The 72,089-nt window shown below is 28.9% G+C and overlaps 2 protein-coding genes across 2 annotated transcripts; one reads left to right on the forward strand and one right to left on the reverse strand.

Moving 5' to 3' along the window:
• Positions 1–25,764: 25,764 nt before the first annotated feature.
• LOC113385731 lies at positions 25,765–44,400 on the forward strand. Its single transcript, XM_026623570.1, has 5 exons — positions 25,765–25,891; positions 39,262–39,473; positions 41,454–41,664; positions 43,373–43,591; positions 44,170–44,400. The coding sequence occupies exons 1-5, from the start codon at positions 25,877–25,879 to the stop codon at positions 44,398–44,400; spliced, it is 888 nt and encodes a 295-aa protein (XP_026479355.1). The 5' UTR covers positions 25,765–25,876.
• A 3,685-nt stretch (positions 44,401–48,085) lies between these two features.
• LOC113385732 lies at positions 48,086–52,590 on the reverse strand. The gene is made up of 5 exons (XM_026623571.1): positions 52,430–52,590; positions 50,715–51,003; positions 49,242–49,346; positions 48,483–48,635; positions 48,086–48,115 (listed from the first exon to the last, which is right to left on the reverse strand). The coding sequence occupies exons 1-5, from the start codon at positions 52,588–52,590 to the stop codon at positions 48,086–48,088; spliced, it is 738 nt and encodes a 245-aa protein (XP_026479356.1).
• Positions 52,591–72,089: the final 19,499 nt, after the last annotated feature.

Consider the following 72,089-nt stretch of genomic DNA (forward strand, 5'->3'; position numbering starts at 1 on the left):
AAATAAGATTGCTCAGAATGGAAAATATTCGGGGTTTTACATAATTGTTTTTAAAACTCAATTTGACATTAAACTAGCATGTGATAATATGTTCCCATCTGATATTTTTTATTTTTTTAATTTGTGGCGATATCAAGCAGGCTGTTGTTTTTGATTTGTAAAAAACAATGGGACATGTCATGTATATTTTTGATATCGAAATATTTTTATAGTCAATAAATTTGATATATTTTTTTATGTTGGGAGTTTCTAATTTAATATATTATAATTATCATTACTACTCCCACATTGGTGACTCACGACGATGGAGATGAAGATAAAGGAGTTTTATTTTTCGAAGATTTAAGAAAAATTGATTTTGACGCAGCACCATAATCACTGGTCTTCAGTGACGACCTATAAGGTATGTCCAGTCCAATCCATCATAGTTAACGCACTTACTATCTGGATCAGACTTCCGAGGTTACTCATTTGGTATACCCAGACCTCAGTGTTTATTGCTGACAGAAAAAATAATTTGGAGCCTGAACTTTTCATTGGAATGCAATTCAACCTCTCTTTCTCTGTTAACTCAACAAATCGTCTTATAATGCTACCTCCCATTATCGGTGACAACGACGAATCAAAACAAAATTTGACATAATTTATTGGATTCCACAATTCTGGACTCTTATGTCAAAGAAACCAATGATCCTGATTTGGATAAAGAGCCAACTTCTTTCTCTGATCGGAACTCATCAGATACGATTGCAACGCTTGCAGAAATGGAAACTGTACCCATAAATTATGCATTCTAAACATTAAGTTATTCTGATATAACTAATACCCATTAGATCGAGAACATTATGCAGAATATGGAGTTGATGGCAGGTCAAATCACCACATACGGTGGATCTGCTGACGAAACATGGAAATTTGTAATTGACCAGTATTACAACACTGGTCTGCTATAATCTGCTTTCCCACCACATTTTTATAACGTGTTTCCCTGTATTTTTTTTTAAACTGTGAGATCAACACTGGGCAGGGAGTGTGTGGCGATATCAAGCAGGCTGTTGTTTTTGATTTGTAAAAAACAATGGGACATGTCATGTATATTTTTGATATCGAAATATTTTTACAGTTAATAAATTTGTATTTTTTTATTATGTTGGGAGTTTCTAATTATATTATCATAATCATTACAACTCCCACAAATTTAATAAAAGGTTTTATTTAAAAAGTATTATTTTTATTCATTTGAACATTTTCCTTTCACTATCATAAAAATATTTACATTCTCATATGTGAAAATGATGCATGAATAACGAATAATTATTTTTATAATTTTTGAAACCAAATCAACTAATATTTCTTTGTTTTATAGAGAAGTTTGTTTTTATAAAAAAATCCGATTCACTAATTTTATATTTTTTTGACGTTTTAAGCCATTCTGAATCGAATGAGACCAAATTTGAAAAGAATATGTGTGTATTTGTGTGTGTGAACAAATTTTTGTATTACAGTGTATTCGAGTAAAAATTGATTTTTTATAAAAAGTAAAGTTTTCAGTAAAATACTATTCAAAAACGGGTTATATGAAATGTCGGTTTTTGTATAAACCCTGCTATATAATTGCTAAATAAGGACGTTTATTTATCCTATCTACTTATGTACTACTTATTAGCATCTATATAAATAAAATGCTGAATTTTACTATTTAAAAAAAATGTATTGTCAATACAGAGGGTGATTAGTAATTTTTGTTTTAGTAAACAAATATTAGATTAATATATGCATTTTTAAAACAAATACAAATTTTTAAATTTGAATAATTTTTTTTGAAATATTTTGAATATTAATTATTTTATTGTACCATTTTAAATTCTTGGATTTTTTTAAAAATATAAATGTTGATTAAACTTAGGGTGGTGCGGGGCTTGAAGGTCCGCGGGTCTCACCTCAAAAACAAGTAAAGTTAGGATTTTTTTACTACAATATTTGAAAGTAGAGAGCAACAGATGTGTAACCAGCCATCAGAAAATAAACGGCAATGTGTGAAAATCCATAACAAAAGTATTTTCTATTGTTGTTAGTTTTATTAGTGTGAGCACTGTTGTTTAGTTTATTAGACCTTAATATAATTTTTAAGTATACGTTATTTAATTGCTTTATGAAATGTATTGTTAATTTTAAAATAGATTCAATAGTTTTTTTATATAAATTGTATAAAAATTTAAACGTGCTTATGGTAAAAAGGACTAACTGAATATTTACTCTGGCAAAAATGTAAACAATGTAATATAGTCGATAAAAAAGTAAATTAATTTGGAGATACAATTTTAGAAGAGATAAACAAAAAAAAATATTTCAACACTACTGGTGATTATATCTGGTGAAATACCAGATCAAGGTTATATACAATGTTATCTCTGCAAAAAATATTATTCCGCGAAATCCTTTCAAAATTAAAAAAAATACATTGGACCTGTATACCCTTTGACTGTCCCATTTTACCACGCCTATTGGGTAAAAAAATCCAGGTTACAATTTTCGAAAAACAGTAAAAAATACTTTTTTACAATGATTAATCAGCTGGGAGTTTTACTGAACATGGTCTGATAGTTGTTTGTTTGATATGAATTATTTGTTGTGATATAATTGGTTTGGTTTTCACAATCAAATTTCAAAATCAAGTCAAATTGGGCGTTTGTACCTTGCCCTACCTTGTGTTTAATAAGACCTATTTAACATTTCCATGTAAATCATTAAATTACAATTGTCAATGTCAATTTCCTACATAATATTTATAATTTGTCTTATTTCAAATAATATACTCTTCATCGGTCATTTTGAGTTCCTGTTTATTTAGGCATTCTAAATAATTGTGAACTACCTAGTAAATTCAATATTGAAATTAGATGTAAAATGCATGGAGAGCTTTTTCATAAATAATAACCTTGTCCAATTTTACGGTTGTGCTTACAGCGTCTTGATTATTGTTTAGATCTAATTTGGTTTTGCTAAGTAGACAAATTTAATTAAAAATCAAGTTCTTGCTCTTTGCAGTTCAATGATGGTTTTATTAGACATCGATTTTGTAGATTCACTTCTTTTGTTTATGTACATCGCTCTCAAAATATTGTCAATTTAGCTTATAGGAATCCTTATGTATTTCTGATTGCTGAATAAAACAGAGCTTTTTTTATTTATGCATATATAATCATAGCACCCCTAACCTATATTAGAGTTAATTTGCTCCAATGCATTTTTATTAAATAATTATGTAAAAACGGTATCAATTTAATATATAATATATGCAATTACATATGCATAAGCCAACATTTATATACCAAAATATATACGATTTGACTCCACCTCGTGCCCATCCAGCCATTAATTTATCTGTCGTTTTATTTGCTCCTGGCTCTCATAATTCCTGACATCGTTAGCGAGCTTAGGAAACAGAATAAATAATAAACTACACTTTAGAGATGGATTCGACTCGTGCAAATATTTGATCAACGTGGCCTCCTTCCTAAAACGTGTTATTCGCGTATATCTAGAAACCATATAATGTGAAATTGAGGTATCTGGAAAAAGACTGAGGTCCGGTGACTGTTTTACTGAAAATATTGGATTTTTAGGAGTTACTGAATACTGAACTAGCGAACCGTATATGCTCTAAAGTCAGCCAAGGATTTACAAAGGTATACTCGTTTCGAAATTAGTTTTTAACCTCCCGTAGAGTATTAACTTCCCGCATGGTAAGTTATTGTAATTGTCCAAAAATCAAAATTATTTTTTTTTGCATTTCTTCACGTTCAGTTTTATCAAACAAACGTGATATAATACACGTGATGCTTGATGAGGGGGGGGGTAATTTTGAATATCACTATGTATCACCAAAGAGGAGGGGGGGTCCAAAAATTCCTAAAAACCCGCTCACGTGATTAATTAAGGCCCTTAAACTTGCAAATAAAACTTTTTGAATAAAATGTAAACTGCTTACATAAAATTAGCTAAATTATTTGACAAGAAACGATTTGAATAAAATTACTACTAGGATCCATTCTATAGGAAATGTTTGAAGTTAGTACGATTTCAGGTTTATTTGATGTATACATAGGTGTACTATATATCAGTTATTTGATATGGACAAGGGTAGACTAATAAGGACCTAGTACATCAGCCATCTGGACCACGGTCAGCTTTGTATTGTATTCGGAAATAATTCAATGTGGCATTATTTGCATACTTGCTCATTCGTTTGGATAGATGTGCCGATGGTTTAAAATCTGATTGCTAAATCTAATTTAAACGCGTATAATATTTGAAAGTGAATTGTTTATTTAGGAACTTAGTTTATTTTAGCGCTTTGTGATCTATCGGAATATTTAATATGATCTAAACTAAACGTACCCTGAGTAAAAGACGCATACGATGAGGATTGCATGTAGTGTAAATTCTGTATAGTTGTGCACAAAAGAATTTTTTATAGATCCTTCTGCGTTGCACATTTTATCATAAGGATAAATTTCACTAGAAAGTAATGTTAAACATTTTATAAACTGGTCAATCATTCTTATGTTACTTTTCAAATTATATATAGGGTTGAGCGGGCCATAAAGGTCCAACTTTACTTTTAGTAACTAGTGGTGTATTGCATCGTGTCTTAAGGAAAATTGCTGGAAATTCCTGTGCTGTAACGAAATATTCGAGAAATATCAAATGTTTTTCATTCAAATTCAAATTCAAATTAAATTAAATCATTCAAATCGGATGCTAAGATCTCTCAAAAACTGCCGTTTTTTAACATTTAGCTCCGTATCTTCAAAAAGGCTTGACCTGCATTTGCCAAAAGCTAATCACCACTTCTCGCAATCTTTACAAATTGAATGTTCTTTAATCATTCCAATCGGATGCCTGGTTCTTGCATAAACCTAGTTTCCATTTTCTACACACATTGCTTCATATCTTTTCCAAAAACTAACCAGTACTGACCCACCTTTTCCAAAAACTAACCAGTACTGATCCCCATCAGTCGGAATCGATTGCTTTTTCAATCATTCGAATCGGTTGAGCGGTACTACCGAAAACGCCGACGGAAAATTGTATCCACACATATATACACGCATATACACACACAAATCCATTATTCTGAGGTATGCCAAAATGTTCAGAAACCTCTGTAACGTGAATTACTATAACTTACCAAACGGGAAGTTAATTATACTGACTAAAATAAATGAACTACACAATAAAACATAGAACAAACAACTATCAAACTATATTCAATAAAATTCCCAGTTAACTCCTAATTATAAAAATATGTTTGTTTACAAATTTTCTAAAATGTGTCATCTGTTTCTTTTTGCCCCATAAACGGGGTAAGATTGCCAACAAAGGAAGGTGGGCGAGATGCAAATTGATCCAAAGTCTTTTTGTTAATTTTATAGGGATTTCGCAAAATAATAGCTACATTGTATGCCCAATGTGAAATACAAATTTTGTGCACGGAAATGTTTTATATAAGAATTTGGTTTGTATAGGGTAGAGCGGGGCAAAAAGGTTCAATTTGACTTTGAGCAATTATATTGTAAAAACCAAACCAATTACATCACAACAAATTACACATATCAAACAAACAATTATCTGACTATGTATAGTAAAACTCCTAACTAATTTCATCAACAATGATTTCATCATTATAAAAATATGTTGTTATTTCTGTTTTTCAAAACTTGGTCACCTGGTTCTTTTTACCCCATAGGCTGGATAAAAAGGGATAGCTATCAAAAAAAAGAGATATAATGTCTTACTTTGAATTTCAAAGAAATTTCACAAAATAATAGTTACATTATTCAACCAATGTAAAATATAAATTTTATTGGTACATTCTTTATAGATATAACACTTTCTACAACCTTAATCTAGTATTTCGTTAGAAATATTCATCAGCACAGTTAGAATAAGTATTTATTTAATTTATATCTAATAAAAATGCTTTTGTTAATTAACTTCCCATAGGGTAAGTTATAGTTATCGCAAAAAAATCGAAAATGAAATTCTTTGCATATCTTCACGTTTTGAAGGTTTCAGAACATTTTAGCATACCTTAGAAAAAATGGATGTATGTGTGTGCTAAAACGGTAATTCAATTTTTGAGAGAACGAAGTACCCGATTTTAATGATTCAAAAAACATGTTACTTGTATTGACAAATTGAAGAATTCTTGGTGAGGCTGGTCTAGCGGTTTCAGTGATACAGAAGAAAATGTAAAAAAAAATGATATTTGGCGGTCAAAAATGATTATTAGACATATGCACATCAAATTATCAGATATTTGATAAAATTTTCAAAAATGAGACTAATTTTGTTACAATTTTATTGGATTCCGTACCAAGATTGCTAATTTTCCAAGTTTATTTATACGGCTAGCAAGTTTTACCAATATTTACCAAGTTTACTTATACAGCTAATTTCAAAATTTTCAGAAATTTTTTTTTCTAAATTTTAAAAAATAGACAAAATTTTATAATTCAAATATGATTTTGAAATTTACAATTCAGTTTGAAAATGTTTAAAATATTTCAAATGCGTTATTCTAATCGTGAGAAATATATCCTAAGATGAATTTACTGGGCTCCTCTTGTCACTAATAAACTTTATGAACGATGAAATATAAAGTGATTATCATTATCTATTTGCAAATGTTAACAATTGTTGATCAATTAATCATTGATCAATATTTATTGATTACTAATTTATTCCCCTCGAATATTTGATTCTGGTACGAGAAGTTCGAGCAATTTGTCTTAAGGTACTATGCCTTAACCACTATTTTAATTAACTGTTTTATTTACTATTTTCTATTGTTCACACTTTGCCGTCAGTTGGTCCTTTTTATCTCATCCACTAATATTAATAGTAATATTTTATAGTGATTATTTAAATAATCTGTTGAACCTAACTTAAAAATAACAATACATCTTATAAAACAAATGAATAACGTTTACTCAAAAATTATAATAAGGTCTCATAAGCTAAACAATAGATTTTCAAACATTGCCTTTGCCAAGATCATAGCTGGTTATTCATCTTTTGACATCTACTTTCAAATATTGTTGTTAAAAAGTTCCAAACTTTACTTGTTTTTGAGATAGGTGGTTAGCCTCTTTACCCGCGGATCTTTAAGCCCCGCTATACCATATTATCAAATTTGTATAAGACATAATCAATATGATTTGATATAGATGCAAAACCCAACTTATAATAGTATAAAGCTATATAAAGTCTATCATATATTTTTGGTTCAGAATATTAATAATCCAAAATATTTATTTACATCATGGTCCATAGGACTTAAGATAACGTAAATGTTTTCCCTAAGGATATTCCCAGTATCTCGATGAATTGCCGAAATGTTATTTTACAATATAAATGTATATTAGTCGGGCCAGACTACAATACACCCACTCCCGGCTAGTGTATTTAAAAGTTAATTTAAAAAAGGTTCTGCTGATGGTATTTTTGTATAACGGTCTATTTCATTTCAATCTACTTCATCCCTAATGTATTCAGTACAACAACAAAAAAGATATGCGGTTGGAAAAATTATACGAAAACTCGCTCCTCCGATAATAATGGTAATGCCGATGTACATATGCAAATTTTTATTTTGATAGCTGCAAAAAAAGTTATCTCTCCGTTCAGAAAATTATATATTGTGTGACATTGGATTGAAACCGATATCAATATCGATTGTAAAAGTGAGATAAATTGTAATTTAACTAGTTATTAGTGGCATTTTGCCTTAAGGCAAGTTGCATAAACCTCATACAATTTTATTTCGAAAATTAGATTATCTCTTTCCCTGAAAAATAATAATCAATACGATTTCCAAATCATTTTTTCTCAAATGTGCTCATAATATCTAGATAAATTGAATTAATTTGTATAACGCTTGTAATTACATTCATTTCAGGTTCTAAAATGTGTTTTACTTAAGTGTGAACGTCAACTGTAATCAGTAGCTATTCACGAGACGCGAAACTTTCATATGCACGTGAGGCATAGATTTTGATTAGAATTGCTCAAGTTCTTCGCGAATTTCTAAACTTTGATGAAATTTCCTAATTCAACCGCTTACCGTAGGCCTATAATATTTCAGTATGTTAATTCCAACTTCAAAATCTATCGTTGCACAAAGTTTCATCAAAATCGTCAAAAACATGTTTTTTAACATTTAATTATGAAGAGCATGGCCAATCTTTACCCAAAGTATTCTTTACCCAAGCCATATTTTAAGAACAGTTCTTAAGTTTTTGAAATCGATTCAACGTTGTGAGCTGAATCGTTAACAATTTTTTTTTAACTTTTAACGAAGAAACTGCTTGGCTGGTCATCGTGCAAAACTGATAAATGCTAGTCCTTATCGAGTTACTTTGGCTTTTACATTTTTGAAATCGGTCCCGCCGTTTTTGAATAAACATCGATCGATGGACACATACGCATACATTTTCCAAATATAGTCTCATTAAATTTAGAATGACTTGAAACGTTGAGAAAACATAAAAGTAGCAAAATCGAGTTTTTCGCGGAAACAAACTTCTTATATTATAAATCACAGTGTGTCTTCACCATCTCCTATATGTTATGGTTTTTTGCATAAATTAACGGTGTTGATATATTTTATTTACTACTTTGAAATAGATTTGAAAAGATACCCTTCTCTGCCAGTGTAAATTGGTGACGCCTTCTTACGTGTAATAATTTATTACTAGCTATATTATTAATGTCGCCATCTCGGATTAGCATTATGTCAACAGAACTATTTCTTCCAAAAAATCACTTGACCCATGTTTTGATTAGAGGTCAATATATTCAGTCTATTTTCGGCTTCCGACTTGTTTACTTTGCTATCTAGTGTTTGATGTTCAGTGTCAGTGACAGTTTTTGGTGCTTCAATTCGGTTCGATATCTTTAATACTTCTTACAGTTGGAGTTGCTTTAAGTTCGTCTTTCTAGTTTGATAATTAATAAGTGAATATTTTAGTTTTTATTTAATGATTGCAAATAAAAAAGACACGTTTTATTGTCGAAATTATGTAATCCATTTTGTTCAACAATCAACAACGGGTGTGGGATTATTTCAAATCATGGCTACATCAGAATGTGTATGAAATATTTGGGATGACTTGCAGGCTTAGTGAAGCAAAAATAATTTAAAGGTAAGTTTTTTGTAAATTTTTTTGAATTAAAATTTTTGGCCTAAATGTAAGCTACGTATGGCAAGAAGATGATAGTGATTTTTTATATTTCGATGTCGCTTCTTACAGTTGAAGTTGCTTTAAGTTCGTCTTTCTAGATTGATAATTATTGAGTTAATATTTTAGTTTTTATTTAATTATTGCAAATAAGAAAGACACGTTTTATTTACGAAATTGTACAATCCATAGTGTTCAACGATTCCGGTTTTGTGATTATTTCTAATCAAGACGACATCAGTGTTTGTAAGGCAGAAATAATCAAAAAGTAAGTTTTTTGTGAAGTTTCTTGAATTAATATTTTTAGCCTAAATGGAAGCAAGAATATGATTCTGTTTTTTTTTTTCTTATAATTGTTAATTTATATTACATTATTGGCAATTGTTTACACATATTTAACCCTTATGGGATGGCACCGATTTTAAAACAATCTACTGTATCGGCTGTAAACTTGATTTCATAGTGTATGTTACGCAATTTGTTCGATAAAAAGTCGTGGTCATTGAAGAACACTCTTTATTTTTGATCATTTTATAAAGAATAGTAACATTTAAAACAATTTTCAACTTGCATAGCGGAGGAGGTGTTTTTCTGTCAGAACAGACTATACAATCCCATTTTCTTTCTCTCGTATTTAGAACATGCCACTGATTTAGTCAGTATATTGTCTGAGAACGATGTAGATAAAAATGTTTGAGATATTCGAAAATCACCTCAACTGATTTACAAGACATTTTACAAAATTGTCATGTGACTGTGGTTTTTGTTGTTCTTCTTCTACTGATTACTTCACAAAATTCACCAGTCGTTTTACCATATTTTAAAAAAACTATATAGCAAAGAAAAAAACTACTCAAAATACAACACTGTTTATCACTGCTATATGTAATCTATTCAAAATTTTGATGCAAACTGAGTCATTGTTTATAAAATAACCTGCGCCTCAAAGATAGCCTAACAGAGTACTTTGTCCATTCAGGTGGAGTTAAATTACTGAATTTGTTTGTTGTCACTAGTTGGCCCAACGGTGACGTAATCAGTTCGGACGTGGGCTAGAAAAAACTAGTTCGCTGGTTTGATTTGCGCTGCGGCCAACGCCTGACATATCAGGCAGATTTGATGTCAAATATCTATTTATGGTTATATGATCTCTAAAGTGCCTTTTGTGAGTATAGCTGCATATAAAATCATGAAAAATGTGGGCTAGCAATTCCTAGTCCCGGGTTCGAATCCAACCTCGGTCGGTTCGATATCAAAGCAGCTTGATACCAAATTTTCACTTGAAATCAAAGATTTCAATTATGATCTCAAGTGAAAATGACCTTTCGTGGGCATAGCTGCATAGTTGATTTAGCGTATAAATGAACACAAAATTTGTACTTATTATTATAATCTTTATAAAATATCTGATAATACGATGTATACTCGTATACATATATCTAATGTTGTCATTTTTGACCGCCAAATGGCATTATTTCTCTCTTTTTTTAATGGATCTACGGAGACACACATACATTTTTTTCTAAGGTATTCCAAAATATCCAGAAACACTGAAACGCAAATATATATAAAATTTTTGATTTTCGATTTTTCTGCGATTTCTTACTTACTTACCCTAAGGAAAGTTAAAAAACGTACTAATATTAACCAGTGATTTTTATTTGCAAAATTTTGTAATCTGTATATTATAAATATGTCTATTATCAACATGCCATAAGCTGTGTGAACTGTACAAGAAAGAATAGAAGTTGACTAACTTTTTTGTTTACATCCTTCGGGAAGTTTTTAATAAGTGTAATCTTTTTGTATGAGACGAGAGGATTAGCTCTCGTAATAATCAAGAAATCACGCTGCGCGGCTTCTGAACAATGGGACGGTGTGGTTACAGTGTTGTGTGTGCCCTTCGAAAGGATTGTCACTTACAATGACATCGTGTTAAAAGAATGGGGTTTTTGAAAACACGAAAAAGGGTTGGAAATATAGATTTTGGGGAGTGAAACCATTGTGTCTGATTTAATTAGAACCGTGTTTATAATGATGTTTTCAGGTTGAATGCACTGTGACGCTTCTTTTGTAATTTGCTACGCGTAGTTGTTGATATAGAAGTTATCATGCGAGCTAAGTAGACCAGAATTCGCAGATCTGAACACAGGCCTGGTTGTTTTTTTTATTCAACAATATATTTACAACTGTCTACATAGACATTAAGTAAATCTTTTGGCAATTATATATACAAAGGCCTGGTTGGTAGCAAAAGAAAACTCACTAAGAAAAGTAGGATAAGATAGTTTAAGGGACCGATTCTGCCTCATAACAGGAAAATGTTATGGCAAGGTCATGTTACGCTTCGACTTCCATACATTATGCTAATGAATCATACTGAATACAGTCGAAATGTCATGTATTTGCTGAGCTTTCAGGCGTTTTACACATAAACTGCAACGTTACTCGTTTGCTATGGAGCTGTATCAGAAACACACTGTTATCTAAGATCGTTTTTTTGACATTTGTGCGATTTCTAGGTTAGGTTTTCTATAAGACAACTTGAGAAGTACGCCCGACTGCACACTAACCGCATAGCTTTTGTTAATATTAGTATGAAAAGTTCTTCATAACATGGCCTTGCCATAACAATTTTTCTGTTATGCGGCAGAATCGGTTCCAAAGTCGGACGACTCAAAGCTGTGGGCACTATTTTATGTGAGCAACACAGATAACTGGTTAAATATTGACTTTTAGGGTCCGAAGGGTTGAAGATTCAGTATGTCTGTTCGAACAAGATTCTATTACAGCATTGAGTCAGCGATCTACATTAATATAATCTATAATTTTTTTTGTTAGATTTCTTTCAATAATAACTGTTACTTGTATACTATATTTTGTTACTTGTATACTATATTTGTTTTGTAACTATGCTGTAAGTTGAACATTAGTAGTTAATTACCAGCAATTAGTTTTTGCATAGATAATTTATCTCACAGTCATAACAATATTTGGTTTTCAAAAGTGTGTGTTGGGTACGGTTGTGATGTACTTTTTGTCCTTTTTTGGTGAAGATTGAACAGATAAATAAAAATCTAACTTAACTAAGCCGAATTTCGAAAAAGAAATCAAAGAAAATGTATATACAAGAAGAGTTCACAAAGATTTCTTGTTAACTTCGTTTAAAAGATTGAGTATTTGTTAACATAATATATCGAGTAAAAATCGTTATGAATCATTTAGGTGTTTTTTGCTATTATTTTTCAAGTATTTAGGCCACGCCCCCGGGACGGTTGTGGCATTCGTCTTTTTCTTGTGTGATTTGATTTTATGACTAGTCCTTGATAATATGCAATTATTTAAAATATCATTGAAATTAATTTATGAACTAAGTGGTAAATTAACCAAATTATTGCTGATCAAGAAAAATTTTTGGCACGGCTGTACCCAGTCTCCTCTACTATTGATATGGGGAAGATTGAATTTTGCAGTAAATTATGTAGCAATATAAAGTTTTTTCAACTTTCAAAATAAAATTAATATAATAATATAAACTATTTCCTAACAATAACAACAAACAATTTCGATCTTAAACAGATCAAGAAATATCAAACCCTCTTCAATGTAAAGTAGGTAAAACAAGTAGGTAATTAACAATATTTTAAATTTGAAATTATTCAGTAACTTTTTTTGAAATTCATTAAAATAATAAAAATACTATAGTTTCTTGAAGTTACTACAGAATTTAATTCTACAAAAGCATGAAAAACATTTTTTGGAGATACGAAAGAAAAAGTAAAAAAAAAAATAAACTAGCTGTAAGTGAAATTCTGTCTTAAGGCAATTAAGGCATCGTGCCTTAAGGCAAATTGCTGGAACTTCCCGTGCCAAAAATTATTATTTTTTTAAAAACGATTAACATTTTTGAAAAAATTTTACTTCGAAAAAATAAGATTTTTTGGAAATTTTAAATTGGACGAAAAATTACTTTTTTTTGAAAAAAAAATTTTTTTTTAAAAAAATTTTTAAACAATTTTTTTTATAAAAATTTTTTCTGGAAAAAATGTTATCTTCATTTTGACATATTTTGGAAGATCTGAACTTTTTTTCAAAGCAATCGTACTTCTTTAACTGCATAGAGACAAAAAATAAAGCGCGTAAGCGCCGCGTCGCTGTCTAACGGAAAAACATTAGTACGGAACCCATAGGAATGTAAACAAAACTTATACTTATTGTTAAAATCTCAATAAAATATCTGATAATTTGATATGCATATGTCTAATGTCTAATGATTATTGTTGACCGCCATATGTTATTTTTTTTTTAGTTTTTTTTACTAGATCTCCGAAACCGCTAGACCTATCTTCATGAAAATTTGATCAAATCTTCATCTTGTTAATACAAGTAACATGTTTTTTGAACTATACAAATCGGACGCTCCGTTCTCTTAAAAACTGAGTTACCGTTTTTGGCCCTTTTTGCCCCATATCTTCGGAACGGCTAGACCTGCCTTTGACAAAAACTAATCAGCACGTCTCCTTATCAATACGAATCGAATGTTTTTTGAATTATTCAAATTGCTTCATCCGTGTTCCCGAAATCGTCGACGAAAATTTGTATCCGAACACACACACATGCACGCACACACACACACACACACATACATCAATTTTCTCCAAGGTATGCCAACATATTTAGAAACCTCTGAAACGTGAAGATATATAAAAATTTTCATTTTCGATTTTTTTGCGATTACTTACCCTATGGAAAGTTAATTATAAATAAATCAATTTATCATCTCCAGAACATTAACAATCGTCATTTCATTTCGAATCAAATTCAAAAAAAAAAAAAGTTGCCAAATTTACACAAAATTGAAAAAGTGCTCCTGCATAGTCACAGTCTAAACGCATTTGCAAATAATTCTGTGCGACATTTTCACTTATACTGTGCTCAGATTGGCGGCATTTTCACATTTTTCAATAATTTTCACAAAATTGGAAAAGTGCTCCAGTACACAAACAGTCTAAACGCACTTGCGTAAGCATTTGTACCAGAGTGGCGCTTAGACTGTGCTTAGCCTGGGTGATTTTTTGAATTTTTAGTCCAAAATTACAAAAAAAAATTTTTGAAAAAAAAATTAAAACAAAATTTTTTTTTTCCAAAATCAATTATTTTGTTGAAACAAGCAGAAAGTTCTTTGAATCATTTTAATCGGACGCTTAGTTCTCTCAAAAACTGCCATTTTTTTTAAATTTAGCTCTGTATCTCCGAAACCTCTGGGCCTACCTTTGCCAAAAACTAATCAGCACATCTCCCTATTAATAGGAATCGAATGTTTTTTAAACCATTCAAATCGGTTGTTCCGTTCTCTCAAAAACTCGCTTTCAATTTTTTGCACTCTTTGCTCCATATCTCCGTAACGGCTGGACCTGCCTTTGCCAAAAACTAATCAGCACATCTCCCTATCAATAGGAATCGAATGTTTTTTAAACCATTCAAATCGGTTGATCCGTGCGCCCGAAAACGTGGACGAAAAAAAGCGGACATACAAAACACACACACACACACACACACACACACACACACACACACACACATCCATTTTTTCTGAAGTATGCCAAAATGTTCAAAAACCTTCAAAACGTCGAGAAATGTAAAAATTTTTGATTTCGATTTTTGGACGATTACTATAACTTACCCTACGGGAAGTTAAAAAAGATATTTGGTGGTCAAAAATGACTATTAGACATATGCTTCTAATTATCAGATATTTTATAAATATTTTAAAAATGAGTACTCATTTTGTTACTATTTTTTGGGTTTCGTACCAAGATTTCAAGTTTTTAAAGTTCACTTGTACGGTTTAAACAAACATCAAATATCTAGAGAAAAAAATTCAAAAATTTACGAAAGTTTACGAAGTTTTAAACTTTAAATATACATTTTAAATTTGCACTTTAGTTTAAAAATATATAGTATTTATAATTATCTATTTGAAAACATTTAAAACTATTGTTATTAATGATTGATTACTATCTATTGTTACTGATTTTTTTTTCCTGGAATATTTATTTCTGGTATGGAAAGTTCCAGCAATTTGCTTTAAGGCACGATGCCATGCACCACTAGTTGTTATAATATTTAAATTTTAAAGCAATTGTACTTGAAAGCACTCACAGGTATCAGTATAGCTAAAAGAATTAAATTAAGAATTTTAAGAAAATCTATTAACTCATTGATAAAACCAATAATTCAAGAAAAAATCGCCTACTGACAATAGTCAGATATTGACGCACGGGTTTGGAATTTATTACCCAAGGTCGGCCGAAAGACGACCTTTTTATTACAATGAAAGAAGCAATATTAAATACTATGATGAATTCTGCCACTGTATGCAAAGACAAATATATCTTTACTCTACTTTTTCTCATTTCGTTTTTATCATCAGAATCTCAGACGTCTTGAGTGTAGCTGCTACATTATTTAAAGAAATTTAAATTTTTTTTCTTATTCAGTCCTGCTTCACTTATTATTCAATGTCAAGGTTTTTATATAATACCCTTCTAGTAGGAGTTACATTTTGAAACAGACACTTCGTATAATATACATATACACACACATATATATATATATATATATATATATATATATATATATACATATAAAGTCAAACTTTCCACAAAAGTTTATTAAAAAATTAAATTTTGTATGGAAAATTTCATTTCGGATGAAATCCTAACCGAGGTTTACTGACAGCAAACTAAACAATAAATAATATCATTTCGTAGGGCGGGGCACAAAGGTGCAATTTCACTTGGTGCAATTATATTGTGAAAACCAAACCAATTATATCACAACAAATAACACATATCAAACAAACTACTATCAGATTATACTCAGTAAAACTCCCACCTAATCAACTCCTATCATTGTGAAAATGTGCTTCTTTGCTGTTTTTCAAGAATTTGTCACCAAGTATGAAAATTTATTTTGTGAATGATTAATCGATAAACTAATTGTTAATTAACATTCTGCCATAAAAAAACTTCTGCAAAAATTATAAATGCTAACGAATGCACTGGAGAGATAGCATTATTGATTTTATTCCAAAATGAAATACTAATGCGTATCAAATATATCAAGAATATTAGATTAATATTAATTAATATTTCATACTCATTGCAATGTGAATTTGAAATTGCAATTGTTAATATATAACAAGAATTTGAACAACAAGAATTTGCAATCACGATAAAATCTATTATTTTATAGAAGTATAGAATCAGTCACTTAAAATAAAAACAAATGATCAATATTGAAAAATTAATAATGAATAATAACATTCAAAGGTTGCATATATTATCATTTTTATTCATTTTTTATGTTCTTTTTAAATAATCTATTTACCTATTTAAAATATTTTTTTATCATTTACGAATTGTGAATGAAGTTAGATTAAACACTAATAATATAATGATCTTAAAAACCATTTCTGAGCAGAACGATATCTCTATCACAAACTATTTTGTTAAAATATAAAAAAAATAAACAAAAATATAAGAAAACTAAATATTATCTATAATTTTGATACGATATTATAAGAACAGTGTTTGAAATTACTCTGTTTCCAATGATTTTTTACAAGCTAATGTAAGGTAAAATTATTGAGATTGCAATTTCATTTTCAAGATTTTTTCTTCTCTTTCTTAGAATAATATTTTGAAACCAATGGTGTAGACGATTTGTTTTCCTGACCAACCACTAAAACTAGCAGTGATATAATGATTGTAAAGGCGATTATTAAACGTTAAATCAAATATTACATTATGACCGTAAGAATTAAATTTCCCATAAAAAATTAAAACTTCATATTATTGTAAATAATTTAGTCATACCGTTCACATAAAATAAAAACATTTTCTTAACTTTTATACAAATATGATGATGACGTTCTCTATATTCCATTGCTTGTTTTGCTATCTGTTTCAAAGCCCGCTCGTTCTACTTCCACAGTATTTTATTTTGATTATAAAAAAGTTTTGCCAGTAAAATTCGATGGAGTAAGAGATGTATAAAAAGTTTGCCGGCGATATAAAAAGGGATATAAAAGATTGGTTCACGTCAATGGTTGTCTCAATCGAAAAGACTACGAAAAACAACATTTGCAGAATATACTTCTAAGCCCGACGTAACACTCAAAGGGTTTATTCGATTTATATTCCACTTTATTTTATTCTAATGTTATCAAAACTCCGAGGAAAATGTGGATTTATTTTTGTTTTAAATTTTATGAATTAGTATAATTTCAATTGTTAATTTTTTAAGAACAATATTCATGGTTAAATATTTTTGTGATTCATCATTTATTCAAGTATGTTATTTATATATACGTTACGTTATTATATAGTTTTTACTACATTTTGGATATCAAAGCAACATGCGAGGAAATTTTAAGTTTATTTCTTGGGACAAGAAAGTTTATTTATTTATTTAGGACAAAATATTATTACTGATCTTTTATTCTAATTCAGAAATATTTTAAATTTTCATATTATACTAAAACCAAAAGATTTAAATTACTAAACACTAAACTATAATTATTTTTGGTGGTATATATTTAAGAGTGTGTATATTTAAGAAATCCAAGCGTTACGAATCATTTAGGGATAAGACAAAATTTTCAAGTTTTGTTTCATTTTTGCAACTTTTCTAAATTTTTTTGCATTATTTGAAATAGTTCAAACATACCTACTGTATCTCAGTTACTCTGATATGAAATATCGTAGCAATCTTTTAACCAAAATATATTTTTAATTATGAAAGAATTTGTTTGTTCGCTTTGATATTATTTGAAATAGAACTTAATATTGTATAAAAAATTAAAATTATCAAACTATGCAAGATTTTCATACACATGTTCATATATAATTTGTTCATAATAATAGAAGTGCCAGAAATTTGTTTTTAGGCATAATGTCAAATAATACTAATTGTATAAAATTATTTAAATTTTTTAAAGAACTACTATTTTATAGTTTCAACTATTTTATTAAATTTATTTAACATACAAAAGCGCTTTATGTTTTTGCCAGAAAATACTATTTCCCAGTTTTGTGATTTTTTTTTTGAAGGTTTCAAATCATTCTAAATCGCTTGTGATCAGAATTGAAATAAGTATGTGTGTGTATATGAGCAATAATTAAATTCTCGTTAAAGTTAAAAGCCATCAAATGTAACTCGATTAGGATTTGTGTTGATTAGATTTGGGCGATAATCGCAGCCGTTTCTTTATAATTATTATGAAAAAATTTAAAATATTTCATCTTCGTTTTAATCAATTCTGAACCGATTATAAAAGTTCAAAAACTAGTTAAAAGATATCAGTTAGTACATAATTTTTTATTTTTCTTTTTTTTAATTTTATTATGATATTGTTTATGGTTTCAATGAACATCCTAAAATATTACGTACCTGTAAAAACTTATGAAAAAATTATAAGTAATTTTAATCACTTAATCACATAATTTTATAACTACCAATACCAATATTAACATTTTTATATACTTTTATGCATTTACTTTTCAAAACTTTTGATTTCATGCTTGCTGGTTCTATGCTTTGGCTTTCAGTTTCCTTTATTTTTTCTTCAAGATCTCCATCATTCAATCGTCTCCATGCCTTTTCTTTTTAGTTCTTTTAGTCCCTCTATTTTACCTTCGTCGACGTTGCATAGTAGGTACTCTTTTTGCAATATGGATCCAATCCAGTTTCCTTCTCATAATCGTGCTCTTTCTTCACCCGCTTTCCTCAGCACTTCTTCATTTGATACCTTGAGCATGTAAAATATAAATGTAAATTTTCATAATTACTTCGAGTAGTCTCTCTAATCTAAAATTTACAAATGAACATACCAATATACACTTCTAGTTTAATTTAGTTAAATATTTCGTCTCCACGGACACTAGACACGTAAGTCATTTACTGGGCCCGCTTGCCATGTTTACTAATTTCGTCTTCTGACTGAGAAGTTAATTTGGAGTCACATGGAATAAACTTAGCCGCGATTGTTGTCGACAGTTTACATGGACATGTGAACTTCTTACATTAGTTTGCCAGACAGATTACGGTGGAGAGCACATGAATGTTGGACGAAACACACGGTTAACTTTAATAAAGCAAAACTTGGGTGATATGTGAATATACTGACATTTGACATGGACCTATTGCTAGATGTTTAACGAATTCGAGTTAGTACATGGGATTCACATCAAGTGGATGTTAGTGCTAATTAATGTTTGGGAATGCATAATTGCTATATTTACTTCTATCGTGTCAATAATAAATTCTCTCTGGGCTGATATTCAAAATAATAGTTAAAGATTCAAAATAATAGTGAAACCAATATAATAGATCAATGATAAGTCTATATGTACAAATGCATAACAAACTAGTTAAAAGTAGCATTTAGCCTTAAGGCAAGTTGCGTGGACTTCCCAAAATGTGTAAGAATTGACTTAATCAATCGAAATTGGAATTTAGATGTTTAGATAAAAATCTTAACCGTTTATTTCAAAAATGAACGTCGATGAAAGTTCTAATTTTGACAAATGCCAAAAAACGATACAAAATGTAAACTTTGACATATTTTTAAAATTCAACCACTTATTGTCGTGGCCATAATATTTAAGTATGATCTATAAGACTATAGTATCCACCGCCAAAAAAACTTATATAAATCGTTAAAAAAAATAAATAAAATAAAATCTCCTAGGGGAAGTTAATATTATTTAAATCAAAGTTTTTGGTATTAATGAATTATGTGATTTTCAAGTCACAGCTACCTATAATGTTTGCACACGTGTGTGTGAAATTGTTATTTCAAGTTGAAAAGCCTAGAAAAGGTCATAAATATTAATATTTGTTATCTTGACAACGTTATAGAATTAAAATTTGTACTATACTTCTCGAATAGATTTAATTATTTGGTAAAATATTAGAAATTTCGGAATTTGACCGGAAAGTTACGCAGGCCCATAGAGGGCTAAGTTGTTAAATTTCGAGTTACTTTAAAGTAATTTTATTATCAAAAAAAAACAACAAGATTTAATTGAAATGAAACATTCAGTATTTAACAACCAAATTTGAAGAAGTTTCTATTGTATTCAGTATTTCTAAATGTATTGAAACTCAAGTAAAATTTTCTATTTTGCCTAAAATTTCTTCTAGGGCCTATCTTCTAGTGTCATTATTTTATTATATTTTCTAGTAGTAACTGTTACCTTATTGATAGTCTCAAATAAAATTTTCTACAACAATTAGTTACATTCAATCATAATTTTGTGTTGCAAGTTTTACTATTGTTTGGTCCAGTTAGTAGATTAAAGTTTTAACAGTGAGAAGAAAACATTAGCAATCAAACAGATAACCAATTCCATATTAATTTCTAATACTTGATAAATATTGTAATTAACACAATAAATAATTTGATCGAATTACCTTAAATGAAAATTACAATCTGATTTTTGATCAAAGCTTTTAGGTACGTAGGTACTAATCGTTTACTTTTCACAAATTGTTGTTAGAACTTAATTATTTATTAGTATTACAGATATATTTTTATCACAATTCAATATTTTTTACTTACCAATTTGTTGACACCAAAACATGTATTACGGGCATTTAACTTAAAAAAAAAACTTTATTTTTATCGTTACTGCTTTTTATGCTATCACTACTGCTTGATTCAATATTGCACCGAGCACTGGGCTTTGAACCCAGAACCTCGTGGTTGTAAAACTAAAGGTTCTAAAGCTGTGTCGAATTATTTATTTATGAAAGAAATTTTAACTTTATAATATTTCACTCACTCTATTTCACTAATTGTAATAGTATTAATATTTAATTTAAAATCATATAATCAAAATATAGCTTTTAGAATCTAAATAAATTGATATCATAAAAATAATATTTTTTAAACAGAATATTTTGTTTTTGGTTTCTTTTATTTGTCATTAATATGAAAGAGCCATGTTTAAAATAATTTAAAAAAATAAAAATATGTCTATACAAAATAGAAACCAATTATCGTGATTAGTAAGCAAATTGTTAATTAAAAATTTTACCATTATTTTTTGTTTTTATGTATATAAAATAATTAAAATTAGTTTTGGGTCTTGTCGAAAAACTCCTATCATAATTCCATTAATACCTAGATGCAATTATTTTATTAAAAATAGCATTATCTAACTTCACTAATACTAATGGAATTCGACTTGCACATTTTTCTGTTGTGACAGTTTTGTAATCTAAAATTGAATTTCTATATGCAGTTCATCCTATATTCATATCATCCTAGGCAATATCAATATATAGAATAAAGTAATATTGAATGATATTACAATACGGTCCGTTGCCTTCCTCCCCTATAGTCTTTTTAGGGTGAAATTTTGGTTACTATAACACGTGTCTACCGAGTGCGAAATTTTTTGATTATATAAAGTAGATTGCATTAGATAAATATGTTTGAAGATACATATTTATTTTGTATCAGGATAAACTAACATGAGGTATAGTTAATAGTTTGAAGCCGACGGTCTGGACAACCTGATACAAGGCAATAGCGATATCAATTTTCACTTAAAAATATAAATAATAAATATGCTTCCAATTGAAACTCACACTACAAAATAGCAAAGGAAAATATATTACACAATTTTTTTCTAATTTGAGTTGAAGTTTAATTCAACGGACGGAACTTTCCTACAGGCAAATCACCCGTCTATTTATTATTTACAGATAACAAATAATAATATAATTATATTTTATGCTTATACAAATTGCTAAATGATAGATTAACTCAAATCGTTACCTTCGATCTAAGTTTGATTTTTTAACTTCCCGTAGGGCAAGTTATAGTAATCGCAAAAAAATCGAAAATGAAAATGTTTATATATCTTTACGTTTCAGAGGTTTCTGAACATTTTGGCATACCTTAGAAAAAATGGATGTATGTGTGTGTGTGTGTGTGTGTGTGTGTATGTATGTATGTATGTATGTATGTATGTATGTATGTATGTATGTGCGTGTGTGTATGTATGTGCGGATACAAATTTTCGTCGACGATTTCGGGAACACGGATCAACCGATTTGAATAATTCAAAAAACATTCGATTCGTATTAATAAGGAGACGTGCTGATTAGTTTTTGGCGAAAGCAGGTCTAGCCGTTCCAAAGATACGGGGCAAAAAGTGCCGAAAACGGTAACTCAGTTTTTAAGAGAACGGAGCGTCCGATTTGAATATTTTAAAAAACATTTTACTTGTATTGACAAGATAAAGAATTGATCAAATTTTCATGAAGGCAGGTCTAACGGTTTCGGAGATCTGATGAAAAAAGTAAAAAAAAATGCCATTTGGCGGTCAAAAATGATCATTAGACATATGCACATCAAATTATCAAATATTTTATAGAGATTTTAACAATAAGTATAAATTTTTTTTACATTTCTATGGGTTCCGTACCAATGTTTACGCGTTAGACGGCGACGCGGCGCTTACGGGCTTTGATATTTCGTCTTTATGCAGTTAAAGCAGTACGATTGCTCTGAAAAAAAGTTTAGATCTTCCAAAATATGTCAAAATAAAATAAAACATTTTTTTTTTTAAAAAAAAAATAAAAAAAATTTTTTTTTTTCAAAAAAAAGTAATTTTTTGTCCAATATATAGTTTCTCAAAAATCTTATTTTTTCAAAGTAAATTTTTTTCAAAAATCTTAATCGTTTTTAAAAAAAAAATTTTGGTACGGGAAGTTCCAGCAATTTGCCTTAAGGCACGATGCCTTAATTGCCTTAAGACAGAATTCCACTTACAGCTAGTTTTTCTTTCCTTTGCCGCCACTTTATTTCCTTAAAAAATAGTTTCACCATCAACTTAGGGTTCGAATCACATTCCTAGAACAAAGTCGAGATGAAAAGTGTTCAAGATTGAGACATTCACGAAGGGAAAATTGGAAAAGAAGGCATGCGTCGACAGAAAATATGATATATGGATTAGAATTGCCTGTTATGTGGTAATAAATCGCGCACTAAAGATACTTGATATTGAAAATATCATGCGTGAAAATAACTATGTCAGCGGTGGCATATTGCGTTCATGTTCGACACGCAGATTTTTTATGGCAACTGTGGAGGGACGTGATACAGTTAAGTTCGAAAAAATACTGCCTTAGGATTTTATCTATGTCTTATTTATGTACCATATGGTCTTCACCTAAAATTTGTACACGCCACTAATGCTGATGTAATTTTTTAACGCGCAAAGATAAACTAACAAAATCACAAATCTACTTAGCAAAATTTCAGAAAATTAGTATCTATTTTTGAGGGAGATTGCAGTCAGAGTATTTTTTGCATTGCAAAATTTTTTTCTATATTTTTGATTCTTATGTGTATATTTTGTAATTTAGTATAATTATCTTTGTATCATCAAATATCTTTAAGTTACAAGTTGTAAAAAAAATTATATTTGATATTATTGACTAAAATTATCAAGACAGTTTTTATTTGAAAAGTAAACGTTTATAAAACTGTCTATAAACTTGAAACAATTTTGAATGGGGTTTACGAAATAAAAATGAGGGTCTATGGAAGTGAATCAAAATACACCACCTTAATATATATTTACTATATCTATAATAAAATGTCATATACAAAATTTATAAATAGAACTATAAAGTAAATATTGTTATCTATAATATAAAAATGAATCGCAAAATGTGTTAGTAACCGCATAACTCAACAACGCCTGGACCAATTTGGCCAGTTCTTTTTTTTAAATATTCGTGAAGTTCAAGAATGGTTCTCACGGCCAGAAAAGATCGAATAATTGCCGGAAAAACCCTAAAAACAGCCTTTTTTACATAGAAACGTTTTCTAACTTAGACGTAGAATCAATTTGATCTCAAATTTTTCATAATGCGTAAATAAATAAGGTGAATTAAAGAATTTATAAAGGTAAACTGGTGGACAGGTAAATTGAAGGATATGTAAAATGGTAGAAAAGAGAACTGGTAGACAGACGAATATGTAGACAAATAAAAAGGTTGACAGGTTAATTGGTAGACATGTCGAACGAGATGACAGGTAAATTTGTAGGCCGGTAAAATGGTGGATTGATGAACAGGTTGATAGGTAAATAGGTTGACAGGTAAATTGGTAAGCCGGTAAAATGGTAGATTGATCAACAAGTTAATAGGTAAATTCATAGACAAATTGTTGAAGAGGTAAATTGTTGAACACATGGTTGTAACGTTAAACTAAATGTAACAATTACGAATCTTTGTTCAATTTTTTTTTTATTTAAACTAAATCACGGCAAAAAGTGACCAGGTACACCTAGTTTCTCATAAAAATGTGTAAGTTGTAGTTTAAGTAGACATTCAATTTGTTGTCGCTATATGATTGAGCTTATTTTCTCACTATTGAAAGACTTGGCTATATTATTTAGCTTTTTGAGACTGTTGGTTGTACAATAAGCACTAGAAAGTGGGTTTAGTAATGTTACTGAGTAATGTTAATAATTAAATTTTTCACTTACCCGAAAATGTATTTCGGGTAAGGGGGAGTCTATGCATAAACCTTATACACAAGTATTATAAGGTCTATAGGTCTGTGGCAAAACCCATGGGGTCAAGACACTAAAAACTTTGGGAATCTGTGCTTACCTACAAGAGAGCCCATACTATACATTTAATACTGGTCGTTGAATAAGAAAGCAGCAATACCTAAAGAATACAAATGATACAAGCGCGATTTGTTATTATTAAAAAACACAAATAGAGCCTAAAAAAATACCAAATTTTCTTTTTTTTCTTTCTTTCGCCTTTTACTATTTTATCAAAAAGCCAATCACTATCAGACTATGAGCTGGTTTGGAAAAAGTAACTTCAATTGAATACATTCGTTATTTTTTCAGCACTTTTATATAAAATTAGATAGTCATTTTTCCTCAGTCTTCTAATGGACACTGCTTTACTAAATTAGGGCATGTAATGATTTGGATGACCTGGCACCTTTTTATAGTGTCTATTGCTTTTTTATGCGTTTATAAATATCGTGATATACTTCTAAAACTAAAAAAAAAACATGAAATTAATATATGAGTAAATTCATAGTATATGGTTATGTATAATTACTGCTACTTGTGTCAGTTTGAAGTAGTTTTGTTCTTCTAAGAGCAAAATGCTACTTCTCTCTAATATTTATCTACCACAATCAATTGGTGGGTAGCTATAATAAAATTTTATTCAAATTACATCTGATTCCAGACTATCATCCCTAATTTTGATGTACTCGTATTTCGAAAGCCAAAAGCGATCAGTTCGCCTCCCAAGAAAATACTCACGCAGCATCATTGGGTCTTTGAAGATTATTTCGAAGTACGTGCTCAGCCTAAACTAGAAAAGCGGTCGGTGAATATGCTAAAATTGCTACGACGATTCTGCAACTACGGCAATAGAAGTTTAAGGTGTCGTAACAATTACACGTCTGGACTATTTAAATAAATCTCAAGTTCTCGAGGGCTAGACGCGTGCCTTAGATCTATGTTAAAGGTTTCTAGGAACGAGTATTTGCTACAATATCAGGGATGAAGTTAATGGAAGTAAGTTTATTAACTTTCCAATGGTGAAGTTTATTAGATTATTTGATTGGTTAATTTTAAGTTTCCTTACGTTCTAAGTTATTCCGAATTCAGGTAAACACATATCTCACCCATAATTTGGTCAATTAATTCGTAACCGGGAGCTTCAGCTATGAAATGTAATGTTGTTTTTATTAAATAAGATATAAATATAATATTCTAAATTTAGTTTAATTCAATCGTTATACTCGGTTTTATTCGAAATGATCAAAATTGTATTTGCTATAATTAAGTAGCAATTAAGTTATTGATCAATCGTCAAAGTGGAAAGTTCTATTGATTGAATTATTTAATTTTTATCAGAAGATTAACAGACAGGTGATGTAGAGATCTAATCGCATATAGGTATCTATATCAATGCACAAGCATTGAGATCTACATTTTTGAAAAAAACAATTACCATTGTCTTCTGTACTTACATTCCATACTACTGAAACTGAAATGGATGTGATCTAGGATCTATTGTACCACCAGTATATAAATATATTTTCAATGAGAAATGCTGCTGGTATAAACTAATTTATTGAAAGAAAATTTATATAAACAAATTTATCAGTGGGCTGTGAGCTTCTCCGTGTTCTAGTGGTTCGGCTTTGAATTAGAAGCTCCAGGTTTGATAGTTTCGTCGGGCAGCATGATATCAATTAGTAGTGATATCGGTTTACACTAAAAAATATAACCCTTACTTGGCATTGCTGCATCAATACAAATTTGATCAGATTTATAGAAATTGTAATTAAAACATATTCAAACAGAGATAGTTAGATTATTAGTTTGTCTTTTGAAAAAGTGAAATAATTAAGGTAATTCCTTACAATAGCTTATTGGACACTTTTGGCATTTTGCTAAGTTTTTTAATTACAAGTTCATGTCTAATATCAAATAATTTGACTCAACTTATTTTCTTTCAATTGCAGAAAGTTAGACTAAAAATCTGCTGATCTTATTAACTACTTCTTGCACTAAACGTTGTGTACAATCTTACATCAATTATGGATATTATTAATATTAAAATAAATATCAATTACTTATTGATTTTTGAATATACTGCGTAACTTTCAACACTTCGGAATTTGAGGAAATAAAAATATTCTATATTAGATAGTTCTATTTCGATATCTAAATATACATTTGTAAGCAAGTTTTTCAATTCATGACTCTAGATTTTTATTATTTCCTCTAGAAAAAGCATTATTTTCCGGGATATGACATTTATTATTTTTGTATCTGCCAGTTGTTTTATTTTTGTTCAAAGCTAGCAAATGTATGTATATAATAAATTAATATTTATAATCCATTAAATTCTGTTTGTAGCACGAATACATCCAAAAATTAAAAAAATATTGCATAATAATGGCTGATATTTAAAATTGGATAGAGCGCGGCACAAATGTCCAATACGACATTCAGTTATTATACTGTCTAAATTCTAATGCTAATTAACTACATGAACGAATATTACGCATCAGACAGGTATCGAACTATGATCAGTAAAATTTACAGTGAATTTTTAATTATGGATATGCTTTTTTACTAATTTTCTAAAAATTGTCATCTGTCCCCATAGACATGGTAAAGTAGGATACCTTAGAGACAAACAATATTCTTCTAGACAATCCAATGTTTTTAATTTTAAAAAGACAAAATAATAGCTTCATTATTCAAACAATCCGGAATACAAATTTTATAGGCACATTTTTTACAAAGATCACACTGTATATAACCTTGATCTGGTATTTCGTGAGGAATATTCATTCTTATTATTCGCTTTTTTTAGGTGTTCTAGGTTTAGTTGATTCTTTTTACTTTACACATTATATAAAAAATGTTGAATCTATCTCATTACAAAACATCATTGTTAGAAATTATATTCAAGTATTATAAACTAGATTGAAGAGCTCAAAATTAAAAAAAACTACAAAACAAAAATATTATTTTTGTTATGGAAACTGATAGTAGATGGTCATTTATCTCCTAGGAGATCAGCTATCAGATAGTGACCGCATAAGAATTAAGGTAACACATGACCATCTACTTTAAAACTACATCGTTAAAAAACACTATGCTTTATTTACTTTTGAAATAGTGGTGATGAACATTTTTATCCGCGGATCTTCAAACTTCTTTCTACCATACTCAGTAATTAGAGCTTAAGAATCAGCATCAGAGCTTTGATATTTAGTATATAGGCGCAACTGCAATTTAATTCAATTCCCTCTACTATTATCGTTCAGACGCATCTAGTTGCAAGATAATTACTTCTAATATTTGATACAAAATTGCTTTCTGAATGAAATGTATAAGAATCGATATTTCATCAAGTTTTGCAAAAAAGATGAATGCGAGTACGTAAAAGCGTCTGCTCATTCATGCATCTTTGATCAGACGACGTCGCTCACGGGCGATAGTATTTTTTATTATTAGTCGACAATCGGAATTTCAGAATTTAATATTAGGCCTTGCCTATTGCGAACCGTTCTACTGTGATTCGCGATACTCGTAAATCTTATTTTTTATGTTCGAACACGGCTGATAAATGTGTCACACCGAATAACTTTGTAAAGGAATGTATCGCGCATGTGAATCCAGAGATTTTAGAAAGAACAGTTAGGAAGGACTACACAAGAAGTATTTCAAGTTTGCACCAATAATTAGTTAAAAAAGTTATGCATATAAATGCATTATTAAGTGTCTCTATGTGCAAATAAAACTGCAAAAAATAATTAGGTCTATGTTGCATTTTGGGTGGTCCTATGTATATCACCGGAATTTCCTTCCGTGCAGTTGAGTAACAAACAAATGCAGTTGACTACGAAGTTATAAGAAATCCAATTGAATTTTTGTTTATCTATAATATAAAAATAAATCGCAGAATGTGTTAGTAAGCGCATAACTCAACAACGCCTGGACCAATTTGGCCAATCCTTTTTTCAAAATGTCCGTTGAAGTCCAAGGATGGTTTTTACGGCGAGAAATCGAATAATTTCCGGGTAAACCTGATAAACAACCCTTTTCTTTTTTAGTTCGTATTTTCGTATTTTTGCCATCGGATACCAAATATTTACTCAAGTTTTTTTTTTTTTTATTATTATTATTTGAACAGCAATCAGAACTAATGGGTTCTATGAGCTGTTGTGAGTAAGATCTTACAAACTACGTTTGTTTTATTACAGATGGCAACCCAAACAGTTGTCACATCTCTGTATGATAAATTTTTATTACAATCTCTCTAATAGGGCAAGTAAGGTGCAACAATGCCGGGTGAGGGCTATTTTCACTTGGAAACATATTGCTATCTATATTTCCAAACAAAAATCGTTGTCAATGTTGCCTGACAACAGGCTGCTCGAAGTGGGTATCGAACCCGGGACCTCTGAAACAAGTCCCGTCGCTCTTAACCGCTTACCTACGGGCGAGCCCCATTTACTCAAGTCAATGGAGTGTTTTGAGTCTGAATTATTTTACTGTGCTCCAATTCGTATGAAATTTTGAAATTAGGTTTATCTTACTCTCAAGTTCAAAAGTGAAAATAATTTAGACTTTTTTGCCTTTTCCCGGAGGATGATATCTCCCTCAGTGGTGTAATTTCATTTTTTTTAAATTATATTGGTTATCGATAAAAAAAAACTAATTATAAGAAAAAAATGTTTTTCAAAAAAGCAAATACTTATCATTTTATTTAAAGCAGTTGTACATCCATATGGGTGGATCTTAAATGTAAACCATAATAATTTTTAAATAGCAGTATAGGTTATAAAAAAAATTAGAACTTTTGAATTTTAAACATAAGTACAGAACAACGTCTGTCGGGTCATCTAGTTAAATATAAAGCAAATTGATATATTTCATGTAAACCTTAAAATTAATTTTTTTTTAATTGTTGATGACAAAGATACAGCTTAACCAATCACTCACCGACAAAAGGCAAAAATAAAATTTATATGCAGAGATAAAAGCAAAATCGCACTAATATCATACTTTTCTTATAAGAATCAGATTTAATATGTAAAATATAAATTACTCTTTCCGGTTTAACATGAAGTAATATATTATAAAGCATTACATCTATAATAAAGTATGGTTATGTAAAATAAAAATATTATTAGTAAATATTGATCTATTTGAATTAACGAGTTTTTTGCTGTTTTATGACAATAATTTTCGAATAATCCGATATGAATCAATTCAGCCCTAATATTTTTTTTTTTTTTTTAAATTCTTTAACAGCGATCAGAACTTATAAGTTCTATGAGCTGTTGTGATCAATTATCTTACAATTATTATAGATGGCAACCCAAACAGTTGTCCCATCTCTATGTGCTGAATTATTACAATTGTTGTAATAGTGATGACTTTTTACTTCCAAGTGGCATGTTGCCACTACAGCTATGCCCACGAAAGGCCATTTTCACTTGAAATCATATTTGAAATCTATGATTTCAAGTGAAAATTCGGTATCAAGCTGCTTTGATACCGAACCGACCGCCCTAATATTTGACGAGTTTACTTTCACACAGGAAAAGATAATATCATAATTGAAAATTGGATTCCAAAAATATGACTAAATCGGGTTTTATTTTTTTAAGATATATTTCAGTTGGTAAATAGTCAAAATTTTTAAACTCATCCGTATGATATCTGAAAAAAATTACTTTTGATGACTTGATGATTTTCTTATATGGTTTGATACTATTTAGAACAGTCCGGTTCCAAAAAACGGGATTTTGTATAGATCCATTATTTATGTGCAAAATAATTAAATTCTTTCAATATTTTGATTTAAACTTCAATATTTATATTTTTTCCTATTTAAAGATGTTTTTCTGAATATAATTTTTTTTTAATTTAATTTTTACACAGTTTTTTGTAACAAATATTTTATTTAATAATGAAATAATATGAAGAGCGAGAGATTTTCTTTTCAGAAAGCGAATTTGTTCAAGATCTTTTACCATATTTATAATTATGTATTTCATAAATTGCAATTAAATTAATAATAATAATAATTAATAATTAATAATAGAAAATAGTATGTTTTTCCTACATTATTTCATTAATATAATTAGTTCTCATTTTTATTAACTTCCCGTAGGGTAAGTTATAGTAATCGTCCAAAAATCGAAATCAAAAATTTTTACATTTCTCGACGTTTTGAAGGTTTTTGAACATTTTGGCATACTTCAGAAAAAATGGATGTGTGTGTGTGTGTGTGTGTGTGTGTGTGTGTTTTGTATGTCCGCTTTTTTTCGTCCACGTTTTCGGGCGCACGGATCAACCGATTTGAATGGTTTAAAAAACATTCGATTCCTATTGATAGGGAGATGTGCTGATTAGTTTTTGGCAAAGGCAGGTCCAGCCGTTACGGAGATATGGAGCAAAGAGTGCAAAAAATTGAAAGCGAGTTTTTGAGAGAACGGAACAACCGATTTGAATGGTTTAAAAAACATTCGATTCCTATTAATAGGGAGATGTGCTGATTAGTTTTTGGCAAAGGTAGGCCCAGAGGTTTCGGAGATACAGAGCTAAATTTAAAAAAAATGGCAGTTTTTGAGAGAACTAAGCGTCCGATTAAAATGATTCAAAGAACTTTCTGCTTGTTTCAACAAAATAATTGATTTTGGAAAAAAAAAAATTTTGTTTTAATTTTTTTTTCAAAAATTTTTTTTTGTAATTTTGGACTAAAAATTCAAAAAATCACCCAGGCTAAGCACAGTCTAAGCGCCACTCTGGTACAAATGCTTACGCAAGTGCGTTTAGACTGTTTGTGTACTGGAGCACTTTTCCAATTTTGTGAAAATTATTGAAAAATGTGAAAATGCCGCCAATCTGAGCACAGTATAAGTGAAAATGTCGCACAGAATTATTTGCAAATGCGTTTAGACTGTGACTATGCAGGAGCACTTTTTCAATTTTGTGTAAATTTGGCAACTTTTTTTTTTTTTGAATTTGATTCGAAATGAAATGACGATTGTTAATGTTCTGGAGATGATAAATTGATTTATTTATAATTAACTTTCCATAGGGTAAGTAATCGCAAAAAAATCGAAAATGAAAATTTTTATATATCTTCACGTTTCAGAGGTTTCTAAATATGTTGGCATACCTTGGAGAAAATTGATGTATGTGTGTGTGTGTGTGTGTGCGTGCATGTGTGTGTGTTCGGATACAAATTTTCGTCGACGATTTCGGGAACACGGATGAAGCAATTTGAATAATTCAAAAAACATTCGATTCGTATTGATAAGGAGACGTGCTGATTAGTTTTTGTCAAAGGCAGGTCTAGCCGTTCCGAAGATATGGGGCAAAAAGGGCCAAAAACGGTAACTCAGTTTTTAAGAGAACGGAGCGTCCGATTTGTATAGTTCAAAAAACATGTTACTTGTATTAACAAGATGAAGATTTGATCAAATTTTCATGAAGATAGGTCTAGCGGTTTCGGAGATCTAGTAAAAAAAACTAAAAAAAAAATAACATATGGCGGTCAACAATAATCATTAGACATTAGACATATGCATATCAAATTATCAGATATTTTATTGAGATTTTAACAATAAGTATAAGTTTTGTTTACATTCCTATGGGTTCCGTACTAATGTTTTTCTGTTAGACAGCGACGCGGCGCTTACGCGCTTTATTTTTTGTCTCTATGCAGTTAAAGAAGTACGATTGCTTTGAAAAAAAGTTCAGATCTTCCAAAATATGTCAAAATGAAGATAACATTTTTTCCAGAAAAAATTTTTATAAAAAAAATTGTTTAAAAATTTTTTTAAAAAAAAATTTTTTTTTCAAAAAAAAGTAATTTTTCGTCCAATTTAAAATTTCCAAAAAATCTTATTTTTTCGAAGTAAAATTTTTTCAAAAATGTTAATCGTTTTTAAAAAAATAATAATTTTTGGCACGGGAAGTTCCAGCAATTTGCCTTAAGGCACGATGCCTTAATTGCCTTAAGACAGAATTTCACTTACAGCTAGTTATTAATCATTTTCGTTAAAATTATATTCATTTTTATCACAAAACTCAATGGGCATTAGCCAAAAGACACACGCGATACTGTCTCAAATTATAGTTATTGAAATGTTTATCCCAATATTTGACAAACAGTAAAAACTTAAAAAAGTTTGTGATTCTTTCGTATTTCCGTGATTTATAAAGTTTTACGACACGATCGTAAATTCGCGACATCTGCATCCACAATACATAACGACCTGCGATAATATAGGCGAAACTATAAAGATTATGGATGCTTTTTTAGTAGAATGTAATATCATTTTTATTATGAATGCCTCATTCCTCCAATATCTTTACTTATACAAAGTATTCTTAATATTTAAAATTTTATTTAATACATATATAACTTCATTTAATACATATACATACTAGCCATTATCATTTAATACATATAATGATAATGGCTAACACTGCCCTAGAGCTGAGTTAAACCTCAACTCGATTCAGAGAAGAATAGTGTGAGAGATTTGCCAGTTCACACGGCAGTGCCCGAAATTGACTATTTTTAATTGGAATCAAATTTTTTATCTATATTTTTAAGTGAAAATAGACAACGCTACTGCGAAACTTCAGGTTATCCTGGGCTCTTACCTTCACGACTCCGTCCACACGAGACGGTGCGCTTAGCCGTTACATTATAAAACACTTATAATACATATATACAATTTAAATTATTTTTATATACTCATATACTTTACTATTTCATTTAAATTCTCTAATTGGTTTAGTTAAATTCATTGTGATTGACATCATGAACTTATCATGAAGTGGCAAAATTAAGTGTATTGACAATATTTGCTATTCCAATTAAAATTTTCGAAAAAGAATATATATTCTGAAATGTCAAGTTGTCTAGAATATTTTGTATGAAATTAGTGGATATAAGTGGCAATTTTACCTTATGGCAAGTGCCGATGTTTGGAGATAATATACTTAATCAATAAATAATAAAGTATTAGCTAAAATTTTCTACTGTATATGTTGAAAATAGGTCTTGCTTTTCCTCAAAAACTGTTCTAACGTTCTAACATTTTTACATGTATAAAATTTAATTGAATTCAATCCATTGTTAGTTTTGATACGTGAAAAATAACTAGTAGTAATAAATCTTATATTACTCTGCGATTGACGTATATAGTCGTCATGAGCTCAACTCGTACAATATACAACTGCGCAAACTCTTTGATGTAAGCGCCACTGCTAAGTGGTTAAAGTTCATGGCCAGCTTTTATAAAATTTGTATAATATGAATCAAATAATCTAAATCTTATAATACAGTACAAAGTTACGTAGTAGTTATTACTACTATTACAAATGCCCATAGTTAACTTTTATTAATGATCTAGATACGTTTATATATACATATACCAGGAAAAACTAATTTGTACTAATGATAGTTGTTTCTCAATCTAGTTTTCTTACTTTATCTGTGAAGAATATCCTGAGTTTACCCAAACATGCAATGTTGCAACTAAATTATATTGTGATTATAATTAATGATACTTTGTCAACACTGGTTATTTGAGATATATACATAGTTTACTAACTTTACTCATATGAGGAAAAAATAATTATTATGGAATCTGAAGAAAAAAAATTGAATTGTTATGGTATAATGAAAAAAATTAAATTTAAGGGATATAAAATTTAAAGGCCAAAATTACGAGCTATTCTAGTGGAAATACTTATTTATAAACAAAATATATTCTTATGCATAATTAAGTTTTATATTATTCCTTTTCAGAAATATTTACAATGTAAGATATTTACTTAAGGTTCCTGGTATTGTTTCAGACCATCGATTTTCAATATTGATTATCAGAATTCTTCAAACCTGAATAATTGTTTTACTCGGTTTGCAAATCTAATAATGAATATTTGAAAAAAAAAATTAATATTGAGTATTAAAAAAACCTGTAATGATTTTCTTCAAAGAAATAGCATGTAAATCGTTAATGATCGCCAACCAAGTAACTAATCGGGTAACAAAATTGAACAATTTTTAATGTCAATTTAGATAATAATATATAAGTAGTGATACGAGTTATATTGTATATCATTTACATTCGATTACGGATCGATTTACTTCGATAGCTAAAATAATATTTCATGCATGTCTGGTAAAGGAAAACCCTTTCCAAAATCACCACCCAGAATAATAATATCGCTCAATCCTTCATAGTGGCTATGAAGTATGCTAAAATATGTCAAGTCAGGAATAAATTTGATACACCAAATTATAAATCGATGTACTGATGCCTATTTGATAATATAATTTTCAGCTCGACAGATTTTACCCTTCATTAAAACGTCATTAAAATCAGTAATATGTGCAAATATGTGTAAAAGGGTTGCTTGTTAATTGATTAGATTCATAATGCAGAAAGTGTATCTGACAATCTATTATATTAAGTTCTCGTCCAAGTAAAATAAATACGAGATGTAATAGATAGATTTCAACTTAACAATAATATTCCAATTTATTTATATTTTTATTCAATATTATTGCTTGAAATTGCAATACATAACGACAACTACTTTTTTAAAAGAGTAATAATTATATTTTTTCAATTCATTAAAAAAAATTAAGCTTTTACAACATATATCATTATTTCGAAGAAGTTTTTGTTCAAGATTAGTAAAGACATATATAGAGTAAAAAGGTCAACTACTGATATGCCAAAAACAAATAAAGTTAGAAATTTTTTAACAACAATATTTAGAAGTTGAGAAAAAAAGATGTATAATCAGCCATCACTTCGATTCTTACGACGTCGCTGCCATAAAGTATTTTCTTTAGATATTAGTTTTTTGGTTGTGAGCACTGTTATTTAATTTACGATACAGTACAGTCTAAAGTTAAGGTATGCATAACGCATAATTGTTTTATAAGATATTACATCTTGATTATTTATTAACTTCCCGTAGGGTAGTTATAGTAATGGGCCAAAAATCTAAAATGAACATTTTTGCATTTCTCGACATTTTGAAGGTTTCTGGACCTTTTGGCATACCTCAGGAAAAATGTGTGTTTTGTATATCCGCATTTTTTATCCACGTTTTCGGGCGCACAGATCAACCGATTTGAATGGTTAAAAAATATTCGATTCCTATTGATAGGGAGATGTGCTGATTAGTTTTTGGCAAAGGCAGGTTCAGCCGTTACGGAGATACGGAGAAAAGAGCGTAGAAAATACGAATCGAGTTTTCGTAGATCGGAGTATCTGATTTGAATGATCTAAAGAACATTCAATTTGTAATGATTGGGAGAAGAGGTGATTAGTATATGGCAAAGACAGGCCCAGTCATTTCGAAGATACAGAGCTAAATGTGCAAAAAATGGCAGTTTTTGAAAGAACTAAGCGCGCGATTTGAATGATTCAAAGAACTTTCTGCTTGTTTCAACAAAATAATTGCTTTTGGAAAATGAATCGTCTCAAATTTTTAGACAATGACAAATATGAGACAATGTTACAATATTTATTGTAATCTATATGAAAATATTTATTGTTCCTCGATCATTTCTTTACGGTACGGGAGATTCCAGCAATTTGCTTTAAGGCATAATTCCATACACCACTAGTTATTTAATTATTTTTTAATTATATTTAATTATATTTTTGTTTGCTGAGATATTTCTAGTTGTCAACTTGGGGTGATATTATTTTACCATAATAAATTTAAAAACGCTATTAAATATAAGAAACGCGCATGCTGCAATATTAGATGCTAAGTTTCAAAAAAATGGCCCAACTATTTGGACCAAATAATTATGTAAGTATTTCACTTGATAAAAGAAAAAAGTCCGTCGCAAATGATTTCGTTCTAAATTAATCGATCTGCTTTTAGATACAAACAGCTATGTCGTATTATACATTCTATAGTTATGTTTTATGAGCGATAAAACAGTTTTAGGTTTATGCGAAAAGCGTTCTGTACTACACAATCGTCGTCTCTAATCCCTAAAAGTGTAATGTTCTACGATAAGGGTTTATAGTCGACAGAATTTAATTTACAAAGTTTCTCTTAATATAAACAGCCCTTAGCCAGGAGTGCTACTTGGCTGCTCGTTAAAATGACTTTTTAATGACGTGGGTAAATTGTTCAACTATATAGTCAGTAGTATTGAGATGTGTAAATTAATTAATTGATAAAATATTGTTACTAAAATATAAGTTATTTATTTAAATTACATCGAATTATGAAATTTAAACGTTTGCGGTTGTGTTTATATACATATCTTATGTTAATATTGACAACGCATAAATGTATGGCAGTCGGGTAGAGTTTTTCATTAAAATATTTCAAACTGACAAAATTTAATTCCAAATTTTTTTCGATTTAAAATTCATTTAAATTTTCAAAAACAAATTTTTGATAAAAAGCAAAGATTTTATTCGCCTACTCAAAGTAAAACCAAAACCCACTGTTTTTTATTTGACTGAATCCAAGAATGCACAAAATTTTAAACAAACGAATATGTATTTAATTTTGCTCGCGTAAATTTTAATGGTTGACAAAATTTGGGTAACGAAAAATTTGGGGCTTTTATTTATTGATTGTTATTTAATGAGTGTTCTAAATTCAAGATTTTACAGTAAAAATTGAATCAAAATGCCTCGTAGGGCATTGAGAAAAAAATCTTTTACTGTTATTTCACACAGTTCTGACACTTCAGATAGTGAACTGAAATCACCTCCAAGGGTAAATATTAACTTTATTTATGTTATTAATAAGATAATTAAACTTGTCAATCTAGCGTGTATGTGTCATGATCTGTCATATTTTAAGAAAACGTCTAAAAAAATAGTACAAAAGTTTTCGGTATGTATTGTCAATGGCTACTAATTTTTATTAAAGATAGCAGTTTCGGAATTTTGAAGTTAAAAAGCTGAACATTATCGCATAAAAGATTTGCATATTAAGCTAAGATTTTCATAAATATTTTAATGTTGTAATTTTCTCAATAATTTATGATTTTTGAAACATCCTATAGAAGTTTTAACATTGGCCAGTTCAACTGTTTGAATTTACTTAAACATTTTACAATTTCTAATTGCAATCCTCTTTACTAACTGGACTTATGAAACTACAAAAACTATTTCGGGAATAAAAAAAACATGTCTAGAACAGCTTTGATTTTTTTAAAATTAAAATTAAATATAAGATCAAATATAATTAGTGTTTTTTGAAATAGAATAAATAATTTACTCAATAGTACTTATGAAGTTGGGGACACCGAACACTTGATGATTTCTCATCTAAATATATTTAAAACTAGATGACCCGACAGACGTTGTCCTGTACTAATGTTTACAATTCAAAAGTTCCAATTTTTTTTTAATAATCTATACTGATATTGACCATTTAGTTAAAAATTATTATGTGTTTTTACACTACAGTCTATAATACCTAAATGTATATACATGACATCCATTAGTATCTGCTTTTTTGAAAAACATTATAAACCATTTTTTTATTATAATTTGTTTTTTTTATCGATATCCTACGTTATTTTGATAAAATTGGCAAAGGTGTCTAAATTATTTTCATTTTTGAACTTGAGAGTAAGATAAACCTAATTCCAAAAATTCATACAAATTGGAGCACAGTAAAAAAATTCAGACGCAGAATGCTCCATTGACTTGAGTGAATATTCCGTATCCGAAGGCAAAAATATGAAAATACTAATGTTTGTATGTGAAAAAGAAAAGGAATGTTTTTGGATTTTTCCGGCATTTATTTGAATTTTCCTCGTCGTAAGAACCTTAAACATTTCAAATCTTCATTTCATTCAACACATTTTGCGATTTATTTTTATATTAAAAATTAAAAACATGACATTTGACCTGTTTGCCCCATAGCCATGCCATTTTATCCCGTTTGTTAGGTAAAAAGGACCGGGTGACAAGGTTTTAAAGAATAGAAAAAGATTCTTCAATGATGAACTGTGGAAATTGGTCTATATAGAATGATTTTAGGAAGAAGGTTTACTAAACATAGTCAGATAGTTGTTTGTTTGATAAATGCTCGAAGTCTAATTGGACCTTGCTTCCCGCCCTACCTGTAATGGTATCATAGAGCTTTTTTATAATTATTCATTAAATTTATCAGTGTATTTCCCGCTTCATTCTTAAAAAAAAATATTGCTCATTTTTTGTTTTGCATATATTCCATTAATATACATTTTTTATACAAAGTCATTCAGAAACATTTTAGGTCAGACTTATTTTTAGTTAGGCCTCAATTTAGATCTTATATCTTTTACCTGAAAGTATATATTCTATTACTTTATATTAATATTTTTTTTAATCCTTCCACAGAAACAGCATCATAAAAACACGCGGAGTGGAAAACACTTATGTGATGCATGCAGATCAGTATGTGACTCCGAACGTTTTAACAGAAAACGTCGTCGTCCTGATATGTGGGACTTCGAACGTCGAGTCACCGAAAGCTTGAAACGTGCCAAAAGGCACATCAGCAATATGTTTAAACAACATGTTCTTTGGGCCATGCAAGACAGCGTCGAACGGTAAGTGATAAACATATTATTAAATCATATTATTAAAACTCGGTTCATGGGCCATTATTTGCGTGAACATTCATTTCATTTCTAAATATACATCATCTAAAAGTACAAGCAACTTTATATATTTCACATGTTAATTTTTTGTAAATTTATATTGGTTTCTTAATCGCCTGGAAAAATGATATATCTTCCATTCTCTTAAATTGAGAAGGTCTTATAAGGTCCTTAAATTCCCTAATAAAATAAATTTTTTATGGTAACACTATGCTGCGGGTCTATATTGGTATTCGTTAGTAGTAACAAACTGTTGAAAAGCTATCGGTTTGCTGTGCGATCAGGCGTTTCACACCCGAAACCTAACTTTATGTATGTGTTATCAAAAAGATATCAGAAAGTTGGACTTATGATAAAATTGTTATTTAACGTTTGTGCGTTTTCTAGATTAGATCATCTATCTAAAACGCCTGATTGCATAGTATCCACGTAGCATTTGACAGTATTTAGTATCATTTTATATGAAAAAATGCAACGTAGCATAGCTTTACCATAACATTGGTCTCTTACAGCAGAATCGGTACCTTGTTATTGAATTTTGGTTCATGTTACATCAGGTACTTGGATCTTCATTGTCTATAATTAAATATATACCTATTCTAAAATTACAAACTACTTAAGTCTTTTTTTGTAAATTTACCAAATCTCTTAATCGCTTAGAAAAATAAAAAAAAATCTTTTAGCTTTAAAATTTCAACTTACCCTAGCTTTGAAATAGTCCCTGCTTTGGCAAAGTTTTATTACATATTTATAATGATAGTATACCTATATTTATACTTCACTACAAGTTTTTATTAATTTTTTGCCCAACATTTAATTCAATAATTCAACATGAAATGCTGATATGTTCGTACAGCAAGTTCCCTATATGTACTAGCAACTTCGTTAAAGTTAGATCATAACTGAATACAAACATATTTATATTATTTTCACCTATCATTGTTTTGCACATACTTAATCAAGATACTTTTCTCCTCATCAAGTAACTTTCAGCATCGCGATTTCTTATTTAAATTCACAAAATTTGTTATTGCTTCAACAGTCTCTAGAATATTGTTGTTTTTCAACATTTTTTTATATTGTAAATATTTTACTTCAACTTCTTTCATCATGGGTCTCATGATTGAGTTTATTTAAAATTTAAGAGTTGAAAAATCATAACCCTTAAGTATTGACTGTTGAAAAAAGCTGACCATTATGATTTGGGAACCTCTAATTTTATATTTGAGTATTTGGCAGACAAATTTTATTTATACATATACTGGTTTAATTATTGCTTATATTTTATGCTACATAATAGAGATGGTAACTCGCTCCGGAGTTACTGCGATTTGTTATGTACAACTTTGTATACCAGTAGTTTGTTGTGTACAGAAAGATGGAATCTCCTGCCCATTGACCAATATAGTTCACGCAACTTTTCCTCAAGCTGTTGCCTTTTCTTTTTCATGTGAATTTTCCAATTCAGTTTGCGGTCCAGATGCATGCCCAGATACTTTACGTGTTCGACCTGAGGGAGTTCTGTTTCATTCAAAAAATCTGTTCACATACACACAGACTTCTTCCAAATTTGGTCGCATTCGATTCAGAATGGCTTGAAACACCGAGAAAAAACTAGCGAATCGGATTTTTTTATGAAAACATAAACTTCTCCTTCGGGATGAAAATGACAAACCATGATTTTACTGGAATCCGTTTTTATAGATGTATAAAATAGTCTCTTTCTAGGCTTTGCATTTGGTTAGTCTCTCTGCCACTCTTTGATGTAAAAAGGTTTTTGATATGTAGGTGAAATAATTTTTCAGCGTAATTAGTGTACTTTTAATAGCATTTGTATTGATTTTACGAATACGAAAAAATTCGAATAAAATACGTAAACGTGAGCTTTTTAAAAATCTGAAGCAATGCTTACAACCAATGTCCTAATAGAAGCCGTTACGTTCGTCGACGAGCTTCCGGGCGTAGACCTCATCACACCAGGCGAGGTTCCAGAATTAGCGGCCGAGTCCATCACCGCGACCGACGGCAACGCGAAAAACCCACTCAGCGGCGCGTGAGACATCACAAGTCCGACGCTCTCGAAGAGCCGGAAAGAAAAGATGAAAGTACAGAGATCAAACCCGTCAATTCCGATCAACAAGTCAGTATATTCATATACAGTTCAGTTGAGTTTGAAATATTATGTAGATGGTTTTTTACCCTAAAGGTATTTTACATTTACAACATTTGTTTCAATTTATATGAATAAATTGGATTAACAGAAAAGAAAAGCTTTTAGCCATTTTCCACAAAAATTACAACTTCTTGTTTTTTTTTTAAAAAAAAGAAGCATAATAAAATAAACAACAATGTATAAGAGAGGTGAAAAAATTGCAAGATACATAGTCATACATAGTCATAGACAATACTTGGTTGATACAAAGTTATATACAAAATATTTATTAGGCGCTATAATAGGGTCGTAAGCATAATATACTTTGTTATATATAAACGTTATTTTGATATATAACACGTCTTACGTATCTTATATGAATATATACAAAATTGCATTGCACTATATATAGCTCAACTAATTTTAACTAGTTAATTTTAATTGACGAATATACTCCTCAAGAAAAAGTAGCAGAATTTCATTGTTGACGAACATATTCGTCGTCCGTATAAAACTGTTTTCATTTGATATTCAAATTTTCAATTATATTATATTTATTTATAATTCAATTTAAATTTAAAAAAAAAGGAAATATGTTATAAAATGTCAAGTAGTTCAGAATATTTTGTGATTTTTTGGGATATGGTTTTATAACATATGAGTGAAGTTACATTTTATGTGTAAGACATCTGAGCTTACAGTAATAAATGGTATTTTGTCTGTATTTAGTACGATTTTGTATAAAAACTGCCACGTATCATAGCCTTGCAATAACATTGATCTATTTTACGGCAGCATCAGCCCATAAATCTTTCCTTACATTGTACATATACATAAATATTGCGATTGAAAATAAGAATAGTACCTTCAACAATCCAACTAAAAATATTGAGTGTAGAGTATTGAATTGAAAAGTATAGAGAATATTCTAGTGTAGAGCGATGAATTTTAAGTCATTTTTAAAGTGTCGTAAAAGAAAGCAATGAATGTTTTTACTATCCATTTTTTACCACTTGTTTATTAATATTATTAAAATACAAAACAAAAATTAAAAAATAAAAAAGTTGAAAATTGTAAAAACTGGCAGCTGATGAAGTGGGTGGTCTCAAAAAAATCGGCACCTCAGTTTTGACATGATTTCAGCCCTCCTAGCCATCGGAAACGCAAAAAATAAAAAGATTATTAATCTACAATGATATCGCAATATCCCGAACTAGCAATGAGTAAAAAAATTTTTTTTTACAAATTGGCGACTGTATGAAAAAACGGTGTTTTTTTACTGTTTTTTTTTTAATTTCTCGATTTTTTTAAAAATAGTAAAAATTGGAATTTGGGGATACTCCTAGTTCGGGCTGTAGATAGGTCTATAAACAAGACTCTCTGAACGTTTCAAGTGAATCGGTCAATTAAAACTCGAGAAATCGTGTCAACAGTACTGAAAAAGTCTGTTCTGAGAAAAACGCATTTAAAGTTTTGCCTGAAGCCAAACCAGTATGGAGACCGAGTCAGTAAAATGCCTATATCTCCGAAAATAATTCAAATTTTCGAAAACCTTCTTGTACCCATATTCTTAGATAGTAAGACTTTGAAAATATGAAATTGAAAAAAATCGATGTTTTTTGAATTTCTACACTAGAATACCCCCTTAATTTATTTAATATTAAAAAAATTACATTTTCTTAATTGTTCGTTATAGTCCAAGTTTTCGCACGAATCTGAGAAAAGTACTTCAAGTATAAAAAAGTGTGAAACTGATGACAAAGTAGTACGCACAAGTAAACAACAAGCAGTAGCTAATAAAAAGAAACGCCAAATTATACAAAAAAATCAAAGTTTCTTCATGGATTCAAGAAGCAAAAATAAAAATCACCAAAGGAAATTTGCCAATTCTGGAGTACGCCATATGGACAATGAAGTAATTGTCTTAGATTTCTGTTTTTAGAAAAGATAAATAATATTAATGCCAAAGGTATTATAAAAAATTATAGGGCATTTATACAGCAATTAAAATAACTTAGTTTAAAGGTATATTTATGTTAGTACACTTGTCCTAACTTCTTTTACTATAATTCATGATTAATCGGAATTAATGGTTTATTAAATTAAGCCTTAACGCAAAATTTGGAACGTTAATTGAATAAATAAATTAAGAATTAAGAACGAAATTTAAGTTGAATAATAGTACATTTGTCTAACTTCTTTCCTAATTTATGATTACTAGGATTTATAATTTATGATTAATAGGAATTAATATTAATTGGTACAATATATTCATATCTGATACATTTACAGAAATGTGTACCTAAACTTCTATTAATTACATTGAATTCGTAAATTTGATTTTATGTACTCTCAAGCAAAGTTCACTAAATATGTATATCTTAAAATACAGATTCAAAATTTTTCATATTATAAAGCTCACCTTGTCATAGACACCTCTCTTTTTTTTTTGAATGATGAAGATATAACTTTTTAATCTCTATTTCCAAAAAGGTAATAGTAATCCACGATGACAATTCTAATCAAAATCTCGATTTGACAAAACGTAAGAAAAGTATGAGGAGCGGTGATAATGTTTCTAAAACTCCAGATAAATCTCCTGGTTCATCTGCTACATCTTTGGAACCTCAGAGTGCCCAAAACTCAAAAGACTCAAAAACCTCCAATTCCCAAAAATCAATTGGCACCGAGACTGTTTTCGATAAACCGACTTCTCAGCAATAATAATGGAGTTTGAAATGTAATATTAGGCGATTTAGCCGGAATAATGTTTAGCAAATGTACTTGTAAAAATTTGAACTTGTGTTAATATTGTATGAAAGAAATATATTGTATTTTGAATACGTTTTATTTTATATATGATATTGTTAATAGCGAAAAATCTAACATTTGTGTTGTAATTCTGATCTGTGGTGCGATTGTACAAAATTGTATTATACGTCTACTTCTAAATTATCTTTCAATTGTTTATAGAGTATTAGTATTAAAATTTTGTTACAAAATCTGCAATTATGGAAATTTTAATAATAGAAAATTAACAAAACAGTAATGATTGATATTGAAACTAGTTGGTTTGGTATTTAGCCTTGAGGCAAGTTACATGAACTTCCCGATATATGTAAATAACCGACTCAATCAATAAAAAATGAATTAATTTATGAGTGATTAAAAGTATTTCGAATGGATTTATTACACATAATTGAAAGCCAACAAACACATTAATTGGAGTATTTTCTAAAAGCAGATTTTCAAAAATCAATATTTTTTTAATTGAACCAGCTTCCGTTGGACTTTAATGATTTATTACGTTTATTAAGACCAAGTACTCTATCGTTATACCAAGTGAATCGTCTAAGTTTAATTTTAACAAATGTCAAAAAACTACTCATCACAAATTTTGATGAATTTTTAAAATTAAACTACTTGTCGTAAGGCCGTAATAATTCAGTAAGTTCTATAAGACCATGGTATATATCGCCAAAAAAAGTTCCATAAACATCGTCTTAACTTTTTTTTTCAACAGTTAATTATAAGAAAACGGCTCGGTAGATTTTCACCTAAAACTAATCAGTATCATTTCCAACTAATATCTTTCGAACAGTTTTTGATTTTTGAAAATCGATTGGGTAGAATGAGCTTAAATGTGGACGAAAAGTTTAACACTTTTTTCCAAATTTCAAAGAAACGGCTAAGCCGATCGTCGCACAAAAGTGACGAGCGATAGTCCTCATTGAGACACATCAAATGGTTTTTAAATTTCTGAAATCGGTTCAGGCGTTTTTGAGCAATCGTCGATGAAAGGTCTAATTTTGACAAATGTCAAAAGAACGATACTAACTTTGACGAATTTTTAAAGCTAAACCAATTGTCGTAGGGCCGTAATATTTTAGTATGATCTAGAACAGGGCTTCTTAAAGTGGGGGTCGCGATACTACTGAGAAGGGGTCGCAAAGATCTGATACTTTTCAATCATTATAAACAAAATTTTAAAATTAGTATTATTAGGCCGATAATTTTCATGATAATTTATGGTTTCTCAAGCTATGCTATTTGGCCGATATTTTTTATGAAATCAATGGTATGAATTTATCAATGCAGGGAGTCTGCTTTAATATGTTTATGTTAAAAAATAAACTTGAGGCCTCTGTTAAAATAATTCTTATATGGAAAAACAGAATGGAAAGTGGATCGCTCGAAATGTTTCCATTTACTGACGAGTATATAATTAATAACAATATTTCAAAAATAAAATATCCCCTACTATTGGAAATGGCAATAAACAAATTACTGCCATTTTTGAGCATACATAAAATCAAATAACCGTTCAACTTTAATAAACGTTGAAAACTTATCACGATCTAACTTATAACTCAAATTGAGCCTAGATTTAATTATTTGTGTAAAAATAAACAATCACATCCGTCACATTAATATTGTTTGATGTTAATAATATTTTTTCTTAGAAAAAATGTTACACAAGTTTATTTTTTCTATTGAATATATATATATATATATATATATATATATATATATATATAGTTTTATGTCAACGTTTCCAATTTATATATGTGACATGAATAGGTACATATTCTTTAATCCTTATTTTATTTACATCGTAAAATAGTGCGATATTACATCTACATCTACGGTTAATATATACTTTATTATATAGAGGATGGGGTCGTTTAAAATTTCCTAAGCTTGAAGGGGGTCGCTATATAAAAAAGTTTAAAAAGCCCTGATCTAGAAGACTATGGTATCTACCGTCAAAAAAATAATCATCAAAATCGTCGAAAAAAAAATTTTTAACACTTTATTACAAGAAAACGGCCCGGCCGATCTCTACCAAAAACTAATCAGCACGATTCCCAATCAATATCTTTCGAACGGTTTTTGAATTTTCAAGATCGATTCACAACTGCGGGCTAAAACGTGGACAAAAAATTTTTCACTTTTCTGCTATTTACAAAGAAACGGCTTGGCTGATCGTCCCGCAAAATTGATAAACGCTAGTCCTCATCGAGATACATCGAATGGCTTTTAAATTTTTAAAATCGGTCCAATCATTTTTGAGAAAACGTCGATTTACGGCAAAAAATCTGTTCACATACACACACACACACACACACATACACACACACACATACTTTTTCCAAATTTGGTCTCATTCGATTCAGAATGGCTTGAAACGTCGAGAAAACATGAAATTAGCGAATCGGATTTTTTTATGAAAACATAAACTTCTCCTTCGGGAAGTTAAAAATAGCGCTCTTTAATATATTTGATCATGTATCATAATGATATGGTTACGAAAACGTTCATAATTTTTTTCTTCATTTTTATAAAGAATCAGCTTGGCCGATCACGATTCAAAAATTTGAATTATTAAACAATTAAATTATTTCACGATTAGAGATATTAGTGTTTTTGTGATTGCGAAGGAAATCTACTCCCATACTGCAAATTAAAAATTATATTAAATACGAAATTTTCGTAAGAGTATAAAACATGAACTGATGTTCTATTATTCTATATATTTCTATTAGATTTCTATTATTCTATATATTTGTTTCCCAAAAATTCTTTGTAGATAAAAATACAGATATTATATGAATAGAAAAATATTGATATTATATAAATATAATTTACCTACAGTTTTAACCAAAAAAAGTTCCAATTACCCAATTTTTTATCCTAGGTTTTGGATTTTCATACTATAAATTTCATATTTGCTTAAGCACTATTTAAGGGAAAAAGCCTCTCTAAAGATTGAGAAATATTCTGTGAACTTCACAGTATTATATATGATATTAGCAAATTAAAAACTATTTTATATAACTAAAAATTGAGATTTTAGTGTAGTGAGGTTCAACTTTTTTGAACACAAATGTATAGGATTTTCAAATCCAGTCAAAACTATAACTGTGGAATTATATCACAACTAATTTTATAAACTTTTTTGTCATGTTTTCCTTATATTCAACAAACTTAACTAAGTTTCTTAGTAATACTAAGTTAATTATCTGTGGTAACTAAGTTAGAAAATAACTTAGTATAACTAAGTTGAACTAAATAACTGTTCTTGATTGTAGAAATCTTGCAATGATTCATCTTAATTAAACAGTAAAATTACGCCTGCTTCATGATTGAGAAAACGCTGTATGATGCACGTAGTATCTAAAAAAAATTAATATTAATTTAATTTATTAAAATATAAAAACTAATTATAGTGAAATTAATAATAAAAATAAGTTTCATAATATGTATACATTTATAGATTCTGGAATAAAGTAATATAATGCAGAATAAAGCTTACCAGAAAATAGAAAATAGATAGAAAACGGAATATTTTATCAAAACAATGAACAATTCGATATTCTAATTTTTAGAAACATTTTTTTAGATCATGTCATGACATGTCTTTGCCATTTTCAAATGCCTAAAATTATAAGAAATAAAACGATAAAAAATTAAGAGTATTTTGAAACATGTTTTTAAGTTATTGTAAATGCCATGTTAATTGAGTATTTCTGTAATACTTTTAGCGTTTTTTTAGTATTTGGAATCAATTCAAGACAATAGTATTACTCTAAAGTTATTTGTTTTTGGTAATAATTTTTATGTTATTTGAGTCTATTTCTAATGCATTCTTCAGTACACATTACTGATCTAGGTTGTTCTTTTTTTCGGAAAAATATCAGCTTTTAGCCAAAGTATTATACTAATTTATTTTAACGGGTTACTTTTTGTTAAAATGCCAGAAATATTTAGGAGAATATGATTCATTATTGTCATATCATAATTACCATTATGTAGGTTTGCAAATTCATAGGAAATAATCCTGCTTGAAAAATAATTAACCTTTGTGCTCTTTGTATCATGAGTGATACAGCATTTTTGTAGGCCTTTGAATCGTCTATCCACTGAGATTCATATATATCTGTCGCTAGATCTTCACTCTATTAATAATAATTCAATCTTTAAATCATTATTATTTTAAAGTATACATGTGAACCTTATTTGTTTTGTTATTTTTTCCAAATCTACGGATCAATATAACTAATCAATATTAAGAGTTATTCCAGTTTTGAGGAGGGTTTATATATATGGTTTCACCTATAAAATTACTAATTCTTAGGTCTTCGAAATATTTTTGCTTAAAAAAGGTTTACTTTTTCTCATAGATCAAAAATTTTCAGTCAATATATTAATATGTAATTTGCTGTTTTTTTAAATTTGTATATTCTCTATGCATAAAATGTTGTTCGGTTCTTCTTACCTGTTTGAGACTAATGTTCATCATTTTTATTATTTAAACTTCCAAAGTGGTACCAACAACATTTTGAGAAAAATATAATTTATTCGAACCTTTTCAAGCTAATTACGTAACAAAAGTTTTGTAAAAAAAAAAACATTTTTTTTTTAAAACAAATTTTTACACCGTATTAATTGGTTATAGTCCTGATCCTCTAATCATATAAATTGCGTATAGATTAATTTTCAATAAATGAGTTAAATAGTTGACTATTACCATTAAGAAACAAACCCATACAATGATAAATTACCTGTACTGTAGTTTCATTGGCATGCCAGTAGTAAAGCAAAGCACAAAATACTTGAGACTGTAAGAATCCTATAGTGAAAAATAAATCAAAGCCAAATCCTTCTATCTGAAATATAGAATTGTTAATAAATTATGTTATTTTATTTTTCTAAAACAATTAGATGCAAAGAAATCAGTTCATACTCGTGATCCCATCAATGCTTGACCACATAGAATAAAGACGAAATTGAGGAAATCAGCACCCATTGCAATTGATATTACTGATCTTAAATCCTCGATAAATCTGTGAATACATGTCTATATATATATATATATATATATATATATATATATATAAATATAAATATAAATATAAATGGGTGTCTGTCTGTATGTGTAATTGTTATGCATTCATAAACCATATTAATTTTTAGGTAAATCTAGAGACAGGTTTTCGGTTATTTTGATTGAAGCCAAGTTGTAGGGGTTGGCTGCACCGGAGACTTTTCAAACATTTTTTTTTATTTTGTAAGAACTATTATAGTAATTATATCTTTTTTAATTAATTGATAATTGGTAGACTAGTAGACAGGTAAACTGGCAGATAGGTAAACAGGTGAAAAGATAAATAGTTGAACAGGTAGATAGATAAGTGCGTAGACAGACAAACAGGAAGACAGGTAAATTATATGTAAAATGGTAGATAGGTAAAATGGTGGACAGATAAATTGGAGGATATGTAAAATTGTAGACAAGACAACTGGTAGATAGAATTTTTATTAGACAGAGATAATGGTTGATTGATAATAGTAAAATGGTGGATTGATAAACAGGTTGATAGGTAAATTGATAGACAGGTAAATTGTTGAACAGGTGTGCTGATAGACAGGTGTACTGGTAAATTGGTAAATTAATGGACTGGTAATTTGGTTAACAGGTTGATGGGTAAACTGGTAATCAGAGAGGTAGACAGATAGTCATATAGATACGTAGACTGGAAGACAATCAAACTGGTTGACTAGATGTACCACATATGCATTTTTGCTCAAAATTTTTGAGTGTTTATTAATGTATGTAATATTTTTAATAGCTTAATTGCAAAAAAATGATCTATAAATTAAGTGCAATTTTCATTAATTTTTGTCGCAAGATATTCCACCTAACCTGCTAAAATGTGCATCAATAATTTTTTGAAATCTAGCACGATTTCTATAGTTTATTGTGTTGGTATACTGGTAAATTGTAAAGCATTGTTGTTGTAAATAGAATATCTTAATAAATTATACAAATGGAGCAAAAAAGTAACAAACTGTTACTGATCAAAACATAATTATAATTTTTTCATTATAATATTTTTAGCTAATGATTATAATAATTAGCGTTTTATAATCAGATTATATAACATTTTCAATGACAAACAATTTTTTTTAACTAAATCACTAGTTAGATGTCAAAATTAAGCAACTTACTGGATTATAGACAAATGTTCCTTAACCCGATCAACAATAAAATTATAACTGCCCCTGCAAGTTGTGCTTTCATTAATGCTTCCTAATTTCAATTGTGAGGCAAAAGCATCTCGATGTTGCAATTTATGTCGAAGTATTTTTATCATGCTGGTTGCATATATCATCAACACCATGACCATGACGTTCCATTGTGGCATCAGGATGGCATCCATGATACAAGCGTAGAAGTATAAACTAAATGGAATCCATACGTTGTTTTTGTCGATGAATGGAAACCAAGTTTCAGCACAGAATGGATGAATTCCTTCACCAGGTCTAAAGAGAAATTGAAATATTTTACAGGCAGGAAATAAAATGCAAATTAATTTTATTTTATCAGATCGGATAGTGCATATGCACTTAAAATGGAATATGTATCATAAAAAATAAAACATGATTTTTGTTTCAAATTGAAAGATACACGAACACATAGTGAAACTCTAGAACACGGTTCTGTTCATATGGCGAAACAATAATTATGCTGCATACTTTTGGTTCTCTGTTATTTATTTTATGAAACTAGGATATAATTTTCAATTATACATTATTTAATTGTTTTATAAGGTGTATTGTTATTTTTATGTTAGATCCAATAGTTTTTAAAGTAAAACTTCTTTAAGCGCGACTAGGGTTTAAATCTGTACAAATGCAACGGAAGTTCGTTACGCCCGAACTGTTCGTCATTCGCTCTCGATAAGATCATTTCTATACGGGTCGATTGTCGTTAGTCGTAGTGTATGTGAAGAGAGATCTATTGTTGTATGCGTACCGGCATCAACGTTGTATGCGTACCGATAACAACAAGGAAATCGGCGTAGATAAATAAACATTTTAAGGTTACATCGTAGTACAAATCTTGATTTAATAAAAAATGCCTTAATCAGAGGAATATTTTACCATGTTCTTTGAATATAATAAAACAAATTAAACATTTGGGCCGTGTACTAAACGTAGTTTGTTGATTAAAAATTATTTCTATATTATTCATAGATTCTATAAATCTTTGAAGTTATTAAAATGGAAAATATTTTTAGGCAAGACAGATATTACAGCTGTTCAAAGAATGAGATTATATCGCCAGCAAAAAAGTAAAAAAAATACAAGCAGTCAATGAATGTATGTTAATTTCATTTACATGAAGTTCTTCAAACACAATTCTTACATGATGAGTGAAGTTGCAAAAACTATATTTGTTTAGGCGTTCATTAACATAATCCACTGTGTGAACAAATATTATAGATTTTATTAATCAGCAAGTACCAGTTTTCACCCGGGTTTTTCCAAAAGTTATATTTGTTCTAAATTTAGAAATTTTGTCCAGGATTGTCCAGATTTTTCGAAAATTAATAAGTAGGTAAATTAACAAACATTATAAATTATGAAAAAAAATGGAGTAGAATTTTATACAAGTCTCAAAGTAAGAAAAACATATCGATCGAAACATATAATATATCATCGTATTAGTAGTACATATAATCAAAAAATAGAATTTTTCTGAATGTACGCAATTCTGATTGAAAAAAAATTATATAAAAAACTACTTTTTTATTGTATTTGTAAATAGCTTTGTTATTTTACAGATCCTCCCCACATTCCGTCTTATCCCGGATTAGTATAACTAAAAATTGTTATCCCAGTTTTGTCTTAAAAAAATTGGGTTACCTTCTCACGTATATAAAAAAGTATCAAAATAAATACTTACTCTCGAAATATAAAAGTCAGACCAAACAGATAAATCCCAAATACCCCTGATGTAAAAGTCATCATAGATTGCATTATCCAGGCAACTCTTCTAGATCTTTTTATCATGTCCTCCAAAATAATTTTCATACCTTCATCGCCTTCTTTTTCAATTAATTTCATCGAATCATTTACTCGACTATAAAGTGAGCTAAATTTATTTCTGTTTATTACTGATGCCAATCCTTTTGACCATATGGTAAAATACATGCACATCGCACTGCCATTGTTAAAAACTAAATCTACTTTGAAATTATTGACAATCAGGAATACTACTTGAGAAAAACTATACCACATATAGGAGATTATTACAAAATAACCCCATAAGTTGTGAAGGAATTTAAATTTTTGATCTTGAAATTGAACAAATCCTGATACTCTGAGCGCATAAAGAGGAATTTGTAGAATTTTATTGTTCTTTATTTCAACGTCCATGTTGGTCAACTAATGATTTGCTAATTTTTCTACATCTCCAGAAGAATTTTTTTCACCTGGATTTGATTTACCGAAGTAATAATTATGAAAACTATGATGATTTTAATATTCCTTCATTTGCATAAGTAATATGAACTCAAGTTTTATAATCGATTTGTGATAGTGTATTATTATAAAAAAGACCAGAAAAACTTAATCGGATAATTACAGTTCATAAGTTCAGCAAAGAATCAGTAATTTTGATTTAAATTATTCATTTGAAATTTCTTGAGGTACAAGAATTCTGTAAGAAATTATTTTATTCATAACTATTATTATTTTTATTATCTTTTTTACTATTTATTTATTTTTTTGTGTATAAATGGACATATTTTTTATATTAGGGGAGACTGGGTACGGTTGTGCCAGGTTGGGATAGTGACAGTCGTCATTACAGCTAAACAGTACTGATTTTGAGATAGAGGGTCCAAAGGGAAAGATAAAGTTTGTTTGAACAAGTTCCTTTCATACCCCTATACAATATTCTTTGACTACATTTTTACTGATATATTTATAAAGCAGTATATTAATATAAAATAAATCAAATATTATTTAATACTATATAAAACAAAATACTGTGATGGATATATAGCTTTTATTTGTATGATTATTTTTTCAAAATAACGGCACAATACTCTATTAATTTTTTTGAGATTTTTTTTTCATATTTTTTAGAGTATATATGGATTATTTGAGTCAAGTGTTGGCGTCAAATTGTTGTTTTAATAGTGAATTTCACTCATTTATCTTAAAGTGGTTCAGAATTTTCAATCTGACTTTGTGATAACTTACAATTCAATATAAAAGATAATTCAAAATGAAAATACATTGATAATTTAAATTAATTATAAGGTGTTAAGTAAAGTAAAGCTGATGTCGTAGAAATTCAATAAATAAATACTTTATATTTATCTCTAGATGCTTATTTATAATACATGTAATATCTATCTATTTTTTTGCAATTAATCTTCTGTCCAAATTAGAGTTTCAATGAAATAATTGTATAAGATCATTCGTATATTTATTCTAAAAATTTTACATTTACTACAATATACAAAATATTATTCAAAAAATAGTTTCAAAATTTTGCATATTTAATAAAGTATATATTATATCTTAATTATTCACTGTCCTTAAAATCGTAAAGGCGCTGTAAGCAATCCGCAACATCTATAAGAAAATTTAATATAATTTAAATTTTGCTTCGAAATATTGAATAGCATAATTTATTGATTATTTGTTAATTTTTTTTGGATACGTACTGTTATATATGTAGCTAAATTCATCGGAAGAAGACCCGCGGTTAGAGTAATGGGTCTGTTTGCTCTTTGAATCATTAAAAGCAAAGCTCGTCTATAGTTATTATTATTATCGACCCAAGGTGATTCATAAGCAGCTAAAGCTAATTCTTCTGCCTGGAATTAAAAATATGTAAAAATCTTAGCCTTATTATTTATAGATTAGGGCAATTCAAAACAAATTTTGATTGATTCTCAAAAATTGATTTTCAGATTAAAGATTAACATTCAGCTTTTAGTATGAAAATACTATATTTTAAAGGAGCCACAGTAAAAATATTCATCATTATTTTAAAATCATCTGTCACATTCAAATAAAAAGGAGCAGCATAATTCAATCTTTTACAGATTCATATATTTCATGAATAAATTTGATTGATGTGATTTATATGTATTTCCAATCAATAATATACGGAGGAAGTAAATACAAAGTAAAATCATTGTAACTTTTTACGAATTTAATATTTTAAATATGAATATAATATAAAATTACAAACCTCTGCAGATGTTTCATTTGCATGCCAGTAGTATAGCAACGCCATGAGCATTATTGTTAAAAAATAGCCCCAAATAAATGACATTTCCCATCCGACTTCCAACTTGAATATTAATAAAAATCATCATTTATTAATTTATAGTATTCATAGTATTAATATAAACTTAATTCCATTATATTTTTTGGGGAGTCTACCTGCAACCGCTGAGGCGATAACATGTCTAAAGGTCAACAAATAGTTTTACCTACAAACCGGTTATTTATACAGTTGTTGTTGTGAAGAACACAAGTGTGTTAATGTACTATTGATTTTATATTTCAAATTAATTTAATACTGTGAAAAAATAAAAACATTTGTTATAGTGAGTGTCAATACGTGTAGTAATTCATTCCCTTCGGGGAAATGAATAACATCCCGCCGATACTAGAATCTCAAAATGTGCTTCAAGATACTTCTATGACTGATGCCGATTACGTTAATAATTTTCTAATTAATAATGCAAATAACATAACTCCACAACCTAATATTTCTCAAGATTCAGTAATGAACGAAGATAGTGACTACAATCCGGGTCATCCATGGCAGCTGGCTCCAAACCCAAAGAAACGAAAAATACACGGAACAATTTCTCCGTACTCAATTAATTTACAAAACAGGTATGAACCTCTAAAAACAATTAAAGAAGTTCAGAAAAGTACCGGTAGCAATTCTCAAGAAAACACACCTAACCAACCAATCCAAAAGCCGCCTCCTATATTTACTTATGACGTTGATGATATGAACAAAATGATTCATGAACTAAACACAATTATCGACCCAAAACAATACACATTGCGCGCTGTCAACAATAACACAATCAAAATATTATGTGAGAATTCTGAAGTGTTTCGTACACTTACAAAACACTTTAGGAATACTAAAGTAACACACCATACATACCAATTGAAAGAGGAGAGGGCGTATCGGGTAGTCATTAGGTACCTGCACCATACAACGGACGTAAGTCAAATTGTCAACGCACTTGCTGCATTGGGTCACAAAGTCAGAAATATTACAAATATTATTAGCAGAGTAACTAAATCACCGCTCAATCTTTTTTACGTAGATTTAGAACCGAATAAAAATAATAAAGATGTCTACTTGGTAACAAAAATTTTAAATCACATTATTCGTGTAGAACCCCCTAATAATAATAAATCAGTAATACAATGTAAACGTTGCTTATTATTTGGTCACACGAAAAAATATTGCAACAGACCCCACGTTTGTGCCAGATGTTCTGATAACCATAGTACTGCCGACTGTAAAAAATCGAACGACGCACCGAACCGTTGCTATCACTGCTCTATGGAGCACAGTGCTCATTACCGTGGTTGCCCTATTTATCAAAAACTATACAATCAAAAATTCAAAAATAATCCAACAACATTACGTAATCGTATCACATCAAATAATGTAAACGCCACTTCTCGCTCCGACAACACAATGACGAATTCACATCAAGATCATAACCGAACCTACTCCCAGGTACTAAACAATAACAACAGTACTGAAAACATAACAAGTTCAGGGCCGAACTTCACAGCTTTTCTTCTAGAATTTAAAAATATGTTTAATCAACTGATTCAACAGAACACTATGGTGCTCAGTATGCTTACAACCTTAGTAAATAAAAGACAACACTAATGGCTAAATTTTTAAGAATTGCACTGTGGAACGCAAACGGAATCATTCAACATAGATTGGAAGTAATTACATTTTTAAAAATTAACCAAATAGACGTTTTATTAATTAGTGAAACGCATTTCACAAATTTTTCATATTTTAAAATACCTGGATATACGATGCAACACTGCAATCATCCTGACGGTACAGCTCATGGTGGAACAGCTATATTAATTAAAAATACAATTGATCACTATCCTTTACCAAATTATCAATATGATCTCCTGCAGGCAACCTCAATAAAAGTCAAGTTACAGTCGTACAACATAACATTGTCAGCGGTTTACTGTCCGCCACGACATAAAATTAAACAGATTGATTTCGAAAATTATCTTTCACAACTAGGCCCAAAATTTATTGTAGGAGGAGATTACAATTGCAAACATACAAGATGGGGTTCTCGATTAATTACATCTAGAGGCAAGGAATTATTAAATGCAATAGATAAAAACAATCTCTCTTACATATCAACTGGAAGCCCAACATACTGGCCGAGCGATACTAATAAAATACCGGATCTGCTCGATTTTTTCATTACAAAGGATATTGATGAAAAATACATTGAAATAAAACCATCTTTTGATTTATCATCCGACCATTCTCCAATCATTCTAACAATAGGAGTTGCACCAATTCCTATAAAAAACAACAGAATACTTTATAATAAATTCACAAATTGGGAAAAATTTCGCAACACACTAAATGAACGAACAAATCTTAAAATGCGATTGAAAAATGAAGAAGATATCGATAAATCAATAAACGACTTAATTTTTAACATTCAGGAGTCAGTGGTACAAGCAACTCCAGAATTACATTTTCGTGAAGTACAAGATATCCCGCTGGAAATAAAAAATCTAATACAGGAGAAAAGGAGGGCAAGAGCAAAATGGCAACGTTATCACAGGCCAGAAGACAAAACTCAATTTAATAAATTATGCCGATTGCTCAAAGCAAAATTAAAACTAGTCACTTCCGAAAATTTTGAACAATATATTTTAAGCCTGTCTAGAACGGACAATACTATCTGGCAGCCAATTCGGAATAATAAAAAAACAAAAATTCCAGCACCACCAGTTAGAGAAGATATAAATGAACCTTGGGCAAGAAGTGATCTCGAAAAGGCACTGCTTTTTGCCAAACATTTAACTTCAGTATTTCAGCCTTTTGACAATTCTACGGATACTGAAATAGCAGAAGAACTACATAAATCAATAGAAATGGTGGAAGCTATAACCCCTGTTAAACCAAAGGAAGTCAGCTATGAAATAAATAATCTAAAAGCAAAAAAGTCTCCGGGCTATGATTTAATAAGTGGTAAAGTCATTAAAGAAATTCCAAGGAAAACAATTATTGCAATTACATATATATTCAACGCTATACTCAGGATTGGTTACTGGCCAAACCACTTTAAGAGGGCACAAATTATAATGATACCCAAACCAGGTAAAAATCCAACGGATGTTTCGTCATACAGACCTATCAGTTTGCTTCCTATAATTTCCAAAATACTGGAAAAAATAATATATAAAAAAATTAATCATGATTTACCGACAGACATCTGGATGCCGTCACATCAGTTCGGGTTCAGGCATAAGCACTCAACGACTCAACAAATCCATAGGATTGTTGAAAATATTAAAAAAACATTTGAACAAAAGGAATATTGCAGTGGCATTTTCTTGGACGTTCGTCAGGCCTTTGATAAGGTCTGGCATCCTGGGCTGTTATATAAAATTAAAAAACACTTTCCAGTTAAATACTTCAAGTTATTAAAATCATATTTAGAAAACAGATCTTTCCAGATTAGAGTGAACGCTGAACTGTCAGATTTCTGTAAAATAGGGTCAGGAGTCCCGCAGGGCAGCATCCTGGGACCATTATTATATGTATTATTTACATTAGATATACCAATACCTCCTAACTCTATTATAGCTACATTTGCCGACGACACTGCTATCTTATTCAGAAATCAAAATCCTCTATTAGCATCTCAACTGACTCAAAATTATATCTGCATATTAGAGAAATGGCTAAACAAATGGCACATACGGATTAACGAATCAAAATCTGCGCACATAACATTCACGTTGTGTCAAAAAACTTGTCCTCCTGTATACTTAAACAACATCATGATCCCACAAGTACAAGTAGTAAAATATCTGGGACTCCATCTAGATTCAAGACTCACGTGGAAAGAACATATAAAAAAGAAAAAGGAACAAATTCTACTAAAAATGAAGGAGATGAACTGGTTACTTAGCAGACAGTCCAAACTATCCGTCGAAAATAAACTACTGCTATACAAGGCTATCATTAAGCCAATATGGACCTATGGTCTAGAGCTATGGGGATGCGCCTCCAAATCTAATCTGGAAATTATGCAGAGAACACAAACTAAAATCTTAAGAGCCATCCTCAACTCACCCTGGTATGTCACTAACAAAACTGTCTATGGCGACCTAAAAATGCTGACTGTGCACGAGACATATAAAGAACTATCATCTAAATACCGTAACAGATTGGAGATGCACCCAAATGAATCGATAAAGGATTTACTGCGCCCTCAACAAAACCCAAGATTGAAGAGAAAGTGGCCTCTACATAGTATTTAAGTACAATCATTAGTTATATATATATATAAATATATTAAGTAACATAATGTAAGATAGATCAGTGGATCCTATCTTATTTTAACATTCACATAATTTGCAATTTAGCTTATAGAAAAATGTAATTTTTCTGATTGCTAAATAAAACTATTAAAAAAAAAAAAAAAAAAAAAAAAAAATTATATTTTTATCGTACTAATACAAACTTGTCTGTTGGCAAATGCTCGAGTTGTTTCATCAACCCTATTATTAGATTTTTTTAAAAACCTTATCAAAAATTTTCCAAAAAATTTGCATATTTCTATATTTAGAAAACATATTGATCCAATAATTATGATTTGTCAAAATTTTCAAATTATTATTAATAATTGAATTAATTATAAATTTATTCAAATTGAAAAAAAAGTTTGATTTATTGAAAATTTACAAATTAATTAGAAATATTTTTTGTTTAAATATTTTGGTATCTTGTAAAAATGCAATATGATCATATCAATAATTTTGTATTTAAAATTTTCAAGAAAAGTCCATGAAATTACCAAGTTTTCAGAAAATTCTAACGATTCTAATTCCAAAAATTTCAAATTTTTTAATATTGTTATTAAGGAAATATACTTAGCAGTAAGCAATTTGAATTTAAAAAGTTGATTTTAAAGAGTTTTTGGCAAATAATTATTTAACAACATAATTTATACATAAACTACTTTGAATAATACACTAAGGTAAGGGGCCCAGTTTCTGACCTTTTTAGAGTGACGGTGGAGGTTAAACTATAATAATTAATATAAAACTTAACTTAATAAAAAAATTATAATTTTATCTATTAGTTTAGGATTTTTAAAATAAAGTAATGTGCATAAAAAAATTATTTGAACTAAATTTATATTTTAAATTGACGTTTTAAAAATTGACATTAAGAGCTCCAGTTTCTGACCCTCAGAATTCTTCGTGTGGCAGTTTCTGACCCTGACCGTAGCCCAATTTCTGACCCTCAAATTTAATCGTGATTAGGTTATGAAGTGCTTACTAATTTTAAATAAACTGAAATTATTATTAAAATAAATAAATTAAATATTTATTCTAAAAATATTGTTTGTTAAAATTTAACGTATAAATAGTTCAAGCCTTGTTATAACATATTACACAAACAAAAAAATTGAAATTAATTATTTAAATTACTTGGACTTTTTTTTTATTTTAAGAGCTTTTTGTTTCTTTTTTTTTTTCAAGTTTTTCTTTTTTAATTATTTTTTCTGCCTCCTTGATGGCTTTATTTTTGGACCTTTCAGCTTTTTTCAATTCTTTTTCTTCTTCTAATTTTCATTTAATTAATTGTAATTGTATAATTGTATAATAATAAAAATATTAGTAAACTAAAACAGTCATAATTTAAGCGTTGATAAAACTGACATTTTTTTATTAATAATTTTATCACTTAAAAGATTTAAATACAATCTTTCATTTATACCAATGAATATTAAATGTAAATTTATCACTTTACTACGAAAAATAGTAAAAAAATATAAGATAACAATAAATATTATTATTTTTACATTTAATGAACAAGTGACTAAAAACATGTGACAGATAACCTAGCTTTTAGAAGGTTAGAATTGCAGGGTCAACAACTGTGACATACACTTAAATTTGAGCCTAGTTATTGACCCTCAAATTTCAGTAATAAAACTAAATTTAATATGTTTTATAAATATTTTAAAATAAATTTTAATTAATTATTGACTTATTTGTATATTTTTAGTTAGATTTTCGTACTTACATCATAATTAGTGCACGAACTCAATTGTCGTAGCTCCTTACATAAACTGTTTAGACTAAAGCTAAAAAATGGCTTCCACAGTCACTTTTGGTTTAAAAAAATTTTTTTATTTAGTTAATATTTTTTATATTTTTTTAATTGACATTAATGAGGCATAGAATAAATTACTGTCAATTAAGAAAAAATTTATTTTCACATTAAATGTATAGTTTTTTAATTAATTCCAAAAAAAGTTGAAAAGGTCAGAAACTGGGCCAGGGTCAATAACTGGGTCTTTTACCTTATAATACGATCTATCATAATTTTCAATTTGAATTTATTTTATTATTATTATTAAGCTATGTTACCCACTTCAGAACCAAGTAATGCTTGTCCACATAAAATTAGAACAAATATAAGAAAATCAGCTCCCATTGGAAAAGCTATTATGTGCTTCAGGTCTTCTATGAATCTATGAAATTTGTTAATATTCAATTTAATGTTATTTTATTTTTATATTTTTATTTTTTCCACTTACTGAATTATATTCAAATGCTCGTTAATACGTTCGACTATATAATCATATCGTTCTTTTTCCGTGACATTTTCTGAACAATTCCTCCTTGCAGATATTAGTTGATCTCGATTTCTCATTCGATATTGCAGTATTTTTAACATGCAAGAAGAATAAATTAACATCGAAATAATCATTGCATTCCATTGTGGTACAAAAAGAACATCCAGGATGCAAACGTAAAAATAGAACAGAAATGTTATTATTGGATGTTTTTCGGTGTCATATGGGAACCATGTGTCTGCACTTATTGGTCTTGCAGGCTCTCCAGGGCTAAAAATTAATAATAAGAAAAAATGATAAATCAGATTATTATTCACATTACTCATCACATATCATATTTTGCCTCTCCAATGCTGGCAACTTTCGTTTTTTTTATTTTTTTTATTTATTAACTTCCCGTAGGGTAAGTTATTGTAATCGTCCAAAAATCGAAATCGAAAATTTTTACATTTCTCGACGTTTTGAAGGTTTCTGAACATTTTGGCATACCTCAGAAAAAATGGATGTGTGTGTGTGTGTGTGTGTGTGTGTGTGTGTTTTGTATGTCCGCGTTTTTTCGTCCACGTTTTCGGGCGCAATGATCAACCGATTTGAATGGTTTAAAAAACAATCGATTCCTATTGATAGGGAGATGTGCTGATTAGTTTTTGGCAAAGGCAGGTCCAGCCGTTACGGAGATATGGAGCAAAGAGTGCAGAAAATAGAAAACGAGTTTTTGAGGGAATGTATCAACCGATTTGAATGGTTTAAAAGACATTCGATTCCTATTGATAAGGAGGTGTGCTGATTAGTTTTTGGCAAAGGTAGGCCCAGCGGTTTTGGAGATACAGAGCTAAATGTTAAAAAAATGGCAGTTTTTGAGAGAATTAAGCGTCCGATTTAAATGATTCAAAGAACTTTCTGCTTGTTTCAACAAAATAATTGATTTTGGAAAAAAAAATTTTTGTTTCTAATTTTTTTTTCAAAAAAATTTTTTTGTAATTTTGGATTAAAAATTCAAAAAATCACCCAGGCTAAGCACAGTCTAAGCGCCACTATAGTACAAATGTTTACGGAAGTGCGTTTAGACTGTTTATGTAATGGAGCAATTTTCCAATTTTGTGAGAAACTATTGAAAAATGTGAAAATGCCGCCAAGCTAAGCACAGTATAAGTGAAAATGTCGCACAGAATTATTTGCAAATGCGTTTAGACTGTGACTATGAGGAGCACTTTTTCAATTTTGTGGAAATTTGGCAACTATTTTTTTTTTTTGAAATTTGATTCGAAATGAAATGACGATTGTTAATGTTCTGGAGATGATAAATTGATTTATTTATAATTAACTTTCCGTAGGGTAAGTTATAGTAATCGCACAAAAATCGAAAATGACAATTTTTATATATCTTTACGTTTCAAAGGTTTCTGAATATATTGGCATACCTTAGAGAAAATTGATGTATGTGTGTGTATGTGTGTGTATGTGTGTGTGTGTGCGTGCATTTGTGTGTGTTCAGATACAAATTTTCGTCGACAATTTCGGGAACCGGGATGAAGCAATTTGAATAATTCAAAAAACATTCGATTCGTATTGATAAGGAGACGTGCTGATTAGTTTTTGTCAAAGGCAGGTCCGTTCCGAAGATATGGGGCAAAAAGGGCCAAAAACGGTAACTCAGTTTGAGAACGGAGCGTCCGATTTGTATAATTCAAAAAACATTTTACTTGCATTATCAAGATGAAGATTTGATTAAATTTTCATGAAAATAGGTCTAGCGGTTTTGGAGATCTAGTAAAAAAAGTAAAAAAAAAAAAACATTTGGCGGTCAACAATAATCATTAGACATTAGACATATGCACATCAAATTATCAGATATTTTATAGAGATTTTAACAATAAGTATACATTTTGTTAACATTCCTATGGGTTTCGTACCAATGCTCATGCGTTAGACAGCGACGCGGCGCTCACGCGCTTCGATATTTAGTCTCTATGCATTAAAGCAGTACGATTGCTTTGAAAAAAAGATCAGAATTTCCAAAATATTTCAAAATAAATTTTTCAACAAAAAGTAAGTTTTTGTCAAAAATTTATATAGTTCCTCAAAAATCTATTTTTTTTCAGAGTAAATTTTTTTACGGGAGTACGGGAAGTTCCAGCAATTTGCCTTAAGGCACGATGCCATGCGCCCCACTAGTTTATTTCTTATAACCAATCTGAACCTTGGGTTCAATGAGGTTATTTGCTGACGGGTACATTTCCCAGTGGGAAATTTCCTTACATAAATATATTGATTGGTAATTTATTAAATCTTGCGGCCACATTCTTTTTAATCTTCTCATAGGAACTTGTTTTAGCAGGTCTTTTATTAGAGTGTTTGGATGGTATGCGTCAAAATTGTGACAAGAGAATTTTTTCGTTGACCAATGAAATTTTAGGATGTTTATGAAGACTATGAACCATATCGTTTGATTTTTTATCAAATTTGTTAAAAAAAACTAAATTCAAAGAAAATGCTCGGAAGGTCTTTCTCAATAAGTGATCAGCACTATTTCCAACAGATATTTTTCGAACAATTTCTAAATCAGTTCAGCTGTTGGCTAATACTTGGCTAATACGTTGGCGAATAATTTTGTAATTATCTGCTAATTTCAAAGAAACTGCTCGTCCGATTGTCTCGTGAAACTAATCAACGAGTTCCATCTAATGGTTTTTAAATTTTTTAAATCGGTTCATTAGTTTCTGGGAAAACGTCGACGAATAGGTCAAATTTTGGCTTGCACACATAGTCTTTGCAATTTTGAGCCAAACCATTCCTAATGTCATAAAGCATCGAAAAATAATGAAGTTTCTTCTTCGTGAAGTTAAAAATGTTTAATTAGTTTTAACTAAATTCCCCATTTTTGTTTCAAAAATTTTGAAAATGTTATATGTGTGCAAAGTTTAGGACAATTTGGTGATGCAAATTTCTTCACGAATTAGACAAATTGATTCAAATACTCATATATAATTTATTCAAATACAATATAAGACTTTAAACTATCACAAAATATAGAAGACAGTGAAAATATATATTGTATATATATATATATTATATATATTTCAGTTTTCTCTCTTAAAATATAAAACAGCAGTAATTAAAATATTTACCACGTTTAAGAAAATGTAAGAATCTTGCTGTAGATACTATGTATATACTAGATGTGAATACAAATAATGATAATATTTCAATGCAGACTGCAAAAATATTTTCCATAATTTGCATCCATTATTCATACTTACACACGTACTATGAAAAAGATCACAACCAAATAACTAGCAAAAAATGTGCACGTGAAAGTCATATTTCCTTGCAAGTACCAAACCACTTTCAAACATCTCTTAACATAGCCATCAATTATCTTTTTCTGTTCATCATCTTCACTATCTTCAATCATCTTCATATTTTGGTGCATACTGGCAAACATTTTACTAAACTTTTTGTGGTGGTTGATTGATGCCCAACTTTTCACATAAATAGTGAAGTACAATGCTGTTGTACCACCATTAATGGTTAATAATTGGATATTTTTCCTGTTTATTACAAGAAAAATAATTTCTGATACGTTGTATAAAACGTATGTGATTATAACTATGTATCCTTTGGCACGATTGAAAATAAGAAAATTTTGGTCTTTAAAAGTTACTAATCCAAGCCAACTCAAACACGTGAAAGGAACGCGCAAAATTCTGTTTTTGCGAATATCTTCATCCATTTTGAAGACTGTTTCAAATCTGATTAATTCTGGTATGAAAGAATAATCGAAAGAAAACTTTATTAGTATAAATATATTAGTACAGATTGTGGAAAAAAAGTTTCTATGTAATGGTAAAGCTGCACGTGGAGCATAAGGCGTACATTATTTTTTCAATATTTCAAAATTTTTAAAATTTGTTTTGAAAATATTTTACGTACCTTACGTACCATTATATTATTATATATTATATTTTATATGAACAGACTAATGTTCTAGCATAAATTTGTATTTTTTAACTAAATATACATTCTTCGTTATAGTTTATTACTTAATTTTTTATTTTTTCTTGCAAATATAAAAAAATAGCATCGTTATAATTGCTTTGTGATTTTATACTATTTTTTATATGTATAGAGTATAGATATGTCAATTTATTCTTTCTTTAAAACATGCGTGAATTTTATGTTGTCAATTCAAGATAATTATATAATTATATGACTCATAATTCCAATTACAAATTTGTAGTGAGATGCGCTGAATTTATTGTCGTAAAAATTAGTTCAATGAATTACTAATTTAAATTGGTTAGAATTTTTCGTTTTATCAAAGAAAACTATTATTTTAAATCAAGGCTCAGTGTTTTATTCATTCTTAAACATAATTTTTCAATTCAAAATCTTATCTTTGCAACTTCGTTCATTTTGCAAAAAATGTTTATTATAGACAAATAAATAAACTTAAATCTCTTCTTATCAATAAATTTAATAAATTAATTGGATCAAATTCTTTGATATGCTCCTACCGTACATTTTGAAGTTTTTATTAGAAAGTATCTTTATTGGTTAAATGCTAATGAAATACTTTATTTGTAGTTTAAATATAATATCGTGAACTAAATAATAATAACTATTTTTCCATGCAAATAAATATATATATTTGTATTTCACTCACAATTGATACATAATATTCTTGGAAAATATTTACAATATTTCAATAATGTAAAATAATTATTTTGTATAATTATATATATATATATATATATTATTAATAAATATATATATATATATATATATACATTAAATTATTCCTTCAAGTCAGAATTTCATTTTGATTGTTACGCCACTGCATTTTTATGATTTATTTATTGAGTAACTTTGTGATCGAATTATTTCTAAAAGTAGTATGTACTTAGGATAATTTTTCATGGAAAATAATTAATTATAGAGGAAAGCCAAACTAGTCAGAATAGTTTATATATGATACGATAATATATCAAAAAGAAGAGATTCTATTTCAAACATAACCCTCTGTAGAAATGTTATTAATAGGTAATGATTTAAATAAATAAATGTGTAAATAACAAATATAACGACGTCAATTTTTGTGTATTCTTTTGCAAATAAAATTTGCTTAAAATATGTAAATAACTTTAATTGAAAATTAGCCAAGTAACGATTATATCAATATGGTCTTCTTACATAATGAAAAGATGTTCAATCAATCGTTCATTGATTGAATAATGTTTAAAATAACTGCAGAGCAATATATCTGCAAGTAATTTTCTTTTTCATTTCTTTTATTAATTACATTTTGTCTTTACACGAAAAATACATGGATATTTAACATCTTTTCTAAAAGATTGCGCAGTAGTAGGTCAGCCTCACTTTGATTAATAAATGAAATTGAATTGCTGTCATATAAAATTAAACTAGTTGGTTTGGTATTTAGCCTTGAGGCAAGTTACATGAACTTCCCGATATATTTAAATAATCGACTTAATCAATAAAAAATAAATTAATTTATGAGTCATTAAAAGTATTCCGAGTGGATTTATTACACATAATTGAAAACGAACGAACACGTTAACTCGGAGTATTTTCTAAAAGCAAATTTTCAAAAATCAATAATTTTTATAATTGAACCAGTTTTCAGGACTTTAATGATTTATTATGTTCAAGACCAAGTACTCTATCATTATACCAAGTAAATAGTCTAATTTTAATTTTAACAAATGTCATTTTTCACAATTCACATTCACAATTCACAATTCACATTTTCTCAAACTTTGATGAATTTTTAAAATCAAACTATTTGTCTTAAGGCCGTAATATTTCAGTAAGTTCTATAAGACCATGGTATATATCGCTAAAAAAAATTCCATAAAATCGGCTCAAATTTTTTTTCAACGGTTAATTACTAGAAAACGGCTCGGTAGATTTTCACCTAAAACTGATCAGTATCATTCCCAACTAATATCTTTCGAACAGTTTTTGATTTTTTAAAATCGGTTCGGTAGGATGAGCTTAAATGTGGACGAAAAGTTTAACACTTTTTTTTTAATTACAAAGAAACGGCTTGGCTGATCGTCGCACAAAACTGACAAACGATAGTCTTCCCCGAAATACATCAAATGGCTTTTAAATTTCTGAAATCGGTTGAGGCGCTTTTGAGAAAACGTCGATCAAAAGTCTAATTTTGACAAATGTCAAAAAAACTATACCAATTTTTGCAAACTTTGACGAATTTTTAAAGCTAAACGAGTTGTCGTAGGGCCGTAATATTTTAGTATAACCTAGAAAACTATGGTATCTACCGTCAAAAAAAAAAGCATAAAAATCGTCGATTTTTTTTTTTAAAAACGTTATTACAAGAAAACGGCCCGGCCGATCTTTACCAAAAACTAATCAGCACGATTCCCAACCAATATCTATCGAATGGTTTTTGAATTTTCAGAATCGATTCAGAATTGCGGGCTAAAACGTGGGCGAAAAATTTTTCACTTTTCTGCAATTTACAAAGAAACGGCCCGGCCGATCGCCGCACAAAACTCAGAGACGATAGTCCTCATCGAGATACATCAAATGGCTTTTAAATTTTTGAAATCGCTCCAGCCGTTTTGGAGAAAACGTCGATTTACGGCAAAAAATCTGTTCACATACACACACACACACACACATACACACACACACACATACTTTTTCCAAATTTGGTCTCATTCGATTCAGAATGGCTTGAAACGTCGAGAAAACATAAAATTAGCCATTCGGATTTTTTGATGAAAACATAAACTTCTCCTTCGGGAAGTTAATTAAGACCTAAATTATAAATAAAAAATATATTGAATAAATCATAATAAAAATAATAAATTGAATAAATTTACATAAAAAATAAATTACTAAATACAAGTAAAAATAATTTAGTAAATTTATCTTCTCATGGTTTGTTAAAGTTACTAAATCATAAAATTTTACAGATATTATATTCACAAATTTTAAATCAACTCTTGAACATTATTCAAATATTTCTATCTTGATTCTGTGAAAACTTCATATCTTATTTCTTTCCAATGTTTGCAATAATATTTTTCTTTTTTCTTTGGTTAAGCATTGTTCATCTGAGTCAATAAAGTAAATGCACTATACGTCACACGCAGCATCTAAAAATGATAAATCCAAATGAATTTATCAACTAAACAAAAGTTAATATCAATTACCATGATATAGGTTTCCAAATTCATTGGAAAAAGCCCAGCTTTTATTATAATTGGTTTCTGAGATCTTTTGATCATCAACAAACCAGCAGCTTGATCACATTTTTGGTCATTAATCCAAGGCGATTCATAAACAGCTGTAGATATATTTTCGCCCTTGTTGATTAAATAATTTAAGATATATTCTTGTTTACATTACAAATAGTTAGTTTAATTTAAAATAAAAGGTTTTTTATTACCTGCAAGGTTATTTCATTGGCATGCCAGTAATAGAGTAACGCAATTAGCATTATTGTCACCACGTACTCAGATATAAATAAAAATTCTATACCAAATTCCAACTGAAATTAATAATTGCATTATTTTTTTTTTTTTTGCAATTTTTTACTTAAATTACCTTGCTGGCTACGAAGGTGTGACTACATAAAATTATGACATAAATCATAAAGTCTGTGGCCATTGGTATAGCAATCACTTTTTGTAAGTCATCCAAAAATCTAAAAAAAAAACATAGATTTATATATTTTTTTTCTCTCTCTCATAAATGTACGTAATCCAAAATTTTGAATATTTACTATTTTTGAAAAAAAAATTATATTCATAAAATTTTTATTATTTGCTATATATAATGGCATTTGACCTACTTTAGAATATAAAAAAGCATTGTAATTTAGACGTAGTGGACATTCCAAATGATATAAAGTATATGAACAATAAAAATTTAAGCTTTATTTAAAAAAATTAAGAGATCAAAGTTTATCTCAATTTTAACATTTATGCATGTATTCAAAATTTTTACAGAAATGTGTTATACAATTTTGCTACCCCTAAAGCATTCATATTGTCAAAGTTATAAATATTGATGAAATATTATTTAGAAATGAAATTTTATCATTATTCAACTAATACTTATACATACTCGAATATCTCTAGATGTTTTCGCACCAAACTTATAACAAATTTGGTATTCTGGTCATTTCTTGTGCCAACTGCCACACGGCCACAAAAATCTTTACGATACTTTATATTGTGTTGTAAAATCTTCTGCATGCATATTACATATATAAATATTGCAATAATTATAGCATTTAGTTGTCCAACTAACAAAATATCCATAATATTTATATACATGTAAAATATGAATGTTGGTACATTATATTTTCCTGTGTCAAACGGAAGCCATGTTTCTGCACTTATTAACTGTATAGGTTCGCCAAATCTGAAACAATTGATAAATGAATTCAGAAATTTGTTCTTTGTGGTTCAATAATATTACTTAAAAAAACTTTTAAAATTTTGCTTGAAAAGTTCATACGCAGATTACTAATAAACCACTAAAATGTTAAGTCTAAATCTAGCTCTTAAGTATGAAAAAAAAACTAAATTCATAATCAAGGAGTTGTAAAATATTACAAACAATTCTTCTGAACAATTTATAATATTTCAAATATTATTTATTCAGAGAGATTTTGTTCATTTCTTTTTCGATATATAGTTGAATGAAACAACCTTCGGCAAAAACATATTTTTAATAGTTTGTTTCAAAATGAGGGTCGAGTTAAAAAAGTTTATATTTTATTTTGATATCTGCACGTTCTGTAAACATAGTTTTATTCTATTAAAATAATTTTATTCTATTAGGGCTAGTAGTTAAGATGAATTAATAACTGAAAATCCTAACTTATTTTTTTTTTATTATTATTTTTAAATTTATTTAGTTTAATTGAAAGTTTTATTATTATTCCAAGCGATAGTTAAGTTCTGGATCCAGTTGACTATTATGGTCAATATAATTATTAAATTTTAATTCTGTTAAAGGTTAAATTAAGCTCAATTAATAAGAATTGATCAAATTTAAAATTAAATAAATGTAGCTAACCCAAAACTGTTAGCATGATCGAACAAATTAATTAAAGCACCTATTTTACCTTAGAATAAAAATAGGTGGGTACTTAACAATTTTGAACCAGCAATATTAATGTAAATGTGAAGTTGAAAAAAATCTTTATTACCTGTGATTGATGAAGCAAACCCAAGTCAAATATACAGCAAAAATTACACACGTAAAAATCACATTAACTTCCAATATCCATGCAATTTTGTTACTGCGTCTAATATGAGTATTCAAAATTGATTTTTGTTCTTTATCTCCATATTTTTCAATAATATTTGAATCCTTATATATCTTTTCAAATAGCTTTTCGAAATCTGATCCATGTTTCATAAGAGTCCATGATTTTGTCCACACAGTTGAGTATAGAGCAAATGTGCCACCCGTTAATGTTATTCTTGTAATTTCATTACGATGTTCAATGAAAAATATTATTTGCGATACATTGTATAGTAGAAAGGTTATTACAGGTACATACCCCTTAAAACGATTTATAAAACATGTGTTATAATTTTTAAATTTTACTAACCCGACCCAGTTCAATATAACTAAAGAGAAATGAAGAATTCCGGAATTTAAAATCTTTGGATCCATGTTACTTCTCAAATGTATGTAAAAGTAGTACTCTCAAGATATCTAGGCGAAATATTTTGTTATTATTTTTTCGTTTTTAATTATCATTACTAATTAAACTAAATGATAATTAGAATGTACATAATTTATTTTAGTCCATAAACCATGAAGTAATTTAGTTCAATTAAGGGCATCATTAGCAATTGAAAGCATTCTATGCAATAGAGCAAACGTGCCCCCCGTTAAAGTTATTCTTGTAATTTCATTTCGATGTTGAATAAAAAATATGATTTGCGATACATTGTATAGTAAAAAAGTTATTACAGACACATACCCCTTAAAACGATTTATAAAACATGTGTTATGGTTTTTAAATTTTACCAGCCCGACCCAGTCCAATATAACTAAAGGAAAATGCAGAATTCCGGAATTTAAAATCTTTGGATCCATGTTACTTCTCAAATGTATGTAAAAGTATGTAGTACTCTCAAGATATCTAGGCGAAATATTTTGTTATTATTTTTTCGTTTTTAATTATCATTACTAATTAAACTAAATGATAATTAGAATGTACATAATTTATTTTAGTCCATAAACCATGAAGTAATTTAGTTCAATTAAGGGCATCATTAGCAATTGAAAGCATTCTATGCAATGTATGATATATAAAACATTATTATTACTAATTTATAAATATTATTGATACATTGATGTTTTTTGGATTATTTGAAAAAAAAACTATGATCCTGTTGATAAAAATTTAAATTGCAGATTTATATGATAAAATTGATTTTTAGTTTGAATTTACTTTTATGTATGTTGCTAGGTTCACTATTTATAAACCAAGTGTTAATGTTTTTGATATTTTATCCCTCGGGATTATCAACGGAATAATAAATGAAAAACTATTGTAAATATATTATAATTCATATACTGATACCCACAGCTTTTCTCCCTTTACAGTAATAATTTAAAATAACATAGATAACAAAATTAATAAAAATTTATAAGAAT

This window comes from Ctenocephalides felis, unplaced genomic scaffold (assembly GCF_003426905.1).
Source record: "Ctenocephalides felis isolate EL2017-DRISC unplaced genomic scaffold, ASM342690v1 CF-g0.4_SCAFFOLD_03571, whole genome shotgun sequence".
Classification (NCBI taxonomy): Eukaryota; Metazoa; Arthropoda; class Insecta; order Siphonaptera; family Pulicidae; genus Ctenocephalides; species Ctenocephalides felis.

Bases quoted from the DNA above. Each gene is read 5' to 3' on its own strand.
- LOC113385731 (XM_026623570.1), top strand. The intron at 39,474-41,453 runs GTAAGTGATAAA...ATGTCCTAATAG, and splicing joins ATGCAAGACAGCGTCGAACG to AAGCCGTTACGTTCGTCGAC. The intron at 43,592-44,169 runs GTAATTGTCTTA...ATTTCCAAAAAG, and splicing joins TACGCCATATGGACAATGAA to GTAATAGTAATCCACGATGA.
- LOC113385732 (XM_026623571.1), bottom strand. From the start codon at position 52,590: ATGAAATTAATTGAAAAAGAAGGCGATGAAGGTATGAAAATTATTTTG. The intron at 51,004-52,429 runs GTAAGTATTTAT...ATTTCTCTTTAG, and splicing joins CTGACTTTTATATTTCGAGA to ACCTGGTGAAGGAATTCATC. The intron at 48,636-49,241 runs GTAATTTATCAT...TATTATTAATAG, and splicing joins CCAATGAAACTACAGTACAG to AGTGAAGATCTAGCGACAGA.